At 39.3% G+C, this 72,089-nt stretch overlaps 2 protein-coding genes across 10 annotated transcripts; both read left to right on the top strand.

The window, feature by feature from the left end:
- Nucleotides 1-15,257: 15,257 nt before the first annotated feature.
- On the top strand, nt 15,258-32,524 carry LOC125405507 (uncharacterized). Of its 2 annotated transcripts, XM_085695738.2 has the most exons (5): nt 15,278-15,366; nt 16,779-16,879; nt 25,321-25,447; nt 25,638-25,698; nt 26,237-32,524. In XM_085695738.2, the coding sequence occupies exons 3-5, from the start codon at nt 25,414-25,416 to the stop codon at nt 29,607-29,609; spliced, it is 3,468 nt and encodes a 1,155-aa protein (XP_085551864.2). In that variant the 5' UTR covers nt 15,278-15,366; nt 16,779-16,879; nt 25,321-25,413; the 3' UTR covers nt 29,610-32,524. The 2 variants fall into 2 exon arrangements, with proteins under 2 accessions (XP_048298032.3, XP_085551864.2); XM_048442075.3 differs by lacking the exon at nt 16,779-16,879 and having other exon boundaries at nt 15,258-15,366.
- Nucleotides 32,525-34,479: 1,955 nt separating this feature from the next.
- Nucleotides 34,480-55,078, top strand: LOC125405508 (uncharacterized). 8 transcript variants are annotated; one of them, XM_048442077.3, is made up of 7 exons: nt 34,480-34,622; nt 36,010-36,109; nt 40,998-41,037; nt 48,934-49,060; nt 49,239-49,299; nt 50,232-50,272; nt 50,561-55,078. In XM_048442077.3, the coding sequence occupies exons 4-7, from the start codon at nt 49,027-49,029 to the stop codon at nt 52,780-52,782; spliced, it is 2,358 nt and encodes a 785-aa protein (XP_048298034.3). In that variant the 5' UTR covers nt 34,480-34,622; nt 36,010-36,109; nt 40,998-41,037; nt 48,934-49,026; the 3' UTR covers nt 52,783-55,078. The 8 variants fall into 8 exon arrangements, with proteins under 8 accessions (XP_048298034.3, XP_048298035.3, XP_048298036.3 ...); XM_085695724.2 differs by having other exon boundaries at nt 34,544-34,688; XM_048442078.3 differs by lacking the exon at nt 40,998-41,037.
- Nucleotides 55,079-72,089: the final 17,011 nt, after the last annotated feature.

Here is a 72,089-nt window from a genome sequence, read left to right as displayed (position 1 = left end):
CCTGTACCTCTAGGGGTAAAGTAGCAAACAGTTAATTTTCTAGAGTAAGATCTTGTGTCAAATGAAATCAAGGTGAAGATAAGTACAGAATATTAATAGCTTGTTAAGGTAGAGCAGGGGCCAGTGGGTGGCACTTTCCTGAGACAGCTGGTGCGGGAGAATTGTGTGTATTCTGTCAATCATGTTTTAAATAAAAACGCTGATTGGCCAGGCAGGAGGTATAGGCAGGAAAACCAGACAGGAAGTGGAAATGATGCAAGGAGAGCAGGAGAATTCTGGGGAGGAGGCAGTTGATTCCTCCCACTCCTACCCAGATCACCGAAGCAGCAGAATGTGATCTGTCAGCTGAAAAAGGTACAGAGTCATATGGCTAAAATAGATCAGAAATGGGTTAATCAAGATGTGAGAATTAGCTAATAAGTAGCCTGACCTAATGGGCCAATCAGCATTATAACTTATAGATATTTCTTTGTGTGATTTTCTCTGGGACTAAACAGCTGGGGGGGGGGGGCAGGACAGAAAACCCCAACAAGCTAAGCTGTGGGGAACTGGGCAGGACATAAATACAAACCAGCAGGACCTCATGTTACAGACAGCTGCAAGAGAAATCAGGGTGCCCAGTCCACCTTCTTGGTGCCTGTCTTTTGAGACTGTGAATGTGGTCTATTTGCAAGGCTCCTCTCCTTGGCAGATGTTCAACCGTAAAACATAATGATGTGTGTGCGTGTGGGGGTATCTTTATGTAGATTTGACTATGAGAAAAAAGGTTTCTTTGACTGAGTGATTACTTTCATACCAGAGCCCCAAAGTGTGGATAAAGGTCACCCAGTCACCAGTACAGAAGGGAGTTATGCCCAATAAATGATTAATACCCTGCTGAGGGAGTTTTTTGTAGATGAATTCCACTATGGAAAAGGGAGTGCTATGGCTTCACAGGGTTTTTACAAAACTGAGAACGACTATTCAAAAGGCAAACATTCCCAATGCTCTCTAATTTGGGTGTCCTCCACTGGAATATGTGGTCCCTGTGGGTTAGTCTAGTGATTTTGTCAGCTGTACTCTCACTGTATAATCCTTTGGACCACAGCACATGCACAACCCCCATCTCTGCCATCATGGCCACTTTGTTCATGGGCCCATTGTGTAATGCCAGGAATGGCTGGGGAAATAAGATGACTTTCCACAGAAACAGAACCTCACCCAATCTATGAGATTATTAAACTCCTCCTCACTAGAAATCAGCTTTTGATGAATGTCTTTGACAAGTATTTTCACATCCTTTCCCCACTTGTAGCAATCTTTCCACATGCTTCTTTCACAGGTGTCTTTGTCACCAATTTTCCAATCATTCTCTTTCCAAGTCCTGGACCATCCTGCCAATCCATTGGCTATAGCCTACAAATAAGTGAACAATTTTGCACATGACCCCTTCCAAATAAAATTTAATACCGTGTGTACTGCCTGAAGTTCTGCCCACTGTGAAGAATTCCCTTTGCCAGTATCTTTCAGGGTTGTCCCAGGAAGGGGTTGTAATGCTACAGCTGTCCACTTCTGGGTGGTGCTTGCACAAAGTGCAGAACCATCAGTAAACCAGCTGCTAGTCTTCTCTTACTCAGCCAACAAATCATGCATTCTTGGCAGTAGATGGCATTATAACAGGAGGAGAAACCATAGGCATTTGGCAACTTCTTCATGTACCTTATTTATGTCTTCAAAACCTTCTCAGACCCGATTGTGTATATAGCACTCCCATTAATAGATAATAGATTTCTGCTGTGTATATCTCCTTTATGACCTGGTGGGTCCAGTAACACCCAGCTCATAATGGGCAGTTTAGGTCACATGGTAAATGGGTGGCCCATTGTCAAATGTTCAGTTTCCACTAAGGCCCAATAGTAGGCCAAGAGCTATCTTTGAAAGGGAGAACAGTTGTTTTCAGATGATAGTAGAGTCTTGCTAGACCATCAAATGTCTCTTCTGAAATTCACCTTATAGGAGTTTGCCAAAGGCTCCAAACAGCATCCCTATCTGCCAATGATACCTCAAGAACCATTGGACCTACTGGATCATATTGTCCAAGTGGTAGAGGAGCCTGAACCTGTTGAGAAGCCTTCTTCTATTCAAGGTCCCACACAATGCAAGCAGCTTTTCAAATCACTTAGTATATACACCCAAGTGTGGAATGTCCTATCTCCAGAATCCAGAGAGTCCCACTAAACTTTGTGTTTCTTTTTTTGGTGTTTGGAGGGGCCAGGTGCAATAACTAACCCTTCACCTTAGAAAGAATATATCTGTATGACTTATACCATTGATCTCCTAAGACTTTCACTGAGGTAGAAGGTCCTTGAATTTTGGTTGAATTTATTTCCTATCTTCCAATATGCATATGTGTCACCAGTAAACTTCTTCCTGCTCAGTTGGTAAAATCAGCATTAATGTCATCATTGCATGCCTGAAGAAAGAATCTGATCCTAGTATAGATGATTTTAAGCCACCATGTGGGTGCCAATAATTGAACTCAGCACCTCTGAAGGAGCAGTCAATGTTCTTAACCACTGAGCCATCTCTCAAACCCATATTATGAATGGGGAACATCACAATGCAGGGCACTAGAACTCTGTACAGTGTCATTATGAATGGTTTTAATTGGAAAATTTAAATGAGGAGATAAGTGACTTAGCTGGAATTGACAAAATGTCGATTATAATTACTATCAGTTTGGTAATTAATATTTTGTCCTTAAAAAGTGGTTTAATAACTTTGCTAAATATGATAATCTGACGGATAGGATGCAAGCTTTAGAGAGACTTACTACTGAAAAGATTCAAGCCTTAGAAAGATTTACTAATGAAAATAAGAAAAAGTTGGCTGATTAGATGAAAGTCTTAGAGGGACATACTATTGATAAAATATAAGCTTTTAAAAAAACCTGCTAATGAAAATAAGAAAAATACTCAGACACAGACAGAAGAATTTAGAGCAGAACCTACTGCACCATAGCATTATGAAACTGAAGAGGAGTGGCCTAAGAATATTAGAACACCAGCCTTAATTTATTCAGTTACCATACAAGAATGGCAACCAGATGTTAGGCACCCCAAGGCTATATAGAAGTTAACTGGAATCCTGTACAAATGTTAGATTTGAAGAGATTTCTGAAACAGTCATTTCATATGGTATGCCTTCACCCTTTGTGAAGCAGATTTTAGATTCATGTGCAATTAGGAAAAGAATTATTACTCAAGACTGAAAATATTTAGCTACACTGGAAAACGTAGTGAAGAGAGGAAGCTAGGGTCCTAGAACAATGAGATAGGACTAGTGGTCATGAAATTTCCTAAGACCATCTGATTTGAAAAATTGGGTCAAGGTTGAAGAATCAGGAAAGAGGACTGAGTCATTTACTAAAATTATACAAGGTCCTAAAGAAGTCTTCAACTGATTTATTTTTAACAAAGATTGACTTCAGCTGTAAATAGAATGATATCAGGTACAGAAGTCAGACAAATATTAATTCAATCTTTGGATTTTGAAAATACTAATTTGGACTACAAAGAGGTAATTGGGCTTTTACAGGCAAGATCAGCACTCATAGATTAATGGATTCAAAATAAAGTTGATATTGGATCTCAATGATACTTGAATAGGAGAAGTGATTTCTAAAAATTTTAAGAAAAAAATGAAAAGGTCAGATGTTTTAATTGTGGTAAACTAGTTCATTTGCAAAGGGTTTGTAGGTAAGGCATTCCTAGAAACAATATCTTTTTCTAGAAATAATCCAAACAGAAAACCCCAGCCTTCTGAAGTATACAGAAGGTGCGGCAAAGGCTGGCATTGGACTAATGAATGTAGATCAACAAGAGACAGACAAGGTAATCCTTTGCCATTGGGAAACACCTTAGAGAACCTCTTTCAGGCCCCAATGTCAAATTTGATTCAACCATTCCTTGTTAGCATCAGGTAAACTCATCTACAGAGCAATTAAAAGATGTAATGCTTATTGTTAAAAATTAAGCTACTTTGGATGACAGAACAGTTTCAGTAGATTAAACAAAATTTTCTAGAGTGACCGTAAAATAATTATTTTGGCAAGCTTCTATAAATGACCAAAGACCAAAGTTAAAAGTACAAATAAATGAGATTTAAATTGAGGGTTTGGTAGACACAAGTAGAGATGTAACAATAATTTTATCAAAATCTTGGCATCCAGATTGGCCTCTTTAGGAAGTAAAAGTTCAGTTTCTAGGCATTATAGCTTTATCTTAGGAAAACCAAAACACAAGATGGGTTGAGTATACAGAGCCAGAAGAACAGATAGGGAAAAAACATAGCACTAAATGGGGACATGATTTGATGCAGCAATGGAAAAAAAAACACAACAGATTACAAACAAACACAAAAACAAGCTGTAAATTTGTAACTTGAGGGGCTGTTTGTTTGTTGGGGGTTTCTGTCCGGCCCAGTACCCCACAGCTGGCAAGCCCAAAGAAAACCACACAAAGATCTCTATTATTTATAAAGCTGATTGGCCCATTAGCTCTAGCCTCTCACTGACTCTCACAACTTGATTAACCAATTTTTCTGATCTATTTTAGCCATGTGGCTCAGTACCTTTTTCAGTGGGGCAGTTCACCTTCTGCTGCTTTAGTGGCCTGGGCAGGAGTGGGAGGAATCAACTTCCTCCTCCCCAGAATTCTCCTGCAATCCTTGCATCATTTCCACTTCCTGTCTGGTTTTCCCGCCTACACCTCCTGCCTGGCCAATCAGTGTTTATTTAAAACGTGATTGACAGATTATAGACAATTCTCCCACACCACTAATTAATGTTTTTGAGAAAAATTTTAAAAAGATTATAAAGGACTGTCACTGAATTTTCAGGGCCCAACAGCTGCTGATATTTTAAAGGTACCAACATTCTTACCTTTAAATGTTTAACTGACAAACCAGAAAAAATACAGGCCTTAGAACAGCTGGTACAGGAGCAGCCAAATGCTCAACAAGCAGACCCTCCTCCTACACTCAACATATTGAAGAATAGACAAATCAACAAGTTCTTGGAATTCTCTTATAATTGCTACTAAAAAGAAATATGGAAAATTGAGAATGTTAACAAATAAGATATATAAATAAGGTGATCTGTAGGAGGAGGGCCTGCTTGTTTGTCCCAGCCACTCAGAACCAAAATAACCACACAGAAATTATATTAATTAAATCACTGCTTGGCCCATTAGCTCTAACTTCTTATTAGCTAACTCTTACATCTTAATTTAACCCATTTCTATTAATCTGTGTATCACCACGAGGTCGTGGCCTAACAGCAAAGTTTTAGCACGTCTATCTCTGGTGGCAGATCCATGGCATCTCCCTCTCCACCTTCCTTTTCCCAGCATTCAGTTCTATCTTCCCTGCCTACCTAAGTTCTGCCCTATCAATAGGCCAAGGAAGATTTTTTTATTCATTAACCAAGAAGAGCATCACACAGACAGAAGGACCTCCCACACCAGTGATCCATCCAATAGGCTCTTGGAATCATAGAATTCCTTTGTCTTTTTTATTAGTAAGGGATGGTTTATTATAGTGATTGATTTAAAAGATGACTTTTCTACCGTTACAAGAACAGGATTAAAAAAATTGCCTTCACAGTTCCTGCTTGTATTAGTTCCCAGACTGTTAGAAGGTACCATTGGTAAATTCTTCCACAAAGAATGATAAACAGCCCCACCTCAGAACTAATTCATAAAGAGTTTCTTCAATGTATAATTTATATAATGATAAATTATAGATTGTGGAAACTGTGGCTAATTCAGACACGGATCTTTAGAAAAAATGTTTGAGGAAATACAGAAAAATTTGCCTTGTTAGCAAATTGCTCCCGAGAAACCCAAAGAGAAGATTCTATTAATTATTTAGAACCTCAGATAGGTTTATAGAAATTTCAACTACAGATAGTATAAATCAGGACAATTAATTATGAACTATTAATTGTTTTCAAAAATTGCTAGGAGATATTAACTGACTTTACCAGCCCACAATTGGATTAACAACTGACGAACTAAGTAATTTATTTCACACCTTACAAATTGGTAAGAAAGCTTTTAGTAGAGGCCAAGAGAGAATTGGCTCTGGTAGAAGAGAAATTATAGGATGCACATGTAGATCACATAGATCCAGAGATTCATAGTATTCTGATTATTTTATCTTCTACTCATTCCCCTACAGGGATTCTTATGCAGAGAGAAGATAATACCTTTGAATAGATATTTTACCACAAATCAGAGTAAAAATTAACCACATAGAAAAGGCTTCTGAACTAATTCTGAAAGGAAAATTGAGACTTTGTCCATTAGCAAAAATAGACTCATCAGAAATTGTGGTACCATGTACCAATGCTGAAATTAACTCATTATGGATAGAAAATGAACATTAGCAGAGAACTTGCTGTAATTTCTTGAGAGAACTAATTGGCTATTCCCTCATATAATAAAAGGAGCACCAATTTCTGGAACCTTTGCATTCTATCCTGATGCAAATAAATCAGGAAAGGCAGATTATAAGTCAGGAAAATTAAATAAAGCCTTTATGAATCAGTTCAGAAATCAGAATTATAGGCTATTATCATAGTATTATTAGATTTTTCAGGATGTTTTAATATAGTTACTGACTCTTAATATGCAGTTGTACATATTGAAACTTCTGGAGTTATTATGGATGATTCAAAGTCAACTTATTTATTCAATTATAACAAATCATCATAAACAGAAACCATTTTTTTATAAACACAAACAGGTCTACCAGACCCTCTAGCACAAGGTAATGATGAAATTGATCAGTTGCTGGTAGGAAATGTGCTAGACCTCAGAATTTTTTAAGAAGTACAATATTAACAGAAAAGGTTTGAAGAAAGATTTTTTTTATTATTTGGCAACAAGCCAAAGACATAGGAATATGTCCTATTTGTTTTTTGTATAATCAAACTTCATTACATTGCATTGAATTCATCCACTTGGGAAACAGAATCTCCAACCCTAAGGTCTGGCCCAAGGAAAAGGGTGACAACAAAACTCTTTAACTTTGCTGGTCCTCTCCCCATTTTGTGTCTTAGAGAGTATTTTCTGGGTCCACCATAGAGGATGAAGTTTTACACAGCATACTCACTCTAGCACTGCAATTTCTCTGAGCCTTAACATCCTTCATCAACACTAAGCCAGGGGGTATCAAGTGTCCCTAACTCCTTTTCAGTAGACCATTCCACTCCTTTTCAGCCAACCATTCAAGCAAACTTTTGAGTCCTTTATTTAACTTTGGCAGCTTTCACATTAAACCAAGAGTCTCTCCTCAGAGGGCCCATATCAATAAACTCAGCCTGATCTAGTTTTATGTTCCTTTCACCATTATCCCACACCCTTAAAATTCATTCCCATGCATATTCTGCGAATTTCTGCTTGAATAAATCAGCAAAATGATTAAGCGCTTTAGTCATGTAGTGCGTTTCCTCAAGGATTGCACTTTCTACCTCCCTTCTGAGAGCTTGCTTCACCTGGAGTCTGGTTTTAGATGTAGAAGCAACTATTGGTGGGCCATGAGGGACATCCATATTATCTTGCCTTGCATTTCTTTCAGAGAAAGTCACTCACTGCTGGTTTAGCATTCACTGAGGATTGCTTTCCTAGGGGAAACAAGCAATATTTTTAAGGGACCTCCTTTTCTGTCTTAAGCTTGAGGAGGATCCTCCAGGTCAAATGAACATAACTGTGGCCCCAGGCCTGTGATGGCCTGCCTAATTAGCAGAAATAGTGCAAGATAAGGCTATGGCCGGCCAGTCTTTAATTCAGTCAGTGCAACAATGTGTTGAATGTTCTGTAGTGTCCAGGAAAACAACCAGTTTTTGCTTAACAAGTTGTATTTAACGGGGACAGGGAAGAATGGTAAAGGAGCACTCCTTACTGGCATTAATAGCCCTGCAAGTTCATATACCCAGAAGCAGAAAGGTAAGACTTTCTGGGAGTAAACTATACAGCGATTAACAGGTCAAAATCAGTAAGCTGTCAATCTAAGTAGAATGGAGGAGGCGGTGGAAATGCGTTGAAAAATTAAAGAAGTTTTAACTGTGAATAGAGTGGCGTTTTATTATTTTGTTTTCTGAGGCAGGGTCTTCATATGTAGTCCGGGCTGTTGTGGTGCTCCCTTGGAATCCCCTGCTCCAGTGTCTAAACTGCCAGGATTGTATAAACACAGGCCACCATGCTTGGCAAGGGAGGGATATTATCACTAACAGAATTAAATCTTTCCTTACTTTATCTTGGTAAGTAAAAAGCTGTAACAGTGAGAGATTATAATGTTTGTTTTCATTATTTTTAATTATGTGCACAACTCTCTGTGTGGGTATGTAGTCACAAAGATTCAAGCTTATTATTTTATCAGCACTCAAACCAGAACTATACAAGCTCCACAGTGACCATCCTCGGCCCAGCTTCCTTAGTAGCCGGAATTACTGGCCAGCTTTGGTAAAAATCTTGCAGGAGCTGTTTAGAATGGCTCAACAGTGGCCTCATTTTCTAGTAGAAGCTAAATTGTTATTTTACAGTTTGATTTTCTAATGTAGGTTAAATTTAGCTATAACAAGTACATGGTTATTATGATCTCCTTTTGTGAATAGCATGTTTCATGAATAATAAACATCTCAAGGATAGCTGTTGGCCAACTGTCAGAACAGTGGATTGGATCAGAGAACTGTTTAGTGATAGAGATAGACTCAGTTTATCAGGAAGGAAAAAGGCACTCTGGATGGGGAATGGGAGAGGAAGTTCAGAAACCCTGACCACCTAGATTTTCATTTGATGCCCTTCTTTGTGTGTGTGTGTGTGTGTGTGTGTGTGTGTGTGTGTGTGTGTGTAGCACACTTAATAAAAACCCAGAGACAGAAATTGGGGTTCAACCTGAAGATCAGAAAGGCAAAACTGCCAGTCACTGGCTCTTACCTCTACCTCATTCCCAAATGGTGATCCTGCCTCCAGGAATCTCAGAATGAGACTGTGTCTGTCAACTGTCTCCTCCCATTTTATATTCCTCTCTAGGGCTGGGATTAAAGATGTGCCCCACTGGGATTAAAGGCATGCATTGCCTAGTTTCTATGGCAAACTAATGTGGCTACTGATCTAAGGTATGTGTTACCTCTGCCTGGTCTGTAAGACTGAGCAATGGGGTTGTTTTACTCTCTGATCTTCATTTATTAAAATGAATTTATTAAAATACAAATAAAATGTCACTACATGTGTGTGATGTAGTTAGATGTGTATTGTGGATGGACGCTTAAAAAATGCCACACTAACTCAGAATTGAGAAATAAATGGTTATTTATTTAGGGGTAGACTCACAAATCAGAATCCTCTGTTTGAATGGAGATCAGAAAACAAATCCCACAACCAGAACAGAGAGGCTGGAAAAGAGGCCGGACACATGCTCTACATCAGCACATACAGTATAAGAGGCCACACCCTAAGCTTGTCTCACTTCAACAGAACCCTAAGTTATTTAAATGCCATATTCTACAGCTCTTTGAAGTGGTTAAAGATTACCTACCTATGTAGAATATATTCTCTATGTATCTAAAGAACCTGATTAGTCTAACTATAAGTATGACAAACATAGATGACTATTGATCTGTAATCCTTAATACCTATATTACTTAAAAACTAAGACTTCATATTAGAATTTATACAATAAACAATTGTGCAACAAATAAGGACAATGACCTCAAAATGTAAACAATGTATAAGTATCTTGATCAGAGGTAGAAATGTACATTGCAATATGATAAATATATATCAATATATAAAAATGTTTTAAGCAGAGGTAGAAGCATGCATGCATGCAACATTCAATATTATTTAACTTTGTATCAATATACAAGAATCTATACCAATGTAATTGCCTATAAATTATAACTTACAAGTATTCACTCTATTACTCACTATTATTATTAGTGTGAGTAAGCTCACACTAATCTATTATCCCATCCAATTTTCCCTATTTTTTCAAAGAGGTCCCTGAGCCTATAAAATTCCCCCAACCCCCAGCCCTACACTAATTATAATCAGCCCCTAAATGATGTCCCTAACCCTGAGGACAAACTTTGTTGGGAGTGGGGACGTTGTCTTCTAGAATTACTTCCAGCTGTCATGGGGGTGATATTCTTTCTATGGGATCCTGTGAAAGTAAAATGATGGTTAAGATCCAAAATTCACATCTGGTATAATTGAAAATAGTCTCTGAGTATTTGGTGAAGGTCTGGCCAGAATTTTGTTAAAAAAAAAAAAGTACGCCATTTCAGCTAACCAAATTGGAACTATCTTGAGCAGCTGATACCCAAAACAGGTCTTGTAGTAGTGCTATAGGCATCATGACATCATATCAACCAGGTGGAGTTGTTGTGGAGCCCCGTCTTCTTTCTGGAAACTGCAAAGATTACTGCAGGAAAATTCATTGTTCATTCTGAAAAACTTAAACATTATTTATATAGACATATACAGACATATATATATTCAATGAAAGCTATGATAGAGACAAAAATAGGTATGAAGAAAAGTAAAATTTTTTCTAAATTCTTTTTTCTTTCTGTCCCATATCATGGCTCCTGACATGAGACAGAAACTCTGAATTTTTATTTTAACAACATGCTTGGATTTAGAGAGGGACAGAGCCAGTGTCCAACTCCAAAGCAAGCTCTATATATTTATAAATATAAATATATACATATATATAAGTGTATATGTATTAGCATTTGTACTTATGGATCATATTTGATTTTCTTGATGATCCTTATTGGGTAGTTATTTTTACAGCTGTTGGCATTCTTATGGGATTCTTGTCTACACCTGCTTAGTGCAGGCATTATATGGTGATCCTCATACCCTTCTGACATTCGCATGGGTCTCGAGGATGCTTTTCACAGCGTGTGCTTTTCCCATTGAGCCACCTTCCTAGCTCCTAATCTTTTATGAATTATCTATAATTACCCACTTTCTCTCCTATACCCTCAGCTTTTCTTGGAGATACTCTATTACATGTAGCTGAGGTAGGGAAAGTCTCTGCCAACAGGCTTAGTTTTATTATTTGTTTGTTTGTTTTTGAGATAAAATCTGTTGTAATTCAGCCTGGCTTCAAACTCACTGTCTTGGTCACTGTTCTATTGCCATTTCCACAGCAACTTTTATAAAAGAGTATATTCAATTGGGGCTTGTTTACAGTTTTCAGAGGTTTAGTCCATCTTTCTGGTGGGGGAGCATGGCAGCACACAGGATGACATGGTGCCAGAGAAGTAGTTGAGCATTTTACATTCAGATCCACAGGTGGCAGGAAGAGAGAGACACTGGATCGGTTTAGGCTTTTGAAACCTTCAAGTGCACCTCCTCCATCAAGGCCACACCTTGTGGGCAAATTCATGAGATCCCGTTTTAAGGGATATCAAATATTTATTAGGATGCCGTGATGGCTACACAGCTGCAGAGGTCTTCTGTTCTGCAGGGATGGGGGTGGGGTGAAAGTGAAAGGAAGGTGCAGTCTGATCTCTCACCACTGAGAGAGAGAAAGAGAGAGAGAGAGAGAGAGAGAGAGAGAGAGAGAGAGAGAGAGAGAGAAAGGACAGCTAGCAGGAATTGACTTTCTCCTTCAAACATATGGGAACCTGAGACTCAAACTCAAGTAAAAGCTTGGGGGGGGGGAGAGGTGCCTTTACCTGCTGAGTAGGTGTTCACAAGGACACAGTTTCAATGGGATCAATTGTAACATCACTGAGATTCATTGTAGCTTTTTTTGCTTTTTGGGGTAAAATTCATGCATAGAATTTTAAACTGTTGGGTTCACTGTTGATACTCTATCACGCAGCCATCACTGTCCTGATTCCAAAACATTCCGTCATGCCTTCACATTCCTGTAGAGTTAATTTAAAAAATTTTTAACTTCTTTCTGCTACTTAAAATTTAATTTATGTGCTAGTTGAAGTGTCGGGTCCTATGAGAGGTTTGAACAGTTTTAGTTTAGAGTATTTCCATAGCTCTAGCCCTTTCTACTTTAGAGTGTTTTGTTGTTCTTGTTTCTTTTTCGTTTTCTTTTTTAGCCAGGGTCTCCATAGTTCAGACCATCTGGAACCCACAATTCACCTGCCTCAGCCTTTGAAGTTCCGAGGTGACAGTTCCTTGCCACCAAGCCCAGCTTCTCTGACCTGACATTAGTCCGTTGGCAGTTGAGATAAAACAGCAGTGTCCCTTTCCCCCTCCAACTCTGGCACACAATCTTCAGGACAGTCTTTATAAAAGAATTTTGTACATGTCCACAGATGACCTTGAGATCTCTGCAAGCCCTGAGTACTTGGCTGCAGTTACATTTTCAGTGAGTCAGCACATTTGTAAATATGAATTTGAGCTGTTGAGGATCCAGTTTAGTTTTAAGTTTCCCATAAAAGGCCAAGGGTGATATGCGGTCCTGCAACCCCAGCGCTCAGAAAGCAGAGGCAGGAGGGTTATGAGGGTGATGTCAGCCTGGGTATGTAGGGAACCATTGTCTCAAAAATTCAAACAACAGCCGTCCCTTGGGGTAAAGAGCTTCTGACATGGTTTCATAGCTTCTGGTCATCTTACGGAATTTGTTGGGAAAAGAATGTCAGTAACTTCATTTCAGCATATTAATTGATTGATTAGTTGATTGATTGAAATGGAGGCTGTATTCTAGACTGACTGCATGTTGCCATGTAGCTGAGGATAAAAGCCTCTAACTCTCAAGGCTTAGGTTACAGTGCGGCGCGCTTCCTGACCAGCAGGAATGAACGGCCACGAAAACGAGATTCCTTCCCTATCACGTCTTTATTCGGAGTCACTCGATTGAGGAAAATTGGGGAGAAAAGACTCAGAGAGAGAGAGAGCTGAGAGCACAGGGATAAGAGAGATTAGAGAGAGCAGGAGAGAGAGCAGGAAGCCAGAGAGAACCTAGAGAACCTAGAGAGAGGAAGCCAGAGAGAACCTAGAGAACCTAGAGAGAGGAAGCCAGAGAGGAAGCAGAGCCCAGAGGCAGCTGCTTTTAAATGGTGGAGAGGCTTGAATGCTGTCCTGATTGGTTAATACCATTTGCTGGTTTGCGCATGTGCAGGCAAGGGTTCTCAGTCCCACGTGGCTAAGCCAGGTATGGACTTGTATACCTCCAAACTGCAGGACTACCTGTGCCTCCAGGTGGCTCCCTACATTACAGAATGTACCATAAAGCCTGACTTTATGTGGTACTGGGGATAAACACAGTGAGTGCCTCACACACGCCAGGTGAGCATTCTACCGACTGTGTTATTTCCCTAACCAGCTTGACTCTTTTGATTTGCTATATAAAGGCAAACTAATCTTACAGGAGTTTTTTTTTGTATAGTTGCCCTTTTTGTTGAACTTTTAATTCACATGTTTCTCTCTTCAACGTAGCCCAGATAGGAGCCCAATTCAAAGTATTAAATAATTTTAAAAGTTTTTAAAAAGATTATATTTTTTTAATTTGTATGTGCCAGTACCGACATGTGTATATGTAAACCATATGGAGGCAGTGCCTGTGGCCACACAGATGATGGGAACCTAACCTGAGTCCTCTTTAAGGTCAGAAAATGCTCTTTTAATTGCTGAGCTGTCTAATCTCTCCAGTCACAGGAAACAAACAAAAAAATCATATTGTTTTTATTGAGTTATATATTTTTCTTCGCTTCCCTCCTTTCCTGCCGCAACCCCTCTATCCTCTCCCATGATCCCCATGTTCCAAAAATACTCAGGAGATCTTGTCTCTTTCTACTTCCCATGTAGGTTAGATCCATGTATATCTCTCTTAGGGTTCTCTTTGTTGTCTAGGTTCTCTGGGGTTGTGAATTTTAGGCTGGAAACCAAATTCTTATTTCTCAGTGATTGGCACAGTACTGTTAGAGCTGTGTCTGTTTGATTGCATTTTACTTCTTCTGCAAAAGCAAGTCTAGCTTTGGGGCATCGGCTTCCCTGGAGTTGAAGTTACAGATGGTTGTGAGCTATCTGATGTGTGTGTTTGGGAGAATTAGGGTACTCTGTAAGAGCAGCATCCACTCTTCCCAGTCCTTAATCTACCTATTTCTGTAGTTAGTTTGCCTACAGTTTTGAGGTGGGTCTTGGTATTCAGGCATCTGTACTGGCCTGAACATGGGGTATACATCCTCAGCTGTAGCCACTAAGGGCACTACCTGTGCACATTCATTATGTTCACTTTTAAGGGCCCTGCCAACCTCTCATCTTTCCCTCTCTCTCTGTCTCTCTCCCTCTCCTCTCTTCTGTCCCCAGAAGTAGGTTTCCCCACTCCCCTTCCCCCCTTCCCATTAATTTTCTCCCAGTAAAAACCCCCTCCACCTGAGCTTTGTCGCATGGCATCTTTCTCTCTTACTCTGCTTTCTCTAAATTACAACAGTGGGTACCGGAGATGCAACATATGGTCTTAACCATGCTACAGAAGCATTGCATTTTTCTGTGTGTTTCTGTTTTGAGACAGGGTATCACTAAATTGCCTAGATTGTCTTTGAACCCAGTTTGTAGCCTTGCTAGACCTTGAACTTCTTATGTTCCTGCCTTAACCTCCCAAGTACTGGAATTACAGGACTCAGTTAGACATTCATTTCTAAATATGGCAGTTTCTGTCCACCCCTACGCCCCTTTTAAGACATTAATAAGTACGCTTAATGTTTTCTTTTTTTTAAAAAATATCAATTTTTGGGAAAGCGAAATGGCTCCGCTAGTAAAGCACTTGCTGCTAAGCCCTATAAACTGAGTTTAATCCCCGGGGAACCATATGGTAGAAGGGGCCAGTCAAGTCTAGCCAACTGCCCTCTGACTCACACCCTGTGTCACACGTGTGCTTCTCCCACATTTTTATTTTAATTAAATACATGTAACTAAAAATGAAATTAACTACGTATAAAAATTCCCGCTGTGAGGAAGGCGATCCCTGCATTGGCCATTGTGTGTAGTGGACAGTGCACGTGAACAACCCTGTGCCTACGGACTATAAGAAGACAACAGGGCTGCTCTGGAGGGCAGGAGTACATTCTAAAAAAGCAAATCTTCCCAGAGCTTCTGCAAGTCTGAGCTTTTGGGGTTGTGTTAGCCTATGTCTGTGGCTCTCTCCTGTCACTCAGGTCTCATTAGCCAATCAGAGCAGCCACACAGGCTGTCCAATAAGGGGCGCTGCTGGGCAGCTAGAGCCGGGTTCTTTGCCGCCATGCAGCGGTTCCGCTTTTTGGTTAGTGAGGCGCTGCGTGGGCTGCGCTGTGAGCGCCGCTGCCAGGAGCTGTGAGGAGAGGACCAGCGAACTCAGAAGCCGGTCATGGTGAGCGAGGGCCACTGTCCCCAGACTGGGAGGAGCGGCCGGCTGAGCACAGGAGCCCGTGTGGTGGGTCCTCCTCGCGCATGGGTTGGAAGCTGTGTCCTGAGACCCCAGGCTCTGGTCAGCTCCGCCCCTCGGGCTGCGTCTGCGTAGAGCGCTGGTCACCGTGTTGGGAGGCTCCGCCCCGCTCGCCATCCTTGTTGGTGACGTCACTTTGGTGCGGGCCCTCAGGAGGTGTCTATGTGTTAGGGTGTCTAGCTTCTCTGAGTTATCTTTAAGAGGTTCTGTACTTTACATTTCATATTTAGGTTTAGGGTGCACTTAGAGTTAGTTTTGTGGAGTTATAAAGTCTGTCATTAAATATTTTTACATATGGGTGTTAAGGTGGCCCACTGTTAATAAAGGGATTCCTTTGAATTTCCTTTGTCAAATACAGTTGACCGTATTTTTGCACATTTATTTCAGATTTTTCTCTTCATCTGTTTATTTCAAGATAGAATGTTTGTTTTGGTTTTTGAGATAGGGCTTCTATGGAGTCCTGGATCTCTGGAGCTTTCTTTGTAGACCAGGATCCTGTCTCTGCCTCCCTATTAAAAGTGTGCTCTGACCACGCCCACCAAAAGTAGTCTGTTTTTATTGTAGTTTTAAAAGAAGATGATAGTAACAAGTGAGTGTGCTGTTTCAGTGTGTCGACAGTTTTTCTTTCTTTCTTTCTTTCTTTCTTTCTTTCTTTCTTTCTTTCTTTCTTTCTTTTTGAGAAAGACACTCATAACTCAAGTCTAGCCTCAAACTCACTGTGTAACTGAGGGTAGCCTTGAACTTCTGATCTTTTTCCTCTCACTCACCTCAAGAGTGAAAGATTAAAGGTATGTGTCAACCCTGTCTGGTTTTATGTAGTGCTTTGAAGGAAACCCAAGGCTTCCTAAGGCTAGGAGTCCGTGCGTGAGCGTGTGTGTGTGTGTGTGTGTGTGTGTGTGTGTGTGTGTGTGCGCGTGCGCACGTGTCACATGTACATTAGATCCCCTGGAACTAGAGTTAGTTTCTGGCTTCCATGAGGATGAATCCAGATTATTTTCAAGAGCATCAAAGGCTCTTAACCCATTAGTCTCTCCAAGCTCATAGTGTTGGGGGATATCCATCAGAGAAGACTGCTTAGACATGAGTTTAAGCAAATAGAAAATATTTATCAGCCATCTGGTGACTACATGGGTGCCAGTTTCTCAGTGCACCACTGAGCCTTTCCCAGAGTGAGCTTCTAAACATAAAAACCATATTCTGGGTTGACCTACTTCAGTTAACAAAAGCAGTTAGCCAGAAGCAAAACTACAGAAGCCAAAATGCAAGGTTAGTACATGTACAGACTTTGCCAGAACTGTGAACTTTGATGGATTAGATCTTTGTTTTCATTTTGGCAGGTGGTGCTGTCTGTGTGCTGAGCTGTATGGCCTAAATGGTGCTTCCATCATGGAACCAGTTGTGCTAAGATCTGAGGGTCTTTACATTCCTGCTGTTCTTAGTGAGTGAGTCAAATTGTGGGACCATCCTGCTCTAAAGAGTTGTAGTTGGTCCCAGCTACTGAGCTGACACATACCTGGCCGTGAAGCTTAAGATGTAGGTTCCTAATGTTAATCCAATTAAAAAAAGAATAAAAGGCCCCACCAGTGCTGATAGAGTACTTAGCCAGGGGAAACCAAGAGAGCAGTTATGTACATGGTATCATTTTTTTCTTGTTTTGAGATTTTTTCGCTTTCTTAATTATTCTTGATCCATTAGCAAAAAGCAACAGGTTTCTCCCAAAGCCATACAATAGTTTCCTTTATCTCATCAAAAGTAAATCTAAATCTCTTCAATTTTGTAGGACCTTATTGGCAAGGGAATCTAAATGTTTTAATTCAGAAATTAAAACTTTTACTACCTGTAGATCCTGATCAGCCTGTCTACTTAGTTTGGAAAGTACCAGAAGAGACATTTAGTCAAACCATTAGTGTATGCTCACCACAAAGTCTCAGGGCCTTGATAACATTGCTGTTAACTCGATGAATTAGCCCATTAGACAGAATAGCTGACATCAGAATAAGGGGAGGGGAGTGACTAGCTTAAAGCTTTTGAGTATTAGATAAGCTTCAACCTCTTATAAGTCCTTCCGTTAATTTGGGCTGTTCCTAGTCACAAAAAGTTTTGTCAGTTGATGGGCTGACAGTCTGGTTAGTTCCTATCCCTCTGTAGTACGGGAGCTGGGTGTCTAAGCATAACCAGTAATCCTGACCTAATTCTGTCTGGAAATGATTAAGTCTGTCCCTAGATTCCCTTCCTATGGGATAGTCTTGATTCTCCAGGTTTTTTCCTGTTTTTTAAAGGCCAGAATCTTTATGGAATTTCCAGATATCTGATTTTATGGCTATCGGATTACATTTCCTTTCGTGTAGTTCTCCGAAGGGGGCTTTCTGTATATCCATCCATGTATTTTCAGGAAGCCTCTGTTTCACAAACCCAATTTTGCAATGGAAACTCCCTTGTTTTTGACAACTAGGGGGACCAACCACAGGGCATGCATAGAATTGTAAAGTGTATTTCTGTATTAAAAGATAACCCCCCCCCTCATCTTTCTCCAGTACAAAGAGACAACACTCAAAGTAGACAGCAATGTGCAAAGGTGAAGATGGATATGGGATGCTGGTCTGTAGTCACACTACCTGATGTCTTCCCTGCATGTCTTCCTCAGTTTCCAGGTCTAGGCCTGGAGTCAGTGGGCACTGGACCATGACCCTGTATTCATATCAAACATCAGATTCAGGAGGAGGTGGAGGGGCAGGGAGTCGAAGGACCTGGGGCTTAAATTACTAGTCTTTATTAAAGTTTTTTTGTGTGTATGCTTTCTGTAATTTTTCTTTTTCTTTTTCTCTTGTGTGTGTGTGTGTGTGTGTGTGTGTGTTTATGTTGTGGTAATGATTAGCTCACAGTTTAAATAGGAGATGATAGCTTTTCTATAAGACATTGTACAGAATTGTACATTTCCAGTTCTCCTGTGTTTGGAGGAATTTAAGGATGAGATCATTTGGGTCTTGTTTATCATGTTTTAAAAATAGTCATGCATTACCGATTACCTGTTTTTAATACACATAGGCCTAGTCATACCACTTTTCTCTGTTTGTGTGTTTTTATGATTGAAGGTTCATTTCAAAGAATGTATTTATTTCATCTTAAGTTACTAACGCTTTTGTTAGGAAATCATTCATCGTGTTTCTTCATGGTCTTTTACATTTTCATGGTAGTGATGACCAGAATGTGTAACGTGTATATGCTTGTGTGTGTGTGTATGTGTGTATGCATGTGTATGTGTGTTTGTGTGTGTGTGTGTGTGTGTGTGTGTGTGTGTGCAGAGACCCGTGGACTTTAGAATTGGCCATCCAATTCCTTGGAACTGGGATGACTGGCAATTGTGAGCTTCCATGAGGATGATGGAAACCCAACCTAGGTCTGCTACAGGAGTTGTGAGTGCTGTTAACTACTGTTCCCTTCTCCAGCCCCAGCAGCTACTCTTTAATTGATAATTTTGCATCTTTTTTCCTAGTTTGGCTATAGGCTAGTTAGTTTTTCCTGCTCTTTTTGTCACTGCTTTGAGACAGGATCTCTTTACGTAGCACTGGCTACCCTGGAATAGGCTTATTAATTGATGTTTTTAAAAGAACTGAGTTTTTCAGTTATTGGTTTTTTGTGTTGATTTCCTGTTTATAATTCTGATGCAGATATTTTGAGGGTTCCACTTAACTCAGGGGGCTATGATGCCAGACAACTAATGGTCACTAAAACCATGCAAAGCCTGAAACTTCTCACTTCTTGTCTTATACTAAGGAGAAAAAGAAAACATGGACAAGAAGTGAACAAAAGTGAATGCAGATTCATTCAGACAAAAATGAGAAAGAACTCTTAAGAGTGGGAGGGATGTATGTGTGTGTGTGTGTGTGTGTGTGTGTGTATGTATGTTTTGCTGTGCCCAGTGGTCTTTTATGGACTTTACAGTAAAAATTGGATGCAAACCTAGTTAATTCTAATTGTAACTGATCAGTTTTGAATGCACTGGGAGAGCAACCAGTTAAGAATCCCTAAACTATATTTATCCTCCCTTGCTTATTTGTCCATTTAGGGGAAAGGTCACCTGTGCTAGGTGACTAGCTCATGATCTAACATTAGTCCCTGCTTTTACTGTTTAAGGCAGTGGCTTTCAACCTGTGGGTTACAACCTATTTGACAAAGGGGTTGCAATATCCAAAAATATTTACATTGTAGTTCATAATAGTAATGAAATTACAGTTAGGAAAGTAGTTCTATGGTTTGGGGTCATAACAACAGGAGGAACTGTATTAAAGGGTTGCAGTGTTAGGAAGGCTGAGAACCACTGGTCTAAGTGGAGCTTAACTTCACTCTCTTTTCGCCTTCCACAGGGCAATCCTACTACCAGGGGATGAGGTGATGAGCAATCTGATTGCTTTGTGTTGGTGAGAGATGCTTTATGTTGGTTAGGAATAGCAATTACAAATACCACTGGGATGATCAGTTTAACGGTTTAAGTGTTGTTAGAATTTGGATGTGAGGCTCTACCTCGTAGGAGAATCAGACAGCTTGATTAAGATGAAAAGAGAATGAAAAGATGTCCTGTAGGTATAAGGTGGGAGATGATGTCTGTTGGCGAGGGTCGCCATTTGTGGTGCTAAGGAAAACTGGACTACAATGTTAAGTCAGGAAAGTTTGTCAGGGAGAACAGTGCAGTTCATGGATTGACAGTGTAGTCATAATCTTTGCCGCATCCAGGTTTATCCTAGGATTATCCTAGGCTTGTTATAGACATGGTGAACATGGGAGGTTCTACAACCTCAGGGTCCTGTCCATCCTCAAAGTGGAGACACACTTGTCATACTTCAGGATCAGAATTAGTGACATTTGTTGGTTTTCAAGTTTGACCTGAACACGATTTTTTTTTTTTTTTTTTTTGGTCATTAACCTACTGAATCCAGTCAGTGTTGTCTGCTGGGATGCTAAGTTGCTCTTGTGCAGGTACTCATAGCTGCTGTGGATTTATGGGTACATTTGTTGTATCATGTTCCAAAGACAAAATTATCAGTGATCTTACTCACCCCTCCAGCTCCTCCGTTTCCATACTTCTGTAATGTTCCCTGATTGTTGTCTGGGTTTCTGTTCTGCCTGGTTTCTGTCCTCCCACCAGGTCCCAAAGCCATTTAGCCCCAAAGAAATCACACAGAGATCTGTCTATATTAATGATAAATGGATTGACCCATTAGTTCAGGCTTCTTATTAACTCTTATAACTTATGTTAACCCATTATTCTTATCTATTTTAGCCACATGGCTCAGTACCTTTTTCAGTGGGGCAATCACATCTTCCTTCGTCTGTGGTTGGTACAGGACTGGGGAGGAATGGGCTTCCTCTTTCCCAGAATTCTCCTATTCTCTTTGACCTGCCTCTATTTCTTGTCTGGTTGTCCCACCTATACTTCCTGCCTGGCTACTGGCCAATCAGCATTTATTTAAAACATAATTGAAAGAATATAGACAATTGTTCTACACCACCCTGAGTTTGGGTGAAGTTAATATAGATGTCCTGTTTAGGCTTAGACACTTTGAAAAGTTGTGAATTTTTGCTTAAACTGCTGACTGCTACCGAGAGAAGCTTCTCTGACCAAAGTTGGAGGAAGAATTAATTTACAGGCATAGGCATGCATATTTAAAGACAATCTTACAACATGTTTTTAGCAAAACAACACCAATAGCTTCCTTCATAGGACTTGTAACCCTCTGAGCCAAGAGCGTTTGACCAGGTTTATATTTGAATGTGAATTTCTGTAGGACGAGTCAAAGATCCAACTCAAAAGCAGTTGGTTACCGCACAACCTTTATGCCACTATTGTACCAGTGAGCACATCTTGCCTGGATGGTAGATACTGTAGCATGCAGGACTGGCTGCAGAGATACTGTTGATGTATCTTCTCCCATTGTGGTCTACATAGCACCTTCCAGCATTATGAAAGTTAGCACTTCCCGAGTCTTGAATCTCCCTCCAGCATGGACTCTTTCAACTTGGGAGAAATTACTATACAATAACCTATGCTTTCTTCCAGCACTTAGTTTCTGTCTGCCTCCTCTTTTGATCTCAGAGAAGGTGGTATGTAAATTCTTCTTGAAAGGTAAAACATTAGGCCGCCATGTCTCATCTGCAACTGCTTAATTCTCAGGAGTACACCCGCAGTTGTGAATCTGGTAAGCTTATGGAACTTCTTTTTAACCGCTGAGACTTAAGGCACCTCCCTCCAGGATGGAAGATTTTAATCTGGAAGAAATTGCTATGCGCCAAGACAGATGAGACATGAGAAATGAGTCACATGTGTGGATGGTGCCAGAGTCCTCATTGACTACCTCATGAAGGAGGAGAATATTTTCTGAGGATGAGAAGACTTTTAGTGGCTTCCTGAGTCCCCTATGTGAAGCTCTTGAGTGAGGATGTGAAGGAGAACATAAGTGGGTAAGGGAATAGAGTGATTGGGGAGAATACCACAGGGGAGAGTGAGGTGCTTTCAGAAAAACACAAACACTAGCCTTTTAGTCATGGGGTCACGGGTTATAGCAGGCTGTCTTCCTTTTTCCTTCACCCTAAGTGCCCACCATAGAGTTTCTTTGGTCAGTGTCTCTATAAGTCAGGATTTCTTGTAGGAAGCCAAATAAAATGTTTTAGTTTGTCTGTCCCTTGGTGGGAGATAGTGGTATGGAATGATGCTGCTAAGTCCTTTAGGTCTTGTTGGAGAGGCGTCCCAGCGAGGTACCATCAGTTGAAGGGATCAGGCAAGGGAGGCAAGAACAGAGTTTCTCTGATAGTTGTAATGAGAATGGCCCCCATAGGCTAATAGATTTGAATGTTTAGGCACTAGCGAGTGGAACAATTTGAGAAAGGATAGAGTGATTAGAAGGTGCGGCCTTGTTGGAGAAGTGTGTCACTGGGGTTGAGCTTTGAGGTTTTGAAAGGCCACACCAGGGCTAATCCCTCCCTGCCTGAAGCCTGAAGGTTAGAAAGTAAAGATTTCAGCTCCTGTTCTTTCTGCCTCTCACCATGCATCCTGACATGATGATAATGGGCTGACAACTCTCAAACTGTAAGCAAGCCCCAATTAAATACTTTCTTTTATAGGAGTTACCTTGGTCATAGACTCTCTTCACAGCAATAGAACAGTAACCGAGACAGTTCTAAGATAAGCCCTCATACTACTACGTACGTATATGGAGTGATAACACACACAATAAAAATAACTTACCAAGGCAAAACGAGACAAAATTTTATTGAAATACTTTATGGAAGCAGCAGGTGAGTTCCCAGGGAGGGAGTGCATGGATGGAAAGAAGTGGAGTTCTTTTGATAAGAGTCAAAAGGAAGGCAGAGACAGGAACTCTGTGAGTTCATGGCCAACCTTGTAATGATTTCAGCCACAGAAGGCTGGTACTTCTGGATTCTAGGGGTCCTGCAGGTGTAGACAAGCTCTCAGGCAGAAGTGCCTAAGCGCCCCCTCAATATTAAAGCAGTCCTCCCCTCCCCCACTTGGTGTCATCTACATATGACTCAGCTAAGCCCTTGTGCGCATATGTGAACCCCATCATCTGCGTATGACATAGCCAGATCAACCCCCTGTGCGCATGTGCTAGGCAGCTTTTAAAAGCTGGACATGCCATCTTCCTCCCTCTCTCTGCACACTGACTTCCCCAGGCCTGTAATGCCCCCTTTAATAAACTCCTAAGCAGGTTTTTTGCATGTTCTGTGTTTCCTTCTCACTCGTGCCAGGTAATTGCAAACCTGGCCTACATCAGAGAGTTCTAGGACAGTATAGAGAGACCCTGTCTCAAAGACAGTCAAGGTCGAAGTGGCTTGGTCTTAGCTTGTAGAGTCTGTATATAGGCAAATGTGGAGACAGTGACACCTTGTTGAGTAGTAAAATTTACAGTGTAAGTTGTTTTTCTTCATTTATATGTTGGGTTACTAAAGATTAGTTTCTACATGGTGTCCTGATAAATTCTGGGGATTTGCTTTTACTTTTGCCCCTTTGTGTCTTTTTAATGTATTTCAAATGTCCTCATCTTCGTTAGACAAGTCATCATACTATTGTTCAGAAGACTTTGACAAGTGCTAGACACTTGTGTTACTAGAAGGTTTGAAAATGTAGATTTTGGTGACTCCTAAGGGCGCTGTTTGAGCTGTGATTTTTATACAGGTATAATTTAGACGAGATGGCATTTTAGTGACACCATCTTCCTCTTCCCCCTCTCTCCCTCCCTCCTCATATAGGGATCTTTGTAGGCAGGTTTTGAGCTCTTAGATCAAGTGATCCTACATCCCAGGTTCCCCAGTACCTGGACTACAGCATGTAATATACCCAGATACTTTAAGTTCTTGTAAAAACATGTGCCATCTAATTGTTAGATTTTCTTTGACATTTACTAAATGGCTATTAGAAAGTTGCTGTCTATTGGTGTAATACTCCGGGAACATGATCAAAGAAGGGTTATGAAGAATTTAGGAGCCAGAGTATGTGTAGGAAAGCTGTGAAATGCCATCTTCTAGGTATGGCATGGGCTCATGAACTCACAGCATCTATGGTTATTTGCATAAAATCATAGAAATCACTGACTAATGAGCTTGGCTTCTCTCTGAGGAACCACTGGCAATTGATAGTTGCTAAGGCAGAGGATTAAGTATTCTTTGGGTGTATGGCTGCTAGAATGTTGTTGGTATACATTCAGAAAACACTAATTTCACTTTGTGGGTAATAAAAACAAAAAGAAAAATAAAGACTAGAGAAATTGACTCATCTGTTAAGAACATATTCTCTGTAGCCTTGGAGGCTGTCCTGGAACTAGCTGTTGTAGACCAGGCTGGCCTCGAACTCACAGAGATCTACCTGCCTCTGCCTTCCGAGTGCTGGGATTAAAGGTGTGCACCAGAGAGCAGCTTTGCTCTTACAGAGGATGGAGGTCTGGTTCCCAGCACTCACACGGTAGCTGTCCGTAATGCCAGTTTCAGGGGCTATGATGCCCTCTTCTCAGCTCTGTGGTGCATACACGTAGACAAAATATCCATATACGTAAAATAAAGAAATCTTTAAAAGCGAAACAAAAAGTGAAGGGAACTTGAAGTTAGGAGAGGCATATGTTGGGAAGAGGGGTACAGAGAGAGTGGGAGAAGTAGTTGGGGGTGAATATGATCAATACATTCTGTATTTATATGTGAAATTATCAAGTAATATGTGTAAATATTAAAAATTGTTCTTTTGGAATCATTATTGGATATTTCACATTTGCTGTTTTATTAAATTTGACTGAGTGGAAACTGCTTTCAGGATTTTAATGTTTCCCTTGATGTAGTCACAGCACAGGTGCAATTCCCCACTTAGCAAGTTTTGACAACTTGTTAGCCTAAGCGTGTTGTCTCGATAGATTCTTCCATTATTGCTGTTCACTGAATGTTCAGAAAGCTAACGGGTTCAGAAATGCCAAATGTTTCCCTGAATCATTTAGACTGTGTGACTACTTAGTGACTACCATTTATGCTTGTAATATCTCCTAGAACCTTCAGTACACTTTCATCAGTAAAGCTCCTAGTTATGCCTAAGAAGTTCCAAGGAAAAGCAACCTCTTGACTGTATTATATTTTGTACATTATACTCCATTCCATTCTAGAAAGAGAAGTTGAAGCAGCCCAGTAACATGCTCCAATCCCTGAATGTGGTCATGAGAGAAATGGTCCTACTTCACCATTTCCTGCATGAACGTCAGTTGTAGCATTAGAACTCCGCTGTCATTGCATAAGCGTTTGGAGACTGCAGAATGTGTGAACATCTTATCAGTTATCCACAGTACTGTCACTTTCACCCATTTTCTTATGCACGCATATGGGATATTTTAGGACTCAGTGACCTTTGAGGATGTGGCTGTGAACTTCACCCAGGAAGAGTGGATTTTGCTGGATCCTTTTCAGAAGAACCTATACATCAATGTGATGCTGGAAACCTGTAGTAACCTTGCTTCTGTGGGTAAGAATGCTAATGTTCCTTCACTTTGTCAGTTAGACAAGTGTTTATTCTTTTTGTACTTTGGAATGTGGAAAGGGAAGAATTATGTGAATAAATCAGACATGGGTACAATGCGCATTAACTCTAGAAACTTACAGTTTCTTTGAGGTTTGTAATAATTTGTGAAAATTTTTCTGGGTCTGTATTTTAGGAATCAAATCAGAGTACCAGACCAGTGAAGAGCATTATAAGCATCCTGGGAGAAATCTAAGGTAAATTACATGTATTAGTGGGAGAAAATAAATTTTGAGACAATCTTAATGTGTTATGAAAATTTGTGAGCAAGTAGCAAGGCTAGCACAAATTTAAATTACTCATCATTAGAAAAATTTCACAGAAATATGTAATGCCATGTAAGAAAGCTATTTAGATTTGAAAAGCAGTTCGCTTGTAAACAGTATTGAGAAAAGTGCATGTATGACCTTTTTTGTTCTAATAGTTTGAAGAGCCATACTGCAGAATCCCTAATCCGTTTAGTTTGAGAACAGTAAGATACTGCAGAAGACATACACTTTCCCTGATTTAGGGAATAGTGGAAATCCAAAACCTAAATAGTCATCAGTGAAGCAATCACTAGTAATGTGCCTGCCAGTGTTTATAGAAGTCAAATACTAGCTATGGTCTGGGGGAGTAAGGAGAAACCCCCAAGGTATCAAATATCAGTAGAAGTTCAGAAATTTCAATTCGAGTGAAACTGTGTGCATGTATTTTGTATGGGGAAGTTTTCATGTCTCCTTGATCCTTTAATAGGAACATCACATCCCACCCTGGATACACACATGAGCTTGAGTATGGAAAGAAGCAATATAGTTCCAGTTCTCTCGCAACCATTCACATATACATGGGAGCCCCCAATCGGAGAGGAACCTATGAATGTGAAGTATATACCGAATCCTTTGGTTTTCCAAGTTCATGTGGAGTGTATCCGCAGATTCACAGTGGAGAACAGCTCCGTGAGCATAGTCAATATGACACAGCCTTTATTGGTCCCAGTTCATTTTGTGTTCGTAGTGGGACTCACACCAAAGAAAACCCTTCTGAATCTAAACCATGTGCTGCCAGTCTGAGTCCTTTCAACTACCTGCCGTCTCCCTGCGGAAGTCCTAATGGAGAAAAGCATTCTGGTTGTATGCCATATGGCAAAGCTTCCAATTGTCAAAATTCCCTTCAAAGACATGAAATAATCCACACCGGGGGAGAAGCATATGAGTGTAGACAGTGTGGTAAAGTGTTCCAAGGTCACAGCTCCCTTCAAAGGTGTAAAATAATTCATGCTGGAGAAAAACCCTATGAATGTACACAATGTGGTAAGTCATTCATTTATCCCTATTTACTCAAGATGCACGAAAGGTATCATACTGGAGAGAGACCTTATAAATGTAAGATCTGCGGTAAAGCGTTCCTTTGTTCCTCTTTCCTGCAAAGACACAAGAGAACTCACACGGGAGAGAAACCGTATAAATGTAAGCAATGTGCTAAGCCCTTTAGAGGTCTCAGTAATCTCCGAGTACATGAAAGAACTCATACTGGAGAAAAACCCTATGAATGTAAACAATGTGGGAAAGCTCTGCGAAGTCACAGTTCCCTTCAAAGACATAAAATAGCTCACGCTGGGAAGAAGCCCTATGAATGTAAGCAGTGTGGTAAGTCCTTCATTTACCCCTACTTACTTCAAACCCACGAAAGATCTCATACTGGAGAGAAGCCCTACAAATGTAGCATATGCAGTAAGGCCTTTCGTTGCTCATCTTTCCTGCAAAGGCATGAAAGAACCCATACTGGGGGAAAACCCTACGCGTGTAAGCAATGCGGTAAGACTTTCAGAGGTCATAGCTCCCTTCGATTACATGCGAGGTCTCACAGTGGGGAGAAACCATATAAATGTAACATTTGTAGTAAAGCCTTTCTGTGCCCCTCTTTTCTTCGAAGACATGAAAGGACTCATACGGGGGAAAGGCCCTATCAATGCAAGCAGTGCGGCAAATCCTTCAGAGGTCAGAGTTCTCTTCAGCTCCACGAGCGATCTCATAGTGGAGAGAAACCCTATAAATGTGAGATCTGCAGTAAAGCCTTTCTGTGTTCCTCTTTCCTTCAAAGACACGAAAGGATTCACTGTGAGGAAAAACCCTATGCGTGCAAGCAGTGTGGCAAAGACTTTAAAGATCAAGGCTCCTTTCAAAGACATAAGGTTTCTCATGTGGGAGGAAAACCTTACGAATGTAACCAGTGTGGGAAGTCCTTCATTTATCCGTGTTTGCTTCAAGTCCACGTCAGAACGCACACTGGGGAGAAACCCTATGAATGTAAGCAGTGTGACAAAGCCTTCAGGAGTCTCAGTTACCTCCGTATCCACGAAGGAAGCCACACCGAGGAAAACCCCTATGAGTGTAGACAGTGCGGCAAGACTCTCAGTTGTTCCAGTGCCCTGCAGTTACATAAGAGAACACACACGGGAGAAAAGCCCTACGTGTGTACGCAGTGTGGGAAGGCCTTCAGGGGCTTCAGTTATCTTCGTGTCCATGAGAGGACGCACACTGAAGAAAAACCCTACGAGTGTAAACGGTGCGGGAAAACTCTGAGTTGCTCCGGTTCTCTTCAGCTGCATGAAAGAACACACACGGGAGAAAAGCCCTACGTGTGTAAGCAGTGTGGGAAGGCCTTCAGAGGTCTCAGTCGTCTTCGGGTCCACGAAATCGTTCATACTGGGGAAAAACCCCATGAGTGTAAACTGTGTGGCAAGGCCTTCAGATACCATAGTTTACTTCGAGTGCACGAAAGGACCCACACTGGCGAGAAACCTTACGCTTGCCAACAGTGTAGTAAAGCCTTCAAAAGTCTCAGTAATCTTCGAATACATGAGAAAACTCATAGTGGTTTCTACGAATGTAAACAGTGTGGCAAAACCCTCAGTTCTTCCAATTCCCTTCGAGCGCACGAAAGAGCCCATAGTGGAGAAAGATCGTATGGCTGTAAAGAGTGTGGCAAAACCTTTAGACGCTTCAGTAATCTTCAGGTACACGAGAAGACTCATGCTGAAGGAAAACCCTATGGATGTAAGCAATGCGGCAAGTCCTTCATTTACCAGTATTTACTTGAAAAGCACGAGAAGGCTCATACCGCGGAAAAACCCTATAAATGTATGATATGCAGTAAAGCCTTTATTTGTCCGTCTTTTCTTCAAAGACATGAGAGAATCCATAGTGGAGAAAAACCCTATGAATGTGTACAGTGCGGCAAGGCATTCAGAGGCCTCAGTTCCCTTCAGTTACACGAAAGAGCTCATGGTAGAGAAAAGCATTATGACTGTACTCAGTGTGGTAAGGCCTTCAGATGTCACAGTCTCCTTCGGGCACATGAACGAACCCATACCGGTGAAAAACCCTATGAATGTGAAGCATGTGGCAAGACCTTCAAAAGTGCTGGGTACCTTCGAATACATGAGAAAACTCATAGTGGTTTCTATGAGTGTAAACTGTGTGGGAAAGTGCTCAGCTGTTCAAGTGCTCTCCAGTTACATGAAAGAACACACACTGGAGAAAAGCCCTACGAATGTAAGCAGTGTGGGAAGGCCTTCAGAAGTCAAAGTTCCCTTCGAAGGCATGAAAGAATTCACGCTGGCGAGAAACCCTATGAATGTAAGCAGTGTGGGAAGTCCTTCATTTATCCGTGCTACCTTCAAATGCACGAGAGGTCTCATACTGGAGAGAAGCTCTATAAATGTAATGTCTGTAGTAAAGCCTTTCTTTACCCCTGTTTCCTTCAAATGCATGAAAGAACTCACACTGGTGAGAAGCCTTACGAATGTAAGCAGTGTGATAAAGCCTTCCGGAGTCACAGCTCTCTTCAAATGCATGAAAAAGTTCATACAGGAGAAAAACCCTATGAATGTAAACAGTGTGGCAAAGCTTTGATAAGTCAGAGTTCTCTTCAGAGGCATAAAATGGCTCATGCCGGAGGAAGACGCTATGAATGTAAGCACTGTGGTAAGTCCTTCATTTATCCGTATTTACTCCAAATTCATGAAAGATCTCATACTGGAGAGAGACCCTATGAATGCCAAGACTGTGGTAAAGCCTTTACATGTTACCGTTCCCTTCGAAGACATGGAAAAACACATACCTGAGCTGGGGGGGGGGGGAACCGTTATGAATGCCAACAAACATGCAAGAATGTTCAGAATTTCTAGTTCTCTTCAAATAGTGGAAGTACTGGGAAAAGAGCTAATGAATATAACACAAATGGTGAAGGCTTTAGAATTTTTGTTTGTTTGCTTGCTTGCTATGGAAAGCTTGGTAGAACTCACTGGAGAAAATTCTGTGACTCTAAGAGATGTGCTATGATCTTCAATTCCATTTGAAGACATGAAAATATCTGGTGTTAAAGCCCGTGATTTGAATGGAATATGATATTCATTTCTTCAACACCCACTCAAATGCATAAACTAGTGTACCATGAAGGCAGTTCTGTAGAAGCAGACATTGGATTGCTGCAGTTTGGAAAGTAAAGCTTATATTTTAACCACACTAAAGATCATGCGATAACTCCGATTGGAAGAAGATTCTACAAATTTATATGTATTGAAATACTGAAGCAAATCATGTTCGAAGTGTTATAGCATGAATGAAAAGTTATGTAATTTGTGAATGTATGGTGTTTACCAGTGCTTTGTGTTTGAAGAAAATTGCAGCAGCACCTGACATTGCAGGCCTGTCCTCTTGGGGACTGTGGTTTTAAGGCAGGAGATAGTAAGTTCAGGGCCTGTCCAGACAACTTAGTGAGACCAATCTCAATAAAAATTGGAAAAGATATATATAAGTAGCTCACTCGTTTAGCACTGAGCTCCCAGTGTAATTCCCAGTCCCACCATCAAGAGAAATGAGAATGTCCCTAGGTGATGAATTTCTATTTCTTTTGCAGGAAAACATTGAGGTGAAGGTTTTCTAAGTGTAGACACAAACTTTTAACAGCAGAAATAATTGCTGGTATAAATTGTTAGACAATTTCCTAACCATAGTGTAGCCTACCATACACTTAAACTACATGGTATAACTTCAAGACTCTTCTAGTCTGTGGAATGTAGCTTTATTGCATACCATAGTCATAGCACCAATAAATACTATGAAACAAAAGATTTGGTATAAAAATAAATATTCTTCAGATGAAGAATACTTACTGAGAGTAGAGTTTTTAAGGACTAGATTTTCTTCTATCAGAGACTTTTAGGTGAATATAAAGTCATTGGACACATTAATTTACTGTAACTCTTATCAACACTGTAGACTTTGTTTATAGTATATTGTTTGCCTAAAGACACTGTAGGCTTCATTTATAGCATATTGATGTTTTCCCAAAGAATACATTATCTTATAACATTTATGGTGTGTATAAATTTAATACTTATGATTTTTGTAATAACATTATTTAAAATGTAATCATATACGATTGCTTAAAACTGTTTCTTTGTGTGCTTATTCTTTAATTTTCGCATTGTATATTTTTTTAAAAAACTTGTTTGTGAAAAATGTTATCGTTTAGAACACTGAGGCAGGAGGTTGGTGTTTGTAGCTATCCCTGACTATATGCAGAGACACTGAGACCTAGAATAACCAGGTCATGACAACCTTGCACCTTCTTGTCTGTCATGGAAAGACACCTCTTTCTTAAGCGGTCCTTTGAGAAGGACCTGTCGAAGTTCCTGAGAAAGCCTCACTTTTCTGAAATAAACAAGTGGTAGTGTCCTTATTGGTGTTTTTCATTGGTGATTTGTTGTAAGCAGGTAAAACACCATGCACATTTCTATGTTCGTGGAAATCTTTTGGCATTAAGTTTAAGCTTTCAAATGTATGACGATTCTATTGAGGTCTGTAAATGCTTTTGAATTCTTTTGGGCTCTATTTTTCCTTCTGCAGTTTCTTTGAGATTAGAGACTTTTGAAATAGAACTAGCTGCGTTATCAGATTGCCATAAGACCAGGGGAGATGGGATGGTGTGTTTTAATTTGGATATGAAATTATCCCCACAAAGTCTTGTGGTTGGACACAGATTTTTAGTCTGTGGTTTCTGATTCCTTACTGGATTGCAATAACTGAGATTCACCTGGTAACATGTAAAGGTTTTGAACACAGTGATTAAAAATTCAGATTTATATGTGCATTGATTTTCATATCACTGGCATCACTCACCCATGTTTGTATCATGTGATTTAACTGTACCTCCACTTTGTTCTGATCATGCAACATGTGTATTGAATGTGATGTCATGCCATGCCATGCAATTAACATAACAACTCTTTGAAGCACCTTAGCTCACACATAAGACTTGCTGACTGTTGCAAATTGAAATACTTTTACTAAATTCCAAGAGTTTTCTGCTCTTTTAGAAATACTGATTTAATTGTAGAAAACAGACTTTTCTACTTCCCAAGTATCATTCATCAATATATAAATACCAAAATAATTTACCTTTGTATTGTATAGTATAGCGTAGCTTTGAAAATTACTTGAATTGCCCTGTTGTGTGTTGCATGCTTTTAATCCCAGCACTTGGGAGGCAGAAGCAGGAGGATTCCTGTGAGTTTGAGGCCAGCCTGGTGTACAGAGTGAGTGTTAGGACAGGCTCTAAAGCTACAAAGAGAAACCTTGTCTCTAAAAAACAATAAAAAAATTGCTTGAGTTACTTACTTGTATTTTATTTAAAAAAATCATTCAGTGATTATTGGGTAGGAATAAAGAAAAATATTTTAACAACTTATTAAATGGCCGTAAGTGTATTTCTGCCTTTATTTATGTGATGTTGTCCATATTTGACAATTATAAAACCAAAGTATCAATTAACTCTTAAAAACATTCTCTGTGTGCTACACTATCGAATATTCAGCTAAGATTTTACGTTTTATGTAAAAATAAATATGCTCATTCTACTAATATACATATTTACTTTCATGGTATTAAATGATAAAAGATATATTCACCAAATATATTTGTTTTTCAGTAGATTTCTTTTATTATCAATAAATGTATCATTTGAACACCCACTTCATATACGTGTGTATATTCTCGGGGTTGCATAACAATTTCTTATACAAAAGGAGTCACAAATAAAAAACTGAATTATTCTGGTGGTCTCTAGCTTATGACACTGTTTGCAGGGCAGGAAAAACCTTTGACAGATATGACTTACCTAGAGTTAAGTGGGTCTATGAAAATCACACTTTCAGAATTACAACCATGCCTCAGTTCTTGGCTATCTTTCTCTGTTCTCGTACTATTAAGGTGAAGATTTACAGGCACATAGTCTGGCTACCATGGAGATATTTCACATTGTTTATCATTTCCATGCCATGATAGACTGTGTCATCTTAAACCACAACAAGAAATATTTCCATAAATTCACTAGTATGGTATTTTTGACAGCAGACAGACAGGAAAGAGGGAACAGGAGAGAGAGCGAAGAGAAAGAGAGAGAGAGAGAGAGAGAGAGAGAGAGAGAGAGGAAGAAAGAGAGAGAGAAAGACGTCCTTCTGTATATGTATTGCTTTTATTGGTTAATAAAGAAGCTGCTTTCAGCCAATGGCTTAACAGAATATAGCCAGGCTGGGATATATATATATATATATATATATATATATATATATATATATATATAGAGAGAGAGAGAGAGAGAGAGAGAGAGAAGGCAGATTCAGAGAGTCACTATATAGACAGAAGCGCCAGAACCTTGCCAATACGCCACAGTCACATAGCAATACACAGATTAATAGAAATGGGTTAACCAAAGATATAAGAGTTAGCTAGCAATACTCTTAAGCGACTGGCCAAGCAGTGATTTAAGTAGTATAGTTTCTGTGTAGTTATTCCTGGAGTCTGGAAAGCCGGGAAATGAATGAACAGCCTCCCAACAAATTGGCGAGAGAGTAGGCAGAGTCAGAGAGACATCCTGTAATCATGTAGCACTGATTCCAGATGCACTGGAACCTTACTGGTAAGCCGCAACCACGTGGCGATACGCAGATTAATAAAAATGGGTTACATTAAGATGTAAGAGCTAGCCAATAAGAAGCTAGAGCTAATAGGCCAAAGAATGATTTAATTAATACAGTTTTTGTGTGGTTATTTCAAGTCTGGGCAGCTGGGAATGAACAAGCGGACTCCTACTACAGAGAGAGAATGAATACACCAGGAAATGATTGGTGCATTGTAAAAATCTCCCACATAAAATTTTCTTTCTGCAATGTTTATTTCTAGAGATTTTTTGTTTAGTTTAGGCTTTCTCAACGTTTGTGGATCAGAGCGGTGAAAGGTTAGGTTTAGATTTTGGTTGTGTTCCTCTCTCGATGTCTCTATTCTGTAGCTCTGGCTGTTCTGGAACTTGCTAAGTAGACCAGGCTGACTTCAAAATCACAGAAGTCCACCTGCCTCTGCCCCCCAAGTGCCGGGATTTAGGTAAGGGGCGTGCCACCATGCTTGACTGCTTTTCACTGTTAATTTCGTGGGAGGATGAGTAGCAAAGGCTGTTTCACTCGGGTAGCCAGGGTGCATGCTCTGGTCGGAATTCGAGTAACAGAAGGTTGCTCCCATCAAATGCTGCCGTCACACCTTAAACGCCAGTTTTCCCACTATGAGCAATATATAGCCGCATCAAAGGATTAGGGCAGAGTTCTCCTCATTTTATAGATAGGGAAACCCAGGCTCACAGAAAGATAAGTGGTTTCCTACTGTTGTTAGGCACAGCTGCTCTCCTTATCCCTCCTTTCTAGTGATTCGTTAAAGTTGAAAATGAAGCTTGCTTCATTTTCACCCCACCTAAGCTGAACAGGGTGAGAGACCTGTGACCACTTGGAAGGTTGAGGCAGGTTTATGAGGATTTAAGATCAACCATGGTGCACAACAGAGTGCTGTGCAATCTCCCCGCCCACCTTCCGAACCTCCTAGCAGCTGCCGGAGCCTAAATCCGCAAAAGGCTTGAAATCGGTCCAGGACCCGGGTGGCGAACCAGTGAGAACGCTCAGGCTCCGGAAGGTCCTCCCACTCCCGAGTCTCCTCGGCTCAGCCCCACGCCCGTCTTCTGGTCTCTCTACAGTGGCGTTCCCGGGCGGGCGGTGTAGACGCTGAAGTGTGGAGGATCCTGTGCGCACTCGGTGAGGAGCGGGGAGGACGCGGCGCTGGCGCAGCGAGGGCTGACCGAGGCGACAATTTAATGCCAGGTCCGGGAGGGTGAGGGGGTGTCTCGGTTTGCAGCTACGCTTTGCGCAATCCCCTTTGTACGACCTCAGGGCGGACTGAGGCGACAGGGTCTTTGGTGCCAGGACACTGTGACCCGGATACTCACCTGCTGGCCGTCCACTCGGTCTCCTTTCCCCTTGGGAACCCTGGCATCTCTTCATGTCCCCAGTGATCTCTTCTGAAAGATTTCCAGGCTAGGGTTAAAAAGAGCTCCCAAAGCCCCTTTCCGTACCCAGCAGTTTCTTGTCTGTGTGATCCTGAGGATATCTGCCTGTCGTAGGTCCGGTATAGAACAGGATTGTGTCTTCAGCCCTGTCTGTGGCAGTGTGTGAAGAAAGAGATCGCCATACTTTCTGCCCTTTGTGCATTTACCTCCCATGTCAGGCCCTGCACAAAGATAAAGTGAGAGCGGCAGCCTCAGCCCTGCAAACTTGTATTTCCCAGTGAGAATAGGTTTGGCTTCAGTGTTAGAAGGTTTGCAGCGAATTTACAAAGTTAGTGTCCTATTTGATATAGTGCACAAGTGGCTTGCCCTCAGGATAACAGATTTTCTGCATTTGTGTGGAGTCTGTGTACTGTGCAGCGGGGAATTCTTTTCCAAGTGTGACTCATGTTTCTACTCAAAAAACTTACTCTGTGATTGGCCAGCAAAGGGTTGGGGAGAGGTCAGGCAAAACTTTTCCAGGCTTTCACAGCTACTGGGAAAATCACTTTTCATGATTATTTTTTTAAAAAAAAAAAAAAACAAAAAAAAAACCACAGTTTCTGTTAGGCTCCTCCATGCCTCTGAATTGTAAGATTGTTGTCAAGACCTTGGAGAGTAGATATTTGGTACTCTTCAGTGTTACTTTTATGGGTTTTCCAAATGTGGAGCAAAGTTCAGTCTCTAGTCACTGGATTCTGAGAAGGTGGTTTACCCTGATGGAGTAGTGGAAACTTCTCATTAATGTCCTGTAATACTTTGTCTAGCTTTTAATTGTTTTAAAAGTATTTTTATCTTTGAGAGGCTGCTGCACTATATTTTGATTATATTTCCTGTGTCCACATTCCACCTGTTACCAGTCTAATTAGTGCTACCGATAGACTTGTTTGTTCTGAGAGAGGTCTTGCTTGTTTTGAGACATGGTGGAACTTACAGAGATTTACTTGCCTTTGCCTTCCTAGTGCTGGGATTAAAAGCATGCAGATCCACTCTGGACTCCACTGTTGCTTGTTCTTAACAACTTTGTTTGAAAATTTTCAGTTAAGCTATAAATAGCATTTGATGGTTGTTGTGTGTAAATTTTTTTTTTTTTTTGACAGGCTCTTACCTCTCTAGCTGTCCTGGAACCTGCTATGTAGAGCAGGCTAACCTTGAATTCAGAGAGATCCTTCTGCCTCTTCCTGAGTGCTGAGACTAAAGGTATGTACTGCTATGTTCAGCCATGTGATGTGTTCTTAAATACTGTGTACTTATCAGGAACACATAAGAGTGTTACTTCCAATCATTCTGGGATTCCAGTGTAGACTGCAGACCAGCTGAGACACCCAGCCTTGTAGACCGAATAACTCCCAGATTCTTGGCCTTTCCTTTGGGAGATACAACTATTGTTGGATGAGCCAGATTGATTCTTTTAGTTCTATATCTCTTTAGAGAATCCTCTATGTGAATAAAATCATGACTTTTCCTTCACTGGGAGTTGAGTTCTCAGTTGACTTGCTGTTTCTTTCAGATCTGTAAGGATGATGTTCAACTCTCTCTCAGGAAGGTTTTAACTTTAACATAGTAAAATTGCATATACAAAATAATTATCAAGCAAGAATTATAGTTACAATATTTCTTTGTGTGTCTAAAGTTTCATAACTAATTTATCTTTTATCATAACTAAGGAAAACTATAACTATTTGTCTTCAACTCCATCAAAGATGCCAGAAGGATATAATGTTACCTAAGTAAATGGGAAATGTATTGTAAGCAACTTTCAAAACTCTAGAATTGACAGAGACATCTCACTGCCTGGACAGCCACTCAAAGTTCTTCTGTAATGTTGGGGCATCCATCTTCAGCTTACAGGCCCACAGTATCCAGCAGACTTTTCCATGAAGCAGAAAATTTGAAGATCTGTTCAGTCTTGTAATGGCAAAGTTTATCAGTTGTTTTCTTCTGTGTCCTGCAAAGTGTCTGACAGTTCTTTCATGAAGCAGGAGCTGTGAAGGACTGTCTCACCTTCTTTTGGCAAGTTCAGAAGTCACTTTTCTGTGGGTACTGCATGCCTTCTCTTAAAGGAACTGCACCTCTGCTTGCCGCCAGCAAACAGAGCTTATCTGAGAAAATGAGGCTACCAAGAAGCTGTGCTTAACTTGGTTCTTTTGTGTCTAGAATTCCTTCCCAAACTCTCTCAGTTTTTATGTGGATGTAGTTGCTCCATGTTGGTGTCATTTTGTAGGTGGAGACTGCTCTTTTGTTTCTCAGCTCTCCTGACCTGAATAATCATACAGAAACTATATTAATTGAAACACTGTTTGGCCTCTTAGCTTAAGCTTCTTAATAACTAACTCTTACATCTTAAATAAACCCATTTCTACTAATCTGTGTATCACTGCGATGCTGTGGCTTACCAGTAAGGTTCTTATGTGTCCTTCTTCATCAGTTACATGGCTTCTCCCGGACTCTGCCTACTCTCTCTATATATCCTTTCCAGCCTGGCTATATTCTGCCCTGCTATAGGCCAGAACAGCTTTATTCATTAACCAATAAATGCAACTCATATACAGAAGGACTTCCCACATCAGGGGCTCTGCAGGTGTCACAGGCAGGGAAGCAAACCTGGCCAAGGTGAAAAAGAAAGCTCAGATTAGATTGACTTTGTCCACCTGGATCAAACTTGGGGAAGTCTGATGCCAGTTGGTTATATAACAAAACAGTAACAGAATATCAGACATAATAGAGTGTGGGGAAAAGTTTCCAGACAACAGTCATTCCCATTCTTGGTTTCCAGGCAACAGTGAAGTTTAAGGTGAGGTGATCTTGAAGGTGGGGTCCGGACCTAAAAGACTTAGGATCTGCCCGTGGTCTCTGAGATAGCATAGAGGTCAGCAGGTCATAAAGTACTGTGTGACTAAGAATGGGCTGGGAGCTAAAGATAAAAGGCCCAGGGAAGAAGAGTCTGGGATAAGCATTTTTGGTGAGGACACCGGATCATTAACAGCCTGCACTCTCAGCTTTCTGGGTGGAATGCAGGTATTTTATCTTCTCCATTGAGGAGACACCCTTACATGTTTAACATTCCTGTTTTCCCTAGTGAGCCGTGGGTAAAAGGAGCTTTGTGCCCCTAACAACCATCACTGCTATCGATCCCCTTTACAATTCCTTTTTGTGTGTTTGCTTCTTTGAGATAGGGTCTCTGTAGCTCAGGCTAGCCTGAAATGTTTGATCCTTCTGGCTCAGTCTCTGTCATTCAAGAGCTGAGTACAGATGTGCACTGCTACACTCAGATTTTCTCATTTCGAACAGAACCGAGTGGTTTAGTGCCCTGGCTGTTCTTCCATTTGCCAGGGTGTTTGCTTCTTGGCACTCACATCTGGCAGCTCACAACAGCCTGTGACTGTAGCTCCAGGAGATATGATACTCTATACACACAAGCTATACAAATCTTTTTTAAAAAATTAACTTTTAATATTAGTGCTTTTTGGATGTTTTATTTTTTATTATTATCCATTTCATGGATTGCTGGTTTAATCTCTATTATTCAATTTTTTTTCCTATTGGAAGATGTCATTTGTTGACAATCGCATGTAATCCAACCTAGCCTTGAACTGCTGATCTTCCTAGTGCGAAGAGTTACTATTTTTCTGGCTAAAAATGTGCAGGGAGAAGGTATGAGCAATCCTAAGAGTGCCTTCAGAAATTGCTGATCAGTGGAGGACTTTTCAGATTTACCCTTGGTGCACTGGGCACCCTTCCTGTTAGGAGGCATCACTAATTGGGCTTTGTGTAATGCCTTATGCTAACGCTAGCGACACTGACTAGAAGGAAGAGCAAGGAGTGCCTACTAAATAAAAATTCAGCTCTCGGGTGCAGAACGAGTTCTACTTAAAAGCAAACTTTGTCCAGCTACCCCTGTGTTTTGAGCTCGGCTTCCTCCCTACAGGAGCTGCTCCTGTCACTCAAGCCTCGCTGGCCAATCAGGGTATTTAAGCAGGCCGTCCAATCAGGATCTCCGGCAGGCGGTGAGGGGCGGGTTCTTTCTGGCTGCTGTGCTGTGGGTTCTCTGTGGCCGAGGGAGGTGCGAGTGTGCTGCGCTGTGTGAGCCGGTACCGGAGCTGTGGGAAGAGCGCGGGCGAGCTCGGAACCGCACCATGGTGAGCGATCGGCCGCTGTCCCCAGACCGGGAGGGGCGGCGGGTGAACCTCGAGCACTGGTGTGGCCGGGCCTCCTCCTGGTAGGGGCGGGGCGACCTAGGCCCTGGACCAGCGGCTCCGGGACAGCTCCGGAGGCCGCTTCTGCGCAGAGCGCTGAGGGCAAGAGGCTCCGCCCTGCTCCCCAATGCTCTGCGCTGGTGATGTCACAGCTCACCAGCTGTGAGTGAGGAATGCTCGCTCACAGATTCAAGGTTGTGTTGATGGGACGGTCAGTTGCTGAGGCAAGGTGGTCTAGTTTCTGAGTCCTAGACGTTCCGATGTTTGCATTTCTTATTTAGGTTTAGGAGCTGCTTTTAATTAGTTTTTGTGAAAGTTGTAAAGTGTGTCCAGTTTTTGGTTTGCTGCTTTGTTAAATCAGTTACTCTTGTATCTGTGGGTTTGCTTCTGACTTTTTTATTCTGCTTATTCTTATTTGCGAAATATTGCACTAATTTGATTATTGTAGTTTGGACACCTTAAAGTCAGATAGTGTATTGTTATGCTTCAGCATTTTGTTAACTTTTTTCTTTTTCTTTTTGAGACGGAATCTCGTGTTTCCTAGGCTGGCTTCAAACTTTATCTTAGCTGAGGATGACCCTGAACTCCCGATCTTGCTACCTAAACCCACTTCCACAGTGCTGGGATTAAGACTGTGTCTGTAGGCCTCTTGTTGTTGTTTTGTGTGCTTCTGCGGAAAGGAACCTCGGGCTTCACGGTAGTCAAGCGCACTACCGACCGTGCTATAGCCTCGGTCCTTGTGCTGACCATTCTGCGTATCTCTTGCCATGTAGTGTTTAGATCAGCTTTGTTGTTTTCAACATAAATTCTGAGGATTTGTGCTGGATTGTGTTGATTCTGTAGATCATAACTTTGAGGCTTCCTTTTCAAGGTCATGGACATCCCTCCACTTGTTAAGTACTTGGATTACTTATTCGTTAGAAGTGTGTGATTTTTACCTGTGGTCTTAGTTACATTAATATACACATGTCTCACTTATCTTTGGTGCTGTAAAAGCTGCGTGGTGGTTGTAATTTCTAACTCTTGACGGTCTCAATAGTGCTCTCCTTTTCTGGCAGTGTTTTGTTTGTTGGTTGTTGGCCATTACTAGTATGATGACATGACTTTTGCTATTTAACATGTCAGTTTGGTGGACAACATTTTTATGTTTTTCCTTTTTTCTGTTGATGACGATCAAAACATCTTATTTGCATAGTGCTGGGCATGTGTTTTATCATAGAGCATTGTTTATAGTCTGAATCTTAAGGTTTGAATTGACTTTCTGTGTCTGCATCAATTCCAGCATGGTTTTAGTATAAACTTGGTTTCCAGACAGTCTTTTATTCTGCAGACCAGGTTGACTTCAAACTCTTGGCAGTCATTTTATTTCAGCCTGCCAAATACTGGGATTACAGTCATATGTAACCACACTGGCTCTGGACTTTTTTTTTTTTAATAATTTAAAAAATACACTTGAAAGTTGAGGTAGCTGATGTTGAGAGTTTTTGCATTGGTCATTCTTTAGGTTCATGTGTTTTGTTTTCCTTTGTTTTTTCACCTCTGTTGTTTTGGTGTTAAAGTGATGTTGAACTCAAAGTTGGAACTAGAATGTATTTGCCTTTTCAGAGGAAGTTTTATAGAATCAGTGCCATATCTTAATTGTTTGAAAAAAAAAACCGATGGTTGAAATAGTTTGAGTCTTACCTAACCTTGTTTTGAGAGTTAGTGATTTCATTTCTTTAGCACATTATAGGCCTGCTCATACCAGCCATCTCTCCTTTTGATAGATTATTTCAGAGAATTTGTTCATTTCTTCTGAGTTACTAATTATGTGGTCTGGAGTTGTTCATAGGATGCCCATGGTTCTTTTCATCCTCGTGCTAATGATGGCCCTATTTAATTCTCTCATCCAGGTACTGACCAGGCCTGATCCTGCTTAGTTTCCAAGATCAGGTGAGATCAGGTTTGTTCAAGGTGGTATGATCGTATGTAGGTGGCGCTCTATAATTGTAATCATTAATCTTTTTTAAAGCATGGCTGTAAGCTTATCAATTCTATCAATATTTTTGAAGAACTAGGGTTTAGAGTAATCAGTTGGTTGTCTCTTGATTTCCTAGTCACAATTTTTTTATTCTCTAATTATTTTCCTGTGCTTTGATTTATTTCTTTTTCTAGTGTCCTATTATGGAAGACTAAATGATTTATTTTTCATCTGTCTTCATTTGTAGTATATGTATTTATTGATTTAATCCCTCACAAACACGACTTGTGCTTTGTGGCATAATTATTCATGAAATGTACTTTAAATTCTTTTGAAATATTTAGATTTCTCTTGAGACCTTTCCTTTACCATGCGTTACTTAAAACTTTGATTTCATATCCAGGTTTTCCAGTGTGCTGCCTTTAGTTTAGGAAATCTCAGTGCCTAACCTTAAAGGTGCCAAAATTAAGGGGTATTTGCTCTCTTTCTGTACAGGGTGAAAGTGTCAAGGTGACTATCCGAAGATTTGTATTAATTTTTCTTTTTTAATTTTATTATTTATTTTATGTGCATTGATATTTTGCTTGGATGTGTGTCTATGTGATGGTGTTCCCTGGAACTGGGGTTCCGTGCAGTTGTGAGCTACCAGGTGGGTTCCAGGAGTTGAAGCTGAGTCCTCTGGAAGCACAGCCACAGCTGAGCCACCTCTCCAGTCCTGGGATTTGTAATAAGTTTATAGCGATATCTCAAAGTATATCCTGTTCCTGGGCTGGAAGGAACTTTATTGGCTCAGGAAGACACAGTAAGGTCGATCACTTGGTGTCTTAGATCCCCCCCCTTACTTTACCATAAGAGTCCAGGACAAGCTTGGTATACCTTGGAGACAGCTATTCTTATCATCAGCATATAAATCTGATCTAAAACACAGACCACAGAATCCCAGCACTTGGGACACAGAGGCAGGTAGATCTATGTGAGTGAGTTCAAGGCCAGCTTGGTCTGCAGAGTAAGTACCTGTGTGCAGCCAGGGCTTCACAGGGAAACAATGTCAAAAACACAAACAAACAAACAAACAAATAACACTACAGTTCACTTACGTAGCCAAAGTAGAGACTTTTGTCATATTCACGGAAAAAATGAAAGAGGATCAAGAAATCAATAAAGTAGGAAATGTTTAAAGTTACCTATTGGTCTTCCAGCTGGTTTTGTATTTAATTCTGGCTCTACTGGTAATTTGCCATGGTTTCTTCAGTAGGGACCATTGGTAGTCCTTTTGTGTGTGTGTGGGGTGGCGGTGGGGTGTTGCTACAGGGTCTCTATAGACCAGGCTGGCTTCAATTCAGATTTGTCTGCCTTTGCTTCCCAATAGCTAGGAAGTGTGACACTGTGCCTAGATTTTTTTTTCTTAACATGCTAACCTAGGTGTCCTAGATATTGAAACTAATGCTAAAATGAGCAGTCTGTTTAAATTGGAATTTAACTCCTCTGAGAGAAAAAAATGACAAAACTTAACACGAGTTTTGGAAACTATCAGGACTGGTGCTAAATTCTTAGATTCCTGTCTGATGCTGTTGTAAAACACCCTGGTGAAAGCAACTTTGGGGGAATAAAGGGTTTATTCTGCTAACAATCCCAGATTACTGTCCATTGAGGGGAAAGCAGGGCAGGAATTTGAAGCAGTCACACCCACAGTAGAGAGCAGAGGGAGAATGAATGTATGCGTGCTTACTTGTTCAGCCCCTCTCTACATTTACACAGTGAGATAGTGCCACCTCCTGTGGATGTATCTTCCTACCCCAGTTAATATAATCAAGACAGTCCTCCACAGCCGTGCTCAAAGGCCAACCTGATCTAGATAGACCCTCATTGAGACTCTCTTAAGGTGTTCAGTGTCAGACTGGCTCTTAAAACTAACTATCCCAGTGACTAAACATTTACTTTCCCAAACCCAAACCTGACATAATACTAAAATAACGCCAAATGAAATTGTTAGTCTCAAGTAAGAGTTACAATAATTTAGACATCAAAGACCACTCTTTTCTAAAAATCAGAATTAACCATGCTATATGATGTTATACCTATGGAATTGAATAAACTGGCTAGAGAGAAAATTAAAATTACAAGATAATGAATTATTTCAAATTCTCCAGAACATTAAGACATTTTATAGAATACAAACAATTTTAAAAATTGAGAACCAGATTCAGTATACTTAAAGAGTATGACTTAGAGCCAGAATAATCTGTTTTGGACTGGTGAGATGGCTCAGTAGGTAAAGTCATATTCTGCACAAGCTATATGATCTGAGTACTAATCCCTGGGACCCACATACAAACCAGATGTAGTGGTACATGTATGGAATCCCAGTCCCCATATGGTGAGGTGGTAGGTCAGAACAGAACAATGCTCTGGAAGCTGACCGGAAGCTGACTTGGAATATGTAGTGTAGTAGCAAAAATGAGAGATCTGCCTCAGGTTGGAAAGCAAGGTCCAACATTGAAGATTGTCTTGATACCCACATGCATGCTACAGTAATGGTGGATATCTCTCAGACAATGGCATCTGGAACTTAATGGCCTATGGTCTTGAAGGTCTCCATAGAACCAGACGGTTAAACAAGGTCCTCCCTACTCATAACTCCAGTCAGAACCCATAAACAACAGGAATTAGGAAAGACAGCTCTAAGTCTCTTGGACCTTGCTACCCATAACCCAAATAATAGCCCATAAACAGAAATTAGGAAACCCAACTCTAAGTCTCCCAAAAGAATCATCCCTCCAAGACTCAGTGATGTCAGGTATATGCTTTCAGCCTTTTATCTGTATCTGTAACTAAAGTCATAATGGTTAAAAGTGGCACCCCAGCATGACTTTGACAAAGAGGTAAAGTGTATGACAGGGGAATCTGGAAAGGTGGAAGGAACAGTAGGTATAGGAGCTCTGAGATAATGGGATAAAGGAGTAACATGGGCATCATCACTAAAGATCAGTGGTGTCCTTAGTTGTGGCATAGTTTAACGCTCCCGGGAGGAACAGATTTAGGGCAAATTCCCTGAAATGACTTCAAGGGAGTAAGAAGGTACAACCTGTGCAATTATAGAAGCCAGAAAGGAGAAAGGAAAGGCTGCAGGTGTGTGAGGGTGTGTTTCACCTTGGGAGTCATTGGGAGAGGACAGAGACATTTCTAAGAGGCTCTCAGGAGTAGGATTTTGGGGGTGGAAAAGCTTTAATTGTAGACAGATAATACATACTCATAGGTTTTTAATTCTTTTGGAAATCCCATAGTTAGGATGTCTGTAAGGCCTTGTCCCTGCTGATTATCAAATTATTTGCATGGTGATTTGTAACTTTGAAGGGGAAATTGTAATGTAAATATGAGGCTAGTCTCTGATGAGTTACAGTAGTGTTCTGATGTGAGGTAAGAGGACTGTTAGAGGTTAATAAAATTAGCTGTGTACTAAATTAAAGCTATTCCTTTATGAACATTTCAAGGAAGAAAGGGTTTTCTGTTATGGCAAAGAGGCAGGGGTTGCCCATGTGCCCTGAGGCAAGGCACTCCAGGTGAGTGGTTGAATCTGTCATAAGCCGTCCTGCCATTCAGAGGCAAATAAGAACTGCGTCTGAGTGGATTGGAATGCAGAAGGAAGCATCCTTAAAGTCTAAACTATAAACCCAGGTATTGGAGTATATTTTTCCTTTACAGTGTGAGGGACCTATGGAGTGGTTGGGATCACAGTTTAATTTGTGACTTTTGGTCTTGGAATGTTCTTTAGGATCCATCTGACTCTTACTGCCAATGTAAGAGTATTACGTGATGAGTAATATGGGCTTAAGAAGTTTGTCAACAACATGCTCCAAACACTTTTAGTTTTTTTTTGGTTTTTTTTTTTTTTTTTTTTTTTTAGGTTTTAGGTTTCAATTTTCATTTTAGGTTTCAATTGAGCCTTTAGAGAAAGTCTTTAGTGAAAGAAGTGGCTGCTAGTGAGCATCTGGGACTAGAGATGCCTCACACTTAAAGGGGAACTTTTTATAAGATGGAGGGTTGTATAATAGAGGTAAGGGAGGATATCTGGGGTTCTAGACACTCCTGGATATTTATAAGGCAGGGGATTAGTTTTATGAATATTTTAAGGTTCCTTTAAATGTCATAAATGATACTGGAGGTTGGACACAATGTCCCTACCTAGGAAGGGAATCAGGCAGCTGGGTAGAACCAAAAGGAATGAATGAAAAAGAGTCTATCATACAAGTTAAGAGAGGTTTAAGTGTGCTGCTTGGAGTTTACCATTACTGCTAGGGAGGAAGACTGGGGACAGGAGTGTTTAATCAGAAAGGTAGGGAGGAGAATGTGATTCTTATGTTGTAGTATGGTCATAGCCCTTGCCATATCTTGGATTATCAGATGTTCATACATAGAATCCCAGGGAAAACTTGGGAGTTGTGTAACCCCAGGGTCGTGTTTTCAAAGGGGAAGTTTGTTATTGTCCAGTACCAAAGTTAAGGATGTTGTCAGTTTTCATGTTTGACCCTAGCCTGAGATTTTTAGATACGGGATGGCCCTTTCATGACAGGAAAGGGGCAGTTATGATTCTAATGGACCTCCAGTTAGCAGATTACACATGGTCTCATAGGAGGTTTATTATAGCCGAGCTATTTTGCGCTCTCACAGCTGAAACACGGAGACTGACTGCGAGGATCATCAGTGGCTCATTTGTCACCAAAATAAGGTGGTTCCTCTAGGTGAAGTCCTACACTTTCTGAGACGGTTAGGGAATGGGAAGTTGCCGCAGCAGTCCCTTTAATCTCCTGGCTTGGCTTTTCTGGCCTTTGAATCCTCTTAATTACTAAATAAAGCTTTGAAGACTGTGTCTGCCTAGAAAATAGTAGGAAAGGAATTTGGTGTCCCTGTTCTGATTTTTGAAACTTTTGTCTAATACCTGAAGAAGTTTAAAAAAATTTACAGATAGGTTGCCTTTGGCCTTTAATAGTCCAGGTTAGTGTATTGGTTGCCTGATTTCAGCCAGTCTATATTAAAATAAGAACAAGGTATTTGGACGGCTCATTTGTTACGTTTCATAACATAGCATTGTCAATGGAGTTGATAGCAGCAGCGTTTTGCTTTCTAAGATATGGGGAATCATGTATTCCTGGGGATGCTTTCCCCCATTGCTTCCCATGTAGGAGTTCTGATATAATCATTTGAGTTTCCTGTCAAGTACCGTAAAGAAACATGACTTTTCTGTTATCAGGGTTAAGACTATGGCTCTCATCTACTCAGCTGCCTGCTAAAGTTTAGGTATGGAACCTCTTTGTACACAAGTGGTTAGAATGCTATAAATAGGGACTGGAGAGGTAGTTCATCGCTTAGCCCTGGCTGCTCTTCACAGACTCAGATTTCATTGCCAACATTCACATGGAAGCTCATAACCATCTATAACTCCAGTTCAAAGGGATCTAGTGCCCAGTTATGGTCTCCAAGGGGACCAGGCATGCATATGGTGCACAGGCATATGTGTGGGCAAACACTTATACATATAAAAGTAATTAAAAAAATAAAATGTTATAAATATATTCCCCAGATTAGGTTAAAAGACTACAATTAATCCTTTGAATTCCTTAATGAAGATAGAAGGGACTTTTGGGCAAAATGATCATAGTTGTTAGATTTGGGGGAGATCAGATGGAGAAAGAAACAGGGACCTAGATGGTGCTGGGGTCCCCGCTAGCCACCTCACAAACTATATATAGATTTGGATTTTGAGCAGGGTCTCACCATTTAGTTTTGATCTGGAACTTACTATATTGACACAAATTCAGAGATGGGCCTGGCTCAGCCTCTTTAGTACTAGGATTGAAGGCCATGCGCCGCCACCACACCCAGCATAAAGAATATTTTCTGAGGGTTAAAGTGTCACGTTTTCTTGCTTCTTGAGTTCTCTGACAAACTTATGTGTGAGTATGTGAAAGGAGTGTATCTGAGATAGGGGCAAGAGTCAGAGACTTACAGGTGGAGAGAGGCAGTTTTCAGAACAAGAGAAATGAAGTGTTTTAGAATTGGAGACTACAGTTAGCTGTCCTTTTTTTTTTCCCCTCTATCACCTTAAAATACCAACAAAGAATTCCTTTGGCCTGTGTCCATCAGCTGTGAATGGGAAGTATATCTTTCTGCAAAGACTGAAAAGAACTTCCTTAGCTTGTCCTGTGATGGGAGACAAAGTCTGGGATTCTAGTTAAAGACTTGTTTGAGAGTCTTCTAAATTAGGAGACTTTAACTGTTAACCACCACAAGCACCAGAGGTAAGAAGAGTTTCTTTGTAAGCCTTCAAAATGCTGGACAAAACAGCATAAGAAATACCAATAACAGTCGATCAAAAGTATTATCCAAGACCTGCACAGACAAAGAGCTTTTTGAAATACGTAGGAAGCAGTAAGCTCACATTACATAGCTGAGAGGGTGAAGGACTTCTTTTCATAACAGTTAGGGAAAGTGACTTGGATTTATATGATGTGGCCCATATCAGGGTAGATATGTGAAATACCTTATCTTGTGGACTAGCAAGTTTTGCATTTTTTTCTTTAAGCTGGCCATTTTTATAAAGTCCCAGTAAATTTCCAAAGTATGAAATTTGTTTTTATTTTTAATCCTTTGTGTCTACAGAATAGTATGAAAGTCTTTGGTATGTTTTGATAGACAAGCCATCACTTTACTGTTTAGAAGACTGACAATTGCTAAGAACTTGGACTAGGCGAAAGTTGGAAAATTAATTATTGGTGACTACTAATAGGTGGGTTTTTAAATATCATGTGATTTTATAGAGATATTATTCCAAATAGGTGACATTTTGGTGACACTTCTCTTTCCTCTCTTTCTCTCTCATCCTTCACTATCTCTTTCTCTCCTGAGATAGGAGCCTTTAAATAGAGTACGGTCTGGCTTTGAACTTCTGGATGCAGGTGATTCTATATACTGATTTTTCAAATATCTGGGACTATAAGCACATGTCAACATATCTGACTACATTGCATTCTTAGTAAAAACATATGCCATCTAATTGTTTCGTGTTAATTTTTTGTTAAGATCATCAGTCATTCTTGCTGTGGTAAATTGTAGATTGTATAATTGTAGATTGTATAAATTGCCTTTGAGGCTTCTAAATGTTTTCTCTTGGTGTAATCACACAGGATGGGCTCAGTTTCCCCACTTAACAAATGAGAATGTGTATGAACTGTTGTCTACCAGAAAAATTCTGTAGCCTCACTACGCAGATCATAGCGTGCAGGGGCAGTTTGTCTTGGTAACTCTGTGTGTATAGAACATTCAGAAAGCCAATGTTCAGAAAATTGTTGTTTTATAAGTCATTTAAAATAAGAGAACTGTTCTTATCATTTATGTTAGTGGAATGTCTCCCAGGATCTTAGGTTCCCCAATACCAGAAAATCCCACACTTTTGCATGTAGAAATATATGAAGAAAAACAATATCTTGACTGCTAATGTTAGTTCTATTCTGTATATCATTTGGCAGAACTCTCTTATGATAGGTATTAGAAATCCACTCTAGAAAGAAAAAGTGGGGTAGCCTAGCAGCACATTCAACTTGCAGGCACAGTAATGAGGAGTGTTCCTGTTCTATTTCGTTTTTCTTAGTCACCCCCCCCCATGAAATCAGAGTTTCAGTATATTCCTGGATGATTTAGAACTCTGTTGCTGTATCCTTTCTTAACATCTCAGGGCTAGCACTAGAATTTCAGTTTGATTGAATAAATTCCTGAATACCATAAAATTATATGAACATCCTATCAACTGAGTGTAAATCTCTAAATCCGTTAGTTTCATCTATTCTTTTTTGTATATATTCTGGATGTTTTAGGAGTTTTTGGCCTTCGAGGATGTGGCAGTGAAGTTCAGCCAGGACGAATGGATATTGCTGGGTCCTTCTCAGAAGAAACTGTACAGAGATGTGATGCTGGAAACCTGCAGTAACCTTACTTCTCTAGGTAGGAGTGCCACCGTTTGTTTTGTCAAGGAACATGTGCTCCTAGGTCCTATGATTTGGAATTTGGAAAGGGAAGAAATCAGTGAATAAACAGGGATGGGTCCAGTGTACATCAAACCCAGAAGCTCATTTTTCTGTAGTTTCTAACAGTTTGTGATTTTTCTGGGTCTACATTTTAGGCATCAGATGGGAAGACTGGAGTGTTGGACAGCAGTGCGAACATCCTTGGAGACATCTAAGGTAATTTGCATATACAAGTGGAAGAAAGTTTTGCTTAAAAAACTCTTAATGTGGGGCCAAGCAGTGGTGGTATACGCCTTTAATCGTAACACTTGGAGGGAAAAAAAGGCACATTTCTGAGTTCAAGGTCTGCCTGGTCTACAGAGCAAGTTCTAGGACAGGCTCCAAAGCTACAGAGAAATCCTGCCTTGAAAAATTACCCCCTCACACAAGAAAACAAGACCTTCTTAATGTGTTACAGAAGTTTATAAACAAATAAACAAAAAAAGGAGCTGGAGGGAGGACTCAGTATTTAAGAGTACTGGAGGACCCAGGTTCTGGTCCTCATACCTACCTGATGGCTTAGTGCCATCTGTTACACCACTTCCAGAGCATCTAGTGTGGGGTACACATATGCATATAGGCAAAACACCCATGTACATAAAATAAATAATGCTGAAATTTTAAATTAAAAAAGAAAACGAGAGCCAGAACTTTAAAATTTACTTATCATTAGAAAAAATTCACCAACAATACATACTTTAGTGTATATATTTTTTAAAAAGTTCACTTGGAAACAGTACTTAGACAACACACATACACATATATAAAGATTAATTTGTATATTTCATGTATATGGCTATTTTGTATGCACACCAAAGGCATTGAATCCCATGGGCCTACAGGTATAGGCAATTGTAAGTCACAGCCTGAGTGCTGGGGATTGAACTCAAGACCTCTGGAAGAACAGCCAGTTCTCTTAACTGATGAGCCATCTCTCCAGCCTGTGGGGTTCGTTTTGATAATAACTCTTTTAGGAAAGAAACTGTTCAGGTTGCAAAACATACACTGGTTTTTCTGAGTAGTATCAGTCTAGCACTTACTAGTGAGCAGAGAGTTATTAGTGAAGCAGCCATTGCTAATGTATTTATGCTTTTTTTTTTTTTTAACAGAAGTCACATGGTAGATACAATCTGGGAGCATAGAGAAGGTGGTAAGTTTCAAGAAACCTTTACCTGGATACCAAATCTCCATAGTAGTACAAACATTTCTCCTGGAATAAAATCATCTGAATGTGGTGTGTGTGGGAATGTTTTCACTTGTAATTTATCCTTTAATGAACATACCATGCCTCACTTGAGGGACAAACCATCTGAACACAAATATGGTAAGAAGCAATATAAATGTAAACAATGTAGGAAAACCTTGAACTCTCAAATATTCAATGATACTCAGATACTTTATAAATGTCAAATGTTTTAAAAATATTTTCATTTTCCAGGTTCATTTGGAATACAACGACGTCACAGTGGTGAAGAATCCTGTAAGCCATCTGGAATGGCTGTCATTTGCCCCTGTTCATTTTCTATGGATGGAAGAATCAACACCGACGATAAAGGTTCTGAGTGTTTACAGTGCGGTAAAGCTCTGAGTTCTGGTTCCCATCAAAGTCATGAAAGAGTTCATAGTGGCGAAAGCCCCTATGAATGTGAACAGTGTGGGGAGTCCTTCAGACAGCAAAGTTCATTTCATTTACACAAATTAACTCATACTGGAGGGAAACCCTATGAATGTAAACGGTGTGGGAAAACCTTCCGATGTCACAATTATCTTCAGTTACATGAAGTTTTTCATATTGAAGAAAACCCCTATGAGTGTAAACAGTGTGGAAAAACCCTCTGTTCTCCCAGTTCTCTTCGATTTCATGAAAGGATTCATAATGGAGAAAAACTTTATGTATGTAAACAGTGTGGTAAAGCTTTCAAATGTCAAAGTTACCTTCGAATGCACGAAAGAACTCACAGCGGTGAAAACTGTTACGATTGTAAACAGTGCGGTAAAGCTTTCAGAAGTCACTGCTCCCTTAAAAGACATACAGCAGCTCATCCTGGGAAGAAACCTTATGCATGTAAACAGTGTGCTAAGTCCTTCACTTATCCATATTTACTTCAGACACATGAAAGATTTCACACTGGAGCAAAACCATATAAATGTAAGCTTTGCAGTAAAGCCTTTCTTTGTTCCCCCTTTCTTCAAAGACACAAAAGGACTCACATGTGGGGAAAACCCTATCAGTGTAAACAGTGTGGTAAGGCCTTTGAAAGTCATAGTTCCCTTCGCTTGCATGCCAGGGCTCATACTGTAGAAAAACCTTATAAATGTAAGATATGTAGTAAAGTGTTTCTCTGTCCTTCTTTCCTTCAAAGACATGAAAGAGCTCACATTGAGGAAAAACCCTTTGAATGTAAGCAATGTAGTAAAGTCTTCAGAGATTGGAATACCTTCCAAATACATGCAAGATCTCATATTGTAGAAAAGCCCTATAAATGTAAGATATGTAGTAAAGCCTTTTATTATGCCTCCTCCCTGGAAAGACATGCAAAGATTCATACTGGAGGAAAACACTATGCATGTAAGTATGCATGTGAACAATGTAGTCAGTCCTTCATTTTTCCTTGTTTACTTGAGAGGCATTTAAGAACTCACACAGATGAAAAACACTATGAGTGTAAGCAGTGTGGTAAGACATTTAGGAGTCTCACTTACGTTCACATACATAAAAGAACTCACACTAAAGAAAGACTGTATCCATGTAAACAGTGTGATAAAAGCCTCAGTTGTCCCAGTGCCCTTCAGTTACATGAACTAACTCATATTAGAGAAAAATCCTATGCATTTCTGCAAGCTGATAAAACCGCCAGGAAATTCAGTTATTTTCAAGTACATGAAAAAACTCGTACTGAAGAAAAAGCTTATGAATGTAAGCAGTGTACAATTCTCAGTTGTCCACGTTCCCTTCAGCTACACGAAAGGATCCATACTGGAGAGAAGCCACATGAATGTAAACAATATGGCAAAACCTTCACAGCGCTCAGTAGTTTTCGAGTGCATGAAATACCTCACAATCCTGAGAAACCTTCTGACTGCAAGCAGCATGGTAAAGTGTTCAGTCTTAGTAATATACATGAACGACAGAAAGCTGAAGGAAATCTCTGCGAATGTAAGCAGTGTGGCAAGTCCTTTGTTTCTCGGTATTTACTCCAAATGCATGAAAGGGCTCATTCTGCAGAGAAACGCTATGAATGTAAAGTCTGTGGCAAATCCTTCATTTATCCCTCTTTTCTTCAAAGACATGAAAGAACGCATACTGGAGAAAAACCTTATGAATGTAAACAATGTGGTAAGGCCTTCAGAGTTCAAAGCTCCCTTCGATTACATGAAAGAACTCATTCTGAGGAAAAACCTTTTGAATGCCAACACTGTGGTAAAGCCTTCTGGCGCTTCCCTTCTCTTCAAGTACATGAAAGAATCCATACTGGAGAAAAACCCTTTGAGTGTAAACAATGTGGCAAAACATTTAGATGCCACAGTTCCCTTCAAAGACATGAAAGAACTCATAGTCATGAAAAACCGTATGACTGTAAGCAGTGTGGTAAGACCTTTCGATGTCACCGGTCTCTTCAGAGACACGAAAAGACTCATGCTGGGGAAAAAGCTCCATGAGTCTGAACAGCGCAAAGACTTGTGGACTTTCTAATTTCCTTCTTGTGTTTGAAAGTATTCCTGGGAAGAAAATCCGGTAGTATAAGACTAATGAAAGATTCAGGGGTTTTTGTTTGTTTGATTTTTAATCATAGACCTCCTGGATAAAAACCTATCAGTATATGTGTTAACATATTCAGTTCTAGACTGAACATGGCAGTGCCTGCCTTTAATCCCAGTACTGGGGAGTCAGAGGCAGGCAGATAGGAGTTCCAGGCTGACCAGGGCTACAAATGAACAAAAAGATGTTCATTTCCTTTTGAAAACGTGAACATCTCTGCTGGAGTGCTTTAGGAATAAATGTAATGTTAGAATACTTAATTTTTCATATTTCCTCTTGAATACATGGTAATGAAAATAGGGGTAGCTCTTGGAAGAAAGGATTTTGGATTGAAACTAGTTTGGAAAGTAAAGTTTGCAACATTTTAACAGAGTCATGAGGACTATTGGAAGTAAATTTTAAATATATTGAAATCCTGATGCAAGTTAACCTGTCATGTTCAGATTTTTATAACATGAATGTAATGTTACATAGGTTATGCATATATTGTGTTTACCAGGGATTTTTATTTATTGATGTTTCTAGAGGGGCTGGATGGTGCAAGCCTGTAGTACTAGTTACTTAGGTCGCTGATGGAGGAGAATTGCAAGTTCAGGACTTGGCCAACCAATTTAAGTACTGTTTTATCATCAAAAACTGAAGAGTACTTCATATGTTGTTCATTGGGTAGAATACTTGACGGACATACATGAAACTGAGTTCAGTCTCCAGTATTCTTGTCAGAAGAATGAGTTGCCATTTCTTGTAGGCATACATTGAGGTAAAAATTAAGTATAGTCTTCCAGCAATAGAGGTAGTTTGTAATATATACACTATTAGACAGTTCCATAACTGAAGGTCATTGTGTGTTCTTTTCCTGATGTGATAAAATATCCCAACAAAACAAGCTAGGAAGGGTTTCTTTTGGTTCAGAGGTTGAGCTGTGTCACAGCCTGACATGGTACAGAAGTCACAGCAGGAAGGGCTTGTCGGAGCTTGTCACACTGTGTCTACAGTCGAGCAAAGAGTGATGAATATCACAACTTTCTAGTTTTCTCCCTCTTATGCAAGTCTAGAACCCAAACCCAGGGAATAGTGTCACCTTGAGGGTGGGTCTTCCTGTCTCAGGTTAAATCTCTTACAGACAAGCCCAGAAGCTCATCTCCCAGGTGATTTTAGATTTTCTCAAGATGATAATATCAACTGTCACAAATATAGTATAGTCTGCCACACTCTACTCCAAACGTGCAGTATAATGTTTTACTGATTTAGGAAAAACTGCAAATATTTGGTATAAATATGTAAAAGGATAGTAGTATACGGATAATGGAGTCTTCAGGACTGGATACTACTCTGCATGTCTGTGAGCTCTAGTTTAGTGAATGTGAATGTTAAGGACTTTACTATACATTAATATTACTGCAATTAACTTTATAAACACTGTAGACTTAGATTTTATTATGTATAAAAGATCATTTTATAGTGAATTAGGTAATAACTTTTTAACTTTGCAAAGTTAAAAATTTTGATACATTTTTACTTTCTTAGTCACCAGTTTGCAAATAAGAAATTTGTATACCTTTGGTTTACATTGAGTTGAGAAGCTTGATTTTTTTTTAAAAAAAATTGCTTTCTAATTTACTGAAATGTATTTTATAAAGATTGTTTAGTGAATTTTGGTTTGGGATTATCTAATAGTTTCTGAAATGGTCATAAGTGTACCTTTGCCATTTTGTACTAATTTACGTGAAGGGCACTCAACATTGATGATTCAACTCTGGAAAACATTGAGTCTCTAAATTTTGCATTCTCAGATATATATAGTGGGTTTTTTTTTCTTTTTTTTTTCTGAGGCAGGGTCTCACTGTGTATCCCTGACTGGCTGGAACTCAGTATGTATAGCAGGCTGACCTTTAATTCAATGATTCACCTGTTTCTGCCTCCTGAGTTTTTGGATGAAAGGTGAGTGCCACGATCATGTAAGATTTAATACCTAATTAAAAACAAGCGTCTCATCTCAATTAGTGTGAAAATTGGTTTTTATCTTTAATAAATGGTAATGTTTAATAATATTGGTTTTTAAATAGATTTCTTTTTTCAAATGTTTTAAGATACAATTATTTTGTATCTCTGTGTAAAGAGAAGCAATATAGCCAGAAGGTGATTCACATACTGTGAAGAGCTGCCAAATAAAATTTGCTTCTGTTGACACCTGTATATTCTGCTTTGTTCTGTTTGTAGATTAGATTGTAGAAAGGATTGGGTTAAGATTAAAGATTAGGGTTAGGTTTAGAGAAGTAGAAATTAGGTTTCTGGTAAGGGTCAGGATTTTTATTGTTATGGATTAGTATAAACCATAGTGGTAGAGCCAGAGATTGGGTACTAGGGTTAGAGGTTTAAGTTTTAGGTTTAGGTTTTTGCATTACAGATGAATGTTTGGGATATGATTAAGATTAATATTAAGTGTGGTTGAACATGAGGTGTATCATTAGGATTTGTGATGGTATTAGAGTTAGGATATTGGTTGGGTTTAGTGTAATGATAGTGTTAGTAGTTGGTTTGAGTAGGATTCAGGATAGGATTAGTGTTAGGATTTGGGATGTTACGTGTTATAGTGTTAAGGTTGTCAACAGAAGTAGCATTAGGGTAAGAAATTGAGATTAGGTTTAGGCTATGGTTAAAGATTAGTGTAAAGTGGCAACGCTTTCTGTCTTCCAAACAGACCTGTCATGGATCATATAAAAATGTCCCCTATAGGCCCATAGGTGGCACTATTAAGAGGTCAAGAAAATTTTCCACAGTCAAGCCCACATGTCAATCTAATGGAGACAATTTCTTAATTGAGATTTTTGCCTTTCCAGATATGTATACGCTTGTTTCAAGTTAGCAAAAACTATCCAGCCCAGCTAGTGTTAGAATGTGGTCATGATTAGGGTTAGAGTTATTATCTTAGTTACTTTTACATGGCTGTGATAAACCTCATTTCCAAGGCAAATTATAGAATAAAAGCATTTCAGAGTTTAGAATCCATGATGGCAGAACAAAGATGTGGTACAGGAACAGTTGAGAACTTACGTATTGATCCTCAAGTAGGTAGAGAGAGATACACTGAGAATAGCTAGAATCTTTTGAAATCTTAAAGCCCACCCACAATGACATAGCTCCTCCAACAAGGCCATACCTATTCTTAAATGGCTGTATCAACTGGGACCAGTTATCTAAACATATGGTCCTATTGGGGCCATTCTCATTTAAAAACCCCATTAATATTCTATGTCATGTTAAGTCTGGAGTTAGGGTTCTGATCAGATGTTGACTAGAGTTGGGTTTAGGGACAGAGTTATAGTTATGACTTAGTATGGTTGGACTTAGAGTTAGGATGAGTTCTATTGTTAGCCTTAGGGATACACGAGAGTTACATTTATTTAGGGGTTACAATAGGGTTAGATTAGGGAAAGGGCTAAGATCAATGTAATAACTAGGGATAAATGTGAGTTAGCTTTAGGACTGGGACTAGGTATATTATTAGGGTAAGTGTTAGGGCAAGGATTGTGGGTTATATATAAATAGGGTTAGGATTGGGGTTTAGGTTTAGGCTAATGCTAACATCATGTTAGTTTAGTACTAAGTTTATGTGATTTAGTTTCAACTTAAAGTCGGGGTTAGATGTAGGGCTGGGCCTAGGACAGGGTTAATGTTAGGGATAGTAAAGGCTTAGAATTAAGCCTTAGAGAGTGTTAGAATTTGTTAATACTGTTACAGTTGTGTTTAGAAATGGGACTTGGGCTAGGATTAAGGCTAGGCTAGGATTACCCTTATTGCTGTGACTAGAGTTGAAGTTTGTATTATGGGTAGTTTATGACAATGTGGTCTTGTGATATCATGAAGCTCCATTGTATCTACTCTGCTGAACTGTGACACTGGAGTACTCAGTTGTGCAAGCACAATGCTGTATTAGGCCACCACAGTGCTACATTGTGCCAGCACAGCTGTGTAATTCAATACAATGCTCATCATCATCATCAAAATACTCCATTAGCTTAGAAGGCATCGGCAACTCATCAAAACAGTGTGTATTCACAGTGCTCCATTTTGCCATCACAGTACTCTATTGTGATATGAGATTGTTCCATCGTGTCACCGCAATCTGGAATTATGATTATTACATCTACTGGACCCTCATAATGCTCGATTTTGATATCACCATGCTGTGTTGTGACAATACAATAAAATAGTATGTCAGTACAGTGCTCCATGCTTAATTATAACAGCACAATTCTAAAATCTGGTATTATAATGTGATCACACGACATCAAAAGACTTTACTATGTCCTCTCTATGCAGGATAATGTCATCACAATGATGTCATTTTTATTGTACCATTACAAAAATTCATTGTATCACCACAGTACTGCCTGTTGCCATGGTAATAGTATATAACATCATCACAGTGCTCCATTTTATCACTAGAGTGCTGAATTGTGATATCGTAATGCTTCTTTCTGTCGTCACTATACTATATTCTGTTGTCAAACTATTCACTTTACCATCAAAATGCCGAATTATGACATTAACATGTTCCCTGCTGTGATAAAAGATACTGCGTTTTGCCATCACAATAGCATGGGGCAAACAGGTTTTGAAGAACTGGATTGTCCTGCTACTCTTCCCATAGCAGCAAGTTTCCAAACATAAGTCTGTGAAAATTTCATACTGCAATACCAAATTCCAGATGACAGTCCTTGGCCCCAAGATTAGACTGTAGACAAGAAATAAGAGTCACTATAATCATCTTCATTTTCAGACATGTCAAGAATATACTGTGTTGTCCCTGTGATGTTGTACTTTAACGGGATAAAGCCAGCATATTGTTTCCTCAACAAATATCTGTTAGACTCTTGCAATGTTTTCATGTATAAAGGAAACCATTGATGGGGTGGAGTATTATTTACTCAGTTACCTTGAGGGAGCAATAACTTGGTATAACATGTACATTGCTTATCATGTCCAATTATTAGTTTTGGAAACACTCCATTTTGCGTCATTCCTAAGCAACCTATTCTTTGTAAAACATACAGGAATTACTTTATCATACCCAACATGAGAAAATATTTGAGGAATCTGGAACTCTTGAGTAGCAGGTGGATCTAAAAGTCGTGTATCATCGACAGTGACCATAATTTCTTTTCCTTTCCAAACTGCAGGATGGAAAATCAGTGGATCAGAAACATATGCACAATGGGTCTCACTTTAGTTTTTCTGGATTATTATCAGGATCAGCAGCTCTCTGCTCCATATATTGTATCAATTGAGCTACATTTTCATCCTGTGAAAAAACACAAACATGCACTCTCCCCATATCAAAACAGTGTCAGGAGCCTTCCATAACCCAGTACAGAGAGCTTTCCGTTTCACATGAGCAAAGGCAGCTTGAGTCCCTTCATGCCAAACTCTATCCAGGTAAGATTACTCACAGACATCCACATTTACATTTTTTTAAATAAAATGCATATATAGTGATTGAGGATATAACTCCCTTTTTATCTTATTTTTTGTAATAGAGTCTTAAGACTCCCTTGTGCCTTTTCAAAATTCCATATCCCTCTTAAATTCTTGAGATGAGTTTGATCCAGGGGCTTATACTGGGATTTTAGCATCCTTAGCTTAATGATAACTAGACAAAGTATCATTTATTAAAGGCATCAACTTGGGAATGAGAATGGGGACCAATTAGTATTTTATCTCATATTTTTTATGACAAGAAATGCCCTTTGGATCAAGCATTCCAAGGGGGAAATAGAGATGACGTATTCACCTTCTGTAATTACTTCCTGTTTACCTTAGGACATTATTCTCAGGGCCCTGGAAGCCTACAATGTTAGTCAAGGCAATGAGGGAACTTAGAAGTATCTGGTTCATTGATCAGCTGAAAGGATAGCAATCACATTGACTGGATTGTCCATATCAGGTTTCGACAAGTTCAGGGTTCATAGCTGTTGACAGAGGTTTGTGTCCTGCCTGGTCCCACAGCTGTTTAGCCCCAAAGAAACACTTAGAGGTACACATTAATTATAAACTGGTTGGCCTCTTAGCTCAGGCTTCTTATTAACTCTTACATCTTTAATTAGCCCACAATTCTTATCTGTGTTAGTCATGTAACTCGATACCTTTTATCAGTAAGGTATTTTACTTCCTCTGTGCCTAGGTAACAACTACAGACCGAGTCTTTACCTCTTCCCAGAATTCTCCTGTTCTGGTTGCTTCACCTATACTTCCTACCTGGCTACTGGCCAATCAGCATTTTATTAAACCACTACAACTGAGAAAATTTTACAGGGTACAAGACCTGTCCCACAGCACATAGTTATTTGGAGCCAACTGTTGTCAGCAATTGATGTTTGGATGTGTTTTTCAGCCAAATAGAAATCTGTCAAAACAAAAAAAATTAACAAAAGTTAAAATTTATGACCTCATTTGAAATTTGTAGACTCATGATTTCAGTAATTGAGGAAGGGGAGGAGTACCAAGACCAAGAGAGAGAAAAAATACCATAATCCATTTTATTTGTGAGAAGAGGATCCAAGTTTTATGACTCTCACTTTTCTGAAGCTTATATAAATTTCTTTTTTATGAAAAACATAAGAGTTTTAGATATATTATCATGATCAATCTCTACTGAAATCTGTATTGTAGGAAAAGCAGGTAACAGGTCACATCCTTAAGTCCTAGCAAAAACTACAGATTTGGGTTAAACAGCATGTAAGCCTATATTCAGAAGACAACCAAAAGAAGTTTAAAATCTTGAGATTGTGACCCAAAGAGTAAGTAGTCGTTGTTCTACTAGCTTGTCAGAACTTTTTTTTTTAATGTTAAACTCTGAACTTTTGAAATTCTGGTATAATGATATTACAGAAAGGGAAAGAAATCCTGTCATATTTTCGTATACATTTAATACATATTTCGTATACATCTTAATCCATTATTTCTTACAAATTGTATATATATTTTTCAGAATATCCTTTCAAACATATATAATTCAAGCTTTTATGCCTTCAGATCCTTACACTCTGTATTAATGTCCTCATTCAGGCCTTTGTACTTTTTGGACCCTCAGAATTTATATAGACTCATAATATAAGCATTTTGTCCTGTTTTTAACCATTGTAGGAGCAGTTAGATGCAATTTTCATTTACAGACTGCAGATGTGATGTTGACAGTTTTCATGAAAAATGTTTGGACTTCTCTATGAAAGTCTGAATAGCCAAGAGCTTTAGCCTTGTCATTTCATAGGAGGCCAATCAGATAGAACCCTGTAACTCAGAGGGTTGCAAAATGATGATTAATTATTAACTTGTCTTTGGGACTTCAGTCCTCCTTTCACCTTTAAAGAACACGATCCTATTTTTAACATAAATATTCTGAAATGAAGACTCACCAGCCTTTTTAATGAAGAAAATCAACCTTTACACAACGTGGGCAAATCTCATATATATTTTAGAGTTTACCTTTAAACTCAGTATTATTCACATCCCCTCTGGCATTCTACAACTTTCTGTGTATCCTCAGGTCCTGCACTCTCTATCTTTGTGCCTCTGATTTAGCCAGACATAGATAATTTTCCTTTTTTCCCTAATATTATTCCAGTCTTTTGCCCTTTTTCCTCATCTTTCCTCTTACTTCCCAGACAACACGCAAATTTCCACTTAAACTTTATTCTGTTATTTCTTCTAGCCGTCTAAATTATTGCTTAGTTATATATAACATTTTAAGCAAAATCAGAAATATATATGTACAAATAATATTTCTGCATATATGTCTATATATAATAGGAATAACTTAAATTTACATTAATATATAAGAACCTGTAACAATGTGAAACCTTTGAAACTAGCAGCAGCTTTCTTTATCTTAATCAATAATAATGTGTACCCAATTTTCTTAGAAGATGACAAGTATTTGTAACAAATTCAATATAAATGACTAAAATCCATGTTTTTCTTTTTCTGTGGACGTGAAAGCATAATTTTTCCCAAAAGTTTTCTCAAATATAATATATCTTTGACTTTTGTGTTAAAATCAAAGCTTCCAAAAGTATACAGGTTGGTATAACTAAGCATTTTTATTTCAAACAGTATCAGAACAGAAAAGGGTTAAGATGGGAAGCTGCTGGCCAGCAGAAGAGACCTTGAGTGTTAAGACAGTGAAGAAGAACTTAACTTAGGAAGGAAAGGAGGGGGGAGCAGCGCTGGTGAGCAAAGAGTGTGTCCTTGGCTGCCAGTGTTTCGGAGAAAGAAAAATGTCAACTTCCACAACCACGGTCCCAGATTCTCTGTTTCGCATTCGTGTAGCCGTCCAGCTGCGGGCAGTCAATTCCCCACTGCCTCATTCACAGGAGCGTGTCTCCCCACAGTCTCCTGTGTCTGACTGTGTACACCCCGCCCTCTGCAGGAGCTGCTGGCTGGCTGTGGGCCAGAGAACAATGGAGGGAGGTGGAGGTGGCCCTTGCCATGCCTCTACTTTTGAAAAGTTTTTCTTTTGGGATCCAAAGTTCTGGAACTGATCCAATAAAAATGCACAGAGGGATAGAGCCAGAGACTGCTTGCCTAATCTCCTCTAGGATAACAAAAAAGGTTGCTAGACAAAAATAGACAGTAGTGACAGACAACCAGGTACTGGTACCACTTAAGCTTTTCAGAGATGGGAGCACATAAAACAGAACAACAATATAGTAACAGTCAAAACACAGACCATGAAAAGGAGCTCTCATTCTCTTACACCTTATAAAATCTCCAGACTCGTACTCTCTTCTGCAGGGAACCAGGGCCACACATCCTTTACACATTTAAAACACTGAAGTAATCACTATTTCCTTTCCTTAGTACTCCTAACCTTTAAAACATCTGTAAGTAAATGTACAAATTCTAAAATTTACACTGTTGTTGATGTCCTACCTTGGCACCTCTGACTTTTAAAACATCTTTAAGTAAATGTGCAAGCAATTATTTATTATTTCCTTGGCCCATAATTATTTTTACACTAGAATTACTTGTTACTTATATTCAGACTGTGCAACTGACCTTTTTAGTATCTACACCCTGCGTTTACGTTCTTTTATATTTAAACCACATGGCTCCCGGATATGCTCACGGCAGTTCCACTTTTCTGAGTGCACTTTTAACCCAGTGTCCATCACAAAAATCCCCTGTATCCAGCCTCACGCTTGGCACCACTTGGTGGAGCCTGCTCTGGCAAAGGTGTCTGGAAGGGAGCGCACGCTTGAGGAAATGATAGATTGTAAGAAATTGAGACAGAAAACACAGGATAGATCCTGGAGGTCTTCTGGTAAATACCAACTGGCCCCAATTTTATTTCAGAGCCTACTTGTATACAAAGACAGAACAAAGCATAGCATAGACAGTCAGTCAGTATCTAACCACAAGACTATTCCTCTCTTTGAGTAAGCAGTTTCTTCTATCTTGATAAGCCCTCAGCTGGCATTCACCAGCCTGTATCTTAGTAGATAATGTGTTCTTTCTCATGGGCAAAATGCTCTTTCCCATGGGCTTAATCAGAACTTTCTCACAGCCCTAAGGATACTGGAGCAAGCAGAGCAGGCAAGCTTGAACTCAAATGACTTTTTAGCCAGAATGGACTCCAGATGGAAATTAAGTCACTTGTGGGCTACCACAGCAAGGCTTGTCTCAAGTCCTGGCTTCAGTAGTCTGTGAGGGTAGATCATCTCAACCAGCTGTCTTGAAATTGCTCTGAGCAGATTGTAATTCAAAGCCAGTCATTGGGTGGTCTTTGTCAGCTTAGTGGTGCTACCATAGTCCCGGTGAAGTCGTCATTGTCAGGTCCCAGCCTCCTTTTGGAGACTTCAAAAGTCACTTATAGGCATGGTCATGGGTCACAACAGAAAGTTTCAAATATTTTAAATGTCACATGCAACAGATCTTAAATATGGAAAGGATCATAATTTGTTATGTACATCCAGAGTATAAAAACTTAATTCCTAGTTACCTGGTCGAGACTCAAAGTTGAAATCATGTATAAGAACCAGATGTAGTCTTTTTCTAGAATTAATAGTATATATGACCATTAATATAATAACAAAAAGTTTAATATATATATTATATATGTATAATTTTGATATGATATTTATACCTTAAGAAAATCTTTAAAGAGTCAAAATAAAACCAAAAAGTTGTGAGATTAGTGGCAATAGAATAGTCCCTCAATTTTGGTCTTTCTTCTGTCCCACATCAAGTGGGTCTTTTTTAAGGAGACAGATATTTTGGATTTTCCATTATCAAGCATGCTTGGGTTTACAGAAGGAGAGAGTCACACTTCGACTCCAAAGTCAGCTTCAATTTTTAATTAGACTGGGACTACGAAAAGAACATTTTCATTATATGCCTGTAGAGAACAGCAGAAACAATTATTTGGGAAGATTTATGATATATTATCCTCTTAGAAATATGATATACCAATAGACCAATTTACTCTTTTTCTTGGTACATTTTTTTCTGGATGAATTATCATTTCCCTTCAGATGTCTCATTTGTACAATGGTTTTCAAATTCCTTAATTGGATGCCTTCATTCTCCTGGAAAGAGAAAAACAAAACCCTGCCCCAACTCTAACCTTCAGGAGTTTCTTTTTTGGCAAGTTATATCTGATCAAATAAAAAACATTTATTAGTCTTATAAGTTAGTTTAGATTGAACGGTCACACTGGTTGAAGAACTATCACTTTTTCGAATCAAGAAGTCTCTCTTGTTCGAATCTAATCTTTATAATATTTGCTTATGATTTCTGAAAAACGGAAAGACTGATTGCAAATCTTCAACTCTCCTTTGGCTTCTCCAGTCTCAATCCCATTCATTCCTATGTCTGTAGCAGGGATGTTTCAGTGTGTCTTTCCTCTCTGACCCCATCCCCAGTTGATCACAAAGACTCAAGAATTCCCCTTCATAAAGAAAGCCAAGAAAATGTTATCAAACACTGGAAAGAAATGACTAAAACTGTCAAATCTCTGAAAAAGGAAATGAAACCAATAAGAAACCCAAACTGAAGTAATTTTGGAAATTAAAATTTTAGAAATTCAGTAGGAACTACAGATGCAAGCTTTACCAATAGAATAAAAGAGATAGAAAAGAGATTATCAAGTATTGAAAATATAATAGAAGAAATGGATACAATAAGTCATACTCTATGTTAAATCTAAAAAACCTCTGACTCAAAACATCCAGGAAATCAGAAACACTATGAAAAGACCAATTTTTTTCAGAGAAACAGGAATAGAGGAAGGAGAGAAACACAACTCAATGCTCCAGAAATTATCAACAAAATCATAGAAGATAATTTTCTTAACCTAAAAAAGGAGATACCTATAAATGCACAAGAAGAATATGAAACACAAAACAGATTGGACTAGAAAAGAGAATCCCTTTAGCATATAATAATCAAAATAGTAAGCATACAGAAAAAAGGAAGAATATGAAAGCTACATGGGAAAAAGATCAAGAGACATATTAAGGCAAACATATTAGAATTATTCCTGACAACTCAATGAAGACTCTACAATCAGAAAGGCCTGGACAAATGTGCTGCAGACTTTTAAGTGACCGTGGATGCCAGCCCATACTATTATACCCAGTAAACCTTTCAATCACTATAGATGGAGGAAATGAAATGTTCCATGATAAAGCCAAATTTAAACAACATTCTATCTATAAATCCAGACCTTTCAAAGTACCAGAAGGAAAACTCCAACCTAAGGAGGTGAGTAAAATCAAAGAAGGGAAGCACATACACACACACACACACACACACACACACACACACACACACATACACACACACACACATATACACACATACAAAAAATTAGGGTCTACACAGGGAATTCTCAATACAGAAAACTCAAATGTCTAAGAAACATGTAAAGAAATGATCAACATACTTAGCCATCAGGAAAATGCAAATAAAAACTACTTTGAGATTCCATCTTACACCTGTCAGAATGATCAAAAACACAAATGACAGCTCATGCTATTGAGGATGTGGAGTAAATTGAACACTCATTCATTGCTGATGGGAATACAAGCATGCACAGCCACTGTAGAAATCAATGTGGCAGTATCTCAGAAGGCTGGGCATTGATCTACCCCAAGATTCAGCTATACCACTCTTGGGCATATACTGTAAGCGGAGTTTTCTGTCCTGCCATCCAGCCAGTTGCCAAATAACCACACAGAGACTTTATTATTAATTATAAATGCTTAGCTGCTAGACTATGCTTGTTTTTAGCTAGCTCTTATAACTTAATTTAGTCATTTATATTAATTATGTATATTAATTATATTAATCATAATTAATTATATAATAATTATAAATATTATATTTATAATATATTATAAATATTATAAATTATATAATTAATTATATTAATTAATTATGCTGCCCCAAGGCTCATTTACTTCATCTATATACTTCTCATCCTGCTAACTCAGCATTTTATGGCATCTCTTGAGACTTCTCCTTTGTTCTTTTCAGCATCCTTCTAATCTGGTTCTCCCACCCAATCTCTTCCTGCCTATCTATAGGCCAGTCATCTCTATTAACCAAAAAGAGTAATATATATTTGCAGTGCACAAAGATTGTTCCACTGTAATATAGTCAAAAGACAATTCATCCAACCCTAAGGACAGTTGCTCAACCATGTTTATTATTGTTCTAGTCATAATAAGCAGAAACTGTAAACAATCTAGATGCCCCTCAATCAAAGAATTGATTTAAAAAAATGTGGTACATTTACACAATGGGGTATTACTCAGATGTTTAAGAAAATGACATCGTGAAATTTGCAGGCAAATGGATGTAACTAGAGAAATTATCCCGAATGAGGTAACCCAGACACAGAAAGATACATATGGCATGTATTCACTTACATGGGGATTTTAGCTATAAAGTAAAGAATAATCATACTACATTCCACAGATCCAGAGAGGTTAAGTAACAAGGAGGGCTCTAAGAGGAACACATGGATCTCCCAGGGAAAGAAAAACAGATTAGATTATGTGGGTAGACTTGGGGAGAGAGGCATGGGGATAGGAGGATGAGTTGGGGAGCATATATTAGGGTTCCATAGGATAACAGAAAGTATAGAATGAATTTATATACAGAGGAGAAGGAGATATATTGTAATGACTTACAGGTTGCAGTCCAGATAATTCAATAAAGACAAGCTGTTAACAGAAAGTTAGAAAATCCAGTAGTTGTGCAGCCCATGAGACTGGATGTCTCAGCTAGTGTTTAGTATATGCTGGAATCCTGATGAAGTGGACTCTAGTGTCAGTGAAGAAATGGACTTGTTAGCAAGTTACGAGCAAGCAGACAAAGAGCAAAAGTTTCCTTCTTGTATGACCTTATATAGGCTTTCCAGCAGAAGTGCTGGCACAGATTAAAGGCTGGTCTTCTAGCCTGAAGATTTGGATTCAAGATGTATCGCTTCCCACCTGAAGAACCAGAGTAGAAGTGAATCTTCCTACTTCATATTTAAAAAAAAAAATCCCCCACTGTTTCATTTTTAGATTTTAATTAGTTCTAGATAAGGTTTACAGGATTGAGGGAGATAATTTAGGGAAAGACAACTAGAGTTGAGGGGCATTTGATGTGTGGTATAGAAACTTACTGCACTGGAAACTTTCTAAAATTTATTAAAGTGATCCTAAAAAGTCTCCAAATAATGGGAGAGACTAAGTACCAACTGGCCAACTATTGTCAGCAAATGAATCTTCCAGCACTGTGTTGTAGGAGGCTGCTTGTTTGTTCCTGGTTGCTCAGCCCCAAAATCACCACACAAAAACTATATTATTTGCAATACTGTTTAGCTAATAGCTTAAGCATATTTCTGGCTTACTCTTTTATCTTAATTTAACCCATTTCTATTAATCTGTGTATCACAATGTGGCTGTGGCTTACCAGGTGAAGTTCTGTCCTGAGCATCTGTCTCTAGTGGGGCTACACGGCTTCTCCCTGACTCTGTGTTTTCCTTCAAGCATTCAGTTTAGTTTCCCCTGTCTACGTCTATCTTGCCCTGCCATGGGTCCAAAGCAGTTTTCTTTATTCATTAACCAATAAAAGCAACACAGAGACAGAAGGACCTCCCACACCATTTCCTCTTTTCTATTTAAATAAAAAAGAAGGTTTTAACTTTAACATAAAGAATTACATATAACAAAACAGGTATCAAGCAAGAATTACAGTTACAATATTTATATTTATCTTTTTATCATAACTAAGAAAAACTAAAATTATAACAATCTAGTCTGCATCTTTATGTGGCTTATTTTTCTTTATTCCTGTTTACTTTTTCTACAAGTTTACTCTGTCTCTTTAAAGAGTTTGTTTTATTTTTAAAAAGCCATTTACTTTTTTTTGATAACTTTCTATATTCTTTTCCTCTCTCTCCCAAACCTATGTACATTTATCCAGCACTGTGAGCCATTTAAAGGTCTTTATAATCTGAATCTGTGTCTATTGTGTATCTGTAATTATTTTCTGACCAGAAGTGTCTGCCTTTTGTTTTGTTTTGCTTTGTTTGCTAAGCGGGCATGGCTAGGGCCAACATGTCCATTAGCTCCACCCCATCCAGCATGTACGGAACATGTTTACTGCCTCTGAGACTGCCCCGTGGGAGCCATCCTCACCACCTCAACTCTGGGAAGTACCGTGCAGCATATAAACCATTTTTATTTGAGTAAAAGCTAAATCTGCCTGGAAATATCTCCATGTATGGTGACAGGAATCCGCCATGCTCTCCTACCTGTGTATGCCTAGCAGACCTAATAGTGCTGCCTGCCTAGGCAGGGAGTGCTGAGCCATGGGCATGGTCTCAACTAGTTTCCTACCAACCCAAAGTAGGCACATAAACAGCTTGACCCAAAATGGGTGGTGGGCATCAGCCCCAAAATTTCAGACCATGTTGGGTGCCAGTTTGTCATATTAGGCTAGTTGTTGATTCCTGGCTGCTCAGCCCTGAAATAACCACACGGTAACTATATTATTTGCAATATTGTTTGGCCAATAGCTTAAGCGTATTTCTGGCTTATTTTTATATCTTAATTTAACCCATTTCTATTAATCTGTATATGACCACATGACTGAGAATCTGGTTTCATCCATTTGACATGCTGCGCTAAAGCGTCCCATAAAAATCCCTCAGATAATCCAGGCTGTTGCCAAGACAAGAGGTTGTCCTCATCCAAACTGACAAAGGCCCATTTGCTGGAGACAAGGTCATTGAACATGGAGAGGGCAGGTTGGTGCTTACACAGAATCTTCACCTCTGTGTTTTAGTAACTTTGATATGGGAAGTTACTCTGTGAGCTTCCAAAAGAGAAATGTAAATACCAACTACCCATAAAACCTTTGATCTACAATCTGTCCTTGAAAAATATGCTAGGGAAATGGTGGCACAAAGCTTGTGGGAATAACTGATAATTTCAGTAAATGAAAGTAAAGGTCATTATTCAATTTTTTTTGGTTGAATTAAGGTTTCTTTTCTGCCAAAAAGGGCCATCTCCCTACAATGTGATTAGAAAGGCAGCACAAAACACAGGAAAAAATGGGACTTATATAGTTCAAAACTGCAAGACTATGGGCTTCCAGGGGTTTTTGGTTACCTAGAAACTTGACAGAACATATTATCAGGGTGGAGGTCAGGGTATGATCAAAGGATACAGTGTGGAACTTATCAAATTCTAGAAGATTGGTCAAGACATGGTTAAACATAAGTTTTTATAGAAAACAAGAATGAACTTATTTTGACTTTGCTATGCAATAAGATGACTTCTAACACTAAAATGGAGTCAGGCTGGTCCATCAGTAACCAATCAATGCCTGATTTGATTTAAGTCCATTCCATGAGAAGGAGCCCATGCCCCAAACTGTTTGGATGATGAAGAATCTTTGATTAGATAGACCAGAGAACTAGGGTAACATCAAATATTACTGATATAAAAATAATAATAAAATTATTCTTGATGATACTATGTTATACAATAAATCAGTGTCTTGCTCAGCCAGCATCAGAGAACCTTCTTCCTGCAGCAGATGGGAACAAATAGAGAGACCCACAGCCAGACATTACACCAAGGATGGAACCTTCGAACACACGGCTTTAAATTAGATGTCTTCTTCAAATCCCTACCCTTGAAACTCAGAAATCCATAAGGAAGAGGAAACAGAAAAGAGTGAGAACTATGAGGGGCTGGGGATACCAGGAGAACAAGGCCTTCTAAATTAACTGAGCAGAACTCATATGAACTCACAGAGATGGAAGCAGCAAGCACAGGACCTACATGGGCCGGCACCAGGTCCTTTGTGTATATATTATAACTTTCTGTTTAGTATTTTTATGTTTATCTTGAATATGTGAGAGAGTGGATCTCTGTTTCTTGTGACTTCACTTGGTTCTTTTATTTTTTTTTTCTTCTGTTGGGTTGCTGTGCCCAACTTTAAGGGAATGGTTTTGTTTTGTCTTATGCTTTATTTTTTTTTATTTAGTTGCTATCTTTTAGAAATTTGTTCTTTTCTAATGATAGATAGAAAGGAAATGGATCTGGATGAGAGAGAACCTGGATGGAATTGAGAAGAACTAGAACAAGCAGAGGGAAGAGAAACTGTAATCAGGATATATTGTATGACAAAAGAATCTTTTTTAGTAAAAGGGAGAAATTAAGTAGATTAAAATGTTAAATAGTTAATATTGGTGGTAAATAAAGATACTACCAGGGTGTATTTTTCTCATTCTTCTTAGTAAAGAAGAGTCCTACCTTTAAAAAGTACCGAAAAAGTCACCATACACCTCCAAATAGCTGTTTGGTATTGACCTCAAGTGTGCTGTTTATCTTTCCACTAGATGGTGGTCTAAGAGAAGTAATGCTTTGATATATGCATAAGCAGGAGGTTAAGCTGAAATAAGAATGGAATTAAGAATTTACATGCAGGGGAGACCTGTAGAAGGTATTTTTTCCCTCTGTGAGAAGATTTGATATAAGGTAGTAATGCTTTACATTTTTGTAAAACTCAATTTGATCAAGTGTCTTCATTTAAGTAGACAATAACAATGCAATTTTAAAATGTGTAAGTCTAGTTGAGAGCTATATCTGGTTTATTATTAAGTATGTCTCATTCATAAATTAGTTGTGATTTCTGTTTAACTTTTTCAATTTTCCCATTGCGAGTATCCTATTTTGGGGTAATACAGTCATTTAAATGCTAGAATTTTAATAAGCTTCAACATTTTTCATGTTTAATCATTTTGATCTCAAGCACCAATTACTGGTTTTGACTTGGGCAGAATGTGTGCACCTGCCAGAGTCAGTCTTTACTTGGGGAAGAAAAGGCTCTCTCATTTGATGCTTGCATATGCGGCTGTAGATTGAGTTCTAATAGGTCTTAATAATAAAAGCCTGGAGTCAGATATTGGATAAAATGCTGAGAGATCAGAGAAATGAAGTAGCAAAACCACAGCCACCTTACCTAATTTCCCATGCAAAAAGAGAGTGAGTTTTGTTTCCTCTTGCCTTATCACGTCCTCCCCCTGCCCAGCCATATCACTTCCTATCTGTCTTTACAGACTCCCAGACTTCTATGGCTAACTAGTGACTTGCTCCACCCTCTGAAATTCAGGCAAGCTTTATTTGTACAAACAAGATACCACCACATTTTTCTTCTTTGCCTAAAAATTTAAAAAGAAGGTTATAACTAATGTAAGAAAAAAAAACTATCTTTATGTGGTGGGTGTTTTTCAGCTTAGTGGTGTTATCATAGTCCTGGTGGAATCATTGTTGTAGGGCCACGTTCTCCTTTTGGAGACTTCAAATGTCACTGTTAGACATGGTATGGGTTCACTGCAGCAAATTTAAATGTTTTAAATGTCATGTGTAGCAGATCTCAAAGAGGTTAAAGGATCATTATTTGTTATGTATATCCAGGGTACAAAACCTTAATTCCTAGTTACCTTATAGAGACTCAAATCTGAAATCATGTACAGGAAACTAGATGAAGCTTTTTTTTAACAGTTAGTTGGTACTCTATATGATCATTAATATCAGGATAAAAACTTTCAAATAGATATATTTTAATCTTATAATTTTTAAATATTTATTTACTTATGTTTACAATATTCTGTCTGTGTGTCTGCCTGTAGGCCAGAAGAGGGCATCAGATCTCATTTCAGATGGTTGTGAGCCACCATGTGGTTGCTGGGAATTGAATTCAGGACCTAAGGAAGAGCAGGCAATGCTCTTAGCTGCTGAACCATCTGTCCAGCCCCATAATCTTATAAATTTTTAGTTAATATTTATACCCCCCAAAAGCTTCAAAGACTCAAAATAGAACCAAAAGATTATGAGATTAGTGACGATATAATAGTCCTTTAATTTTGTTTTCTCTTCTGTCCCATACCAGGTGACTCTTCGGACATGAGACAGAGATTTTGGAATTTGCTTTAATAAGCGTGCTTGGGTTTAGAGAGGGAGAGAGCCACACTCCAACTCCATAGTCAGCTTTAATTTTTAATTTGACTGGGACTACAAAAAGACTATTTGCAGTATATGGTTGTAAAGAATAGCAGAAACAAACATTTAGGAAGATTTATAAAAATTCATCCTGTTGCAAATATGATATACCAATAGACCAACTGACTCTTTTTCTTGGAATATTTTCTTGGATGTATTGCCCTTTTTCTTCAGATGTCTCATTTGTTTGGTGGTCTTTAGATTCCTTAGCTGAATGCCCTTCTTCTCCTGAAAAGACAAAAACAAAACCTTTCTCCAACGCTAATTTCTGGGAGGCTCCTTTACGACAAGTTAGATATGATCAAAGGAAAAACATGTGTTAGTTTAGGTTGAATGGGCCATGCTGCTTGGTCAAGGATTACATCTTCTAATCAAAGGGTATCTCTTGTTCAAATCTAATCTTTATCAATTTTGATCGTATCCATAGCTTTTCTTCTCCTGTGGAAACAAAAACAAAACCCCTTCCCCAATGTCACACGTGTTCTGGCTTCCATTCTGAGTTCAACATATCCTTGAAGTACACTGACTAATACAATTCTATATATTTTTTTCGATAATACAATGTCTTACTGCAACTGTTATTTCTTTCATATTAGCATTGAGAAAATTCAAAGTTATTAAAACATTATGCAGTTTGT

Source organism: Myodes glareolus, chromosome 1 (assembly GCF_982192425.1).
Source record: "Myodes glareolus chromosome 1, mMyoGla1.1, whole genome shotgun sequence".
NCBI classification, from domain to species: Eukaryota; Metazoa; Chordata; class Mammalia; order Rodentia; family Cricetidae; genus Myodes; species Myodes glareolus.
This window is presented reverse-complemented; position numbering and strand designations above follow the sequence as displayed.

Bases quoted from the DNA above. Each gene is read 5' to 3' on its own strand.
- LOC125405508 (XM_048442076.3), top strand. The intron at 49,061-49,238 runs GTAGGAGTGCCA...TCTACATTTTAG, and splicing joins CAGTAACCTTACTTCTCTAG to GCATCAGATGGGAAGACTGG. The intron at 50,273-50,560 runs GTAAGTTTCAAG...TTCATTTTCCAG, and splicing joins CTGGGAGCATAGAGAAGGTG to GTTCATTTGGAATACAACGA.
- LOC125405507 (XM_048442075.3), top strand. The intron at 25,448-25,637 runs GTAAGAATGCTA...TCTGTATTTTAG, and splicing joins TAGTAACCTTGCTTCTGTGG to GAATCAAATCAGAGTACCAG. The intron at 25,699-26,236 runs GTAAATTACATG...ATCCTTTAATAG, and splicing joins CATCCTGGGAGAAATCTAAG to GAACATCACATCCCACCCTG.